The sequence below is a fragment of the Bidens hawaiensis genome, unplaced genomic scaffold, assembly GCF_021521415.1.
Source record: "Bidens hawaiensis isolate Kalapana, Puna unplaced genomic scaffold, B.hawaiensis_p1.1 tig00039015_1, whole genome shotgun sequence".
Taxonomy (NCBI): Eukaryota; Viridiplantae; Streptophyta; class Magnoliopsida; order Asterales; family Asteraceae; genus Bidens; species Bidens hawaiensis.
This window is the reverse complement of record NW_027496852.1, coordinates 74,113-146,201: the sequence shown is the minus strand read 5'-3', so window position 1 is coordinate 146,201 and position 72,089 is coordinate 74,113. Positions and strand designations below refer to the sequence as shown.

General features: G+C 37.0%; 1 protein-coding gene and 1 non-coding gene across 2 annotated transcripts in view; one reads left to right on the top strand and one right to left on the bottom strand.

Annotated features, from left to right (window-relative positions):
- The window catches only part of LOC143590840 (uncharacterized), a 24,043-nt gene extending 18,927 nt beyond the window's left edge, over positions 1–5,116 (bottom strand). The window contains exons 1-3 of the mRNA XM_077071198.1: positions 5,003–5,116; positions 1,379–1,440; positions 605–642 (exon numbers count right to left, since the gene is read on the bottom strand). Of these exons, the coding sequence (XP_076927313.1) occupies positions 605–642; positions 1,379–1,440; positions 5,003–5,098 (196 nt within the window). The 5' untranslated portion in view covers positions 5,099–5,116. The remainder of the gene's footprint in view (positions 1–604; positions 643–1,378; positions 1,441–5,002) is intronic.
- A 38,123-nt stretch (positions 5,117–43,239) lies between these two features.
- Positions 43,240–43,344, top strand: LOC143590841 (small nucleolar RNA R71). The gene has a single exon (XR_013145556.1). It is a non-coding gene; the product is annotated as a small nucleolar RNA R71 (small nucleolar RNA).
- The last annotated feature ends 28,745 nt before the right edge of the window (positions 43,345–72,089 follow it).

Below are 72,089 nucleotides of genomic sequence, written 5' to 3'. Positions count from 1 at the left end.
TTAAGATTACAAAATTAGGAGGTTATATGGATTAAAATTTAAATTTAAATGACTTTTAACCCGTTTGACTCTGATAGTAGCCGGATAAGAGATCGGCGGTCTCCCAAATAAGCAAGTAAAGAACAAATGTAAATTAACATAACACAAGTAATTTGGAACAATTTTCTTCTTGATTTTCAAATGCAAATACAAGGTATTAAATACGCAGAAAGAAACATCTGTAGTGCATGGATTCAAGGGTGTGATAATTAGGAAACGTGGATGCGGTGCTAATGCATTAAAAAGGAAACATGGGTAACTATGAGAACATGGACCTAATCTTCTACATGCATGCGAGAAACCAACAGAACCGTGCAAAGTTTGAATGGGTCAACATGGGGTGAGTTTGACATGCTCTAAACAAGTAACCGGGCCATGGACTCACGGTGGGTCATGGGCATGATGGATCAAATCAGACTCATTCCCCTATAAGCTAGAGCTTTTATATTACTCGTTTGAGATTAGTGAAACTAAACAAAACCAAAATCAACCTATTAGTAAAAAAAATGAGTTGAAATAGCCTCTTCAAAAGCAATAAATTTTAGTCAACGTTTGACCAAATTACCTGGTTTCTTGCTAGTGTTCTTACTGCTGTCAACATTGCTGCATATCATACAAAACAGGAGCTCTAATGAGTTGAGAATTTGGTCAACACAAAACAGTAAGTCAGACCATGAAATTTGAAATACGTATACTTGCATATTTTAACAGATCAACTCAAAACCAAATACAGAATAGAAGAGACAACACAAGCATTGTATTAGACTAATTATTTAATGCAAACGATTTAGAACGTATGTATTTTTTAACCTTAGGGCATCACATCCCATTCTTTATCTTTATCCATATAATTCAAGTAAAAATTAACTTTAACCTTAAATTTTGTTCATCTCTTAAAAAACCTTCACATCTCATTCCTTATATTTATGTCTATTAAATTAAATAATACACTTTTAACCAACTTTTACAATTATTTCTCTTCCACTCATGAAAGCAATATATGGAATGAATAGTGAGTTGGTAAATATAAGAATCACTATCCAACCTATATATATAATCCACATAATTTATGGATAAGGAAAAGTATAAAGAATAGAATGAAGTGAGTTTTTTTTTCATTATTTCCATATATTTTAAAGATATGAAAGATTTAAAGAATGGCATGTGAAGACTCTTACAGACCCAAACAGACCCAAAATGCCAATGCTTTAGTTTGCATTTCATATGATAAAAATTAAAGGTGCAAATTATATACTAATTAATACGTTGATTCCATTAAACTATAGCTTATCTTTTTAAGATCAATGGATAATAATAACTGCTTATTTTCTCATCTTACCTGGCATTATGTTTGCAGAACATGTCCTCCAAATGAAGCGAAGAGGCCTTCCAAGCATCAGTCTATAGATTATAAAGCAAGATCAATAAATGTTCTGTTATTATCATGTTACAGAATGTGTAGCACATAAGAAAACATAAAAAGCAATTAGAGTTGATAAATTTATACAACTTTTTATCAAATATAAAAAAGCTGCAACTTTACAACAGTGAAACCTATGAAAACTATTGATATACATGAGGTGCGGTTAATGACATCAGTTAATCGGGTCTCCAATTTACCCGCACCCGTGACCGTGGACCTGCCATTGAAGAACAAGTTGTGAGTCGGCTGATTCGTTTACTCCTACCCAACGACCCGCCGTGACCCAGTTCTAGCCATGTCTTTTCCACCATGCAACATTCGTTTTTGTTTTCTTTTATTTTGTCATATGTTTTAGTTTATTATTTTAGTCATGGATCACAATCCAAATTGTGTTAGTTACTAGCTTATTTCATGGAGGCATGTTTTAGGCAGTTACTTTTAGTTTATTTCCTATATGTACGAACATATGGTGGAATGGAAAAAGGGCAGCTTATGTTTGATGAAAAAATAGTTGTGTTAATTCCTCTCAATGGATTTTGAGTTGAAACTAATTCTCCAATGCTAGTTCAAGTGTGGCAACTAGAATGGTGACCTTTGGAATCTAATCACAAGTTTAGGTGGTGATTTCTGTATCCTAAACGCGTGTTAGACGCCCTTCAGTTTGGTTCGGTGGTGTATCTGTATCCAAAACGAGCCGTTGATCCATCTGTTTTATATTCGAATCAAATATCATATCCGTTACCGGTGATATTGCTATCAACTATTGTTTACAATAGCCTACCATAAGATTAAAGGTTTCCAAAATTTGTTTACTCCAATCTAGCTATAAAAGGGTCAACATGAGTTACTTATGTTGCAATGTGATACGATTCCACCCGAAATGGAAGGGAATTGTAAGAGAGAGAAGAAGCTGTAGAGAGAGAACAATGTTCTGTATTACGCATATTCAACAAAGAACGGGATTACAAGCTTATAAGGAATTTACAACAATTACCCTAATACCTTCCTACTTCCTAGAATGACTTAATGACCCAAAAGATTCTTATTCTTTCAAACTACCATTAACCATGGTTATTAAAAGCCCTCGCTTCTTGCACCTAGGCCCAATTTCAGGCGAGACTCAATAAGCGCGCTTCTAGTTCCTAGGCGAGCGCTTCGGCATCGTCTATGCCATGAGCATGAGAAGATAAAGGCTGAGCAAAAGAAACGCAAGGAGTGCTATTGAAACTTAGATCTAGGAGAGGTAAAAGGCATTATATTGATACATTTTGCTATTCAAGTTTTGGAATTACATTTGACTCTTGACTATTTTAGAACTTTTGGTACTAATTAGATGATATTAAATGTTATATAATCGTTATTGTTCTTTTATTTGAAGAATAATATTATATTCATATACACAATATATTTTTTTAAATTAAAATTTAAGTGCGCTAATTTTTTTTCCTCGGGCCCTCGCTTTTTTTGCGCCTTGCGCCTAGGCACCAGGCGAGACCTACACGCCTCGAGTGCGCTTAGCACATTTGATAACTATGCCACTAACTAACCATTTATTTCATAACAAAACTCCTCCCTTTAACTTTCTTGACCTCAAGAAAGACTTAAAAGTAGGAGGAACTCTCGTATGGTTGAGCAAAAGTCTCATCGACAGAAACATTGCACAGCATTACAAACATGCCAACAACATGCTGCTTGCTTAACATCTGGGTCATTGAACAGTGGATGTGACGCCTTTTTTCAACTGCATGACTAGGCGGAAGCCACAAAACCATGGTCATGGGCCATCCAAGCATTGTGAGTAGTAACACTCGAGCGGCTTCAGTAAAAGTAATTGACAACATAAATAACGCCCGTTGTGATGTACAGCTCCATATCCTCAACACTACTATCAACAATATAACCACTTTCATTGGTCCCTTTGTGCGAATACTACTAGGGGTGCAAACGAGCCGAGCAACTAGCAAGCTACTCGAGCTCGGATAGATAAAAAGCTCAAAACAAGACGAGCTTTTTTGAGCTCGAGCCGAGCCCGAACCTCAAATAAAGCTCGCTTAGTTATCGAACCCGAGCTAGAGCCTTGTATGGAAGCTTGTTTAAGCTTTCCGAGCCTTAACGAGCCTTGTGTGATTTTAAGTTTTATCTCTTTTAGACTTCTATGTATTAGTTTTGCATTACCCAGTCGAGCTCTATCCAAGATTTGGCTTGTTTAAGGTACTACACAAGCTCAAGCGAAGCATAGGCTCCATTTAAAGTTTTCTCAAAATATATAAATTAATTAAAGAAGTATATAAAGTAATTAATAAATAATAAACGAGCCAAGCCGGATCTTGAATAACTGACCGGCCGAGCTAGAGCTTCAAAAAAGAGCTCGAAACGAAACGAGCCGAGCTCAAGCTCAAGTCTTCATAAGTCAAAACAATCCTAGTCAAGCTCGGGCTTGGCTCGGCTTGTTTGCACCCCTAAATACTACTATCAACAAAACTAGGACAGAGAAAGTCACATGCATATTCTGGTTTGGGATTATGTAGTGTTGTCCAACTACATCAACGTTGCTCGAGGATGCACTAACAGCAAAATAAAGAACTTTGGGCCCTTTAGTTGTGTTTCCTCCAACCAACAACTTCAGCTTGCCATATCATGTGATTGTGACCATAACTATTGCAGTAGCGCTTGTACTAACCCTAAGATCTTCGATTGAATTTCGTTTATCTGAAACATGTATCGATTACAATTCCGCTGATCGCTTCCTGCTGATTGTAATGTTTCTCTGGTGTGATTTTCTATATCGAACGGTTAAAGTTGTGCTCAGTTTCAATTGTATGCTCTGTTACTGTTGTGTGATTTCGACTGATTCATTAACTAGCTTAATTCTAATTCAACATGTTTTATCTCTAACGGGCCGAAAAAGTGAAATGAAAAAATACTAGCTTTAAAGGAACATGTCAACCATTAAACGTTTCTAACAGCATCAGTGACAAGGATCTGCCTTCGGATAATCAATACTCAATGCAAGTACTTTTCATGACGGACCAAATACCTTCATAGTTTCTAGCACCTTCATGTTTAATGATAAATTCTGAATCATGAAATTTGAAACCCAGTCAACCCTAACCCTATTAACCTGAAACCCAACTAACCCGAGCCTTAATAGGGAAGGGCTACAGGCGAGTTTATTTAGGGGGGAAAAAACCCCCAACTAATCCGAAACCCGAACTTTAATAGGGTCGGGTTGTGGGTGAGGTTTTTTTAGGAAAAAAAAGCCCAACTAACCTGACCCTATTAAGGTTCAGGTTAGTCAGGTTTATGTTTCCTAAAAAAAACTCTTCCACAACCGAGTCAGGCTCAGGTTAGTCGGTTGTGGATGCGTGTTTTTAGAAAATAAAAAACCCAGACTAGCCCAGCCTAAACACAAAGCTTAATAGGATTCGGGCTGTGGGTGAGTTTCTATTTTCCCAAAAAAAAAAACCCACCCGAACAGGTTGACCTGATTAACAGCCCCAAATAAAAATATATGGATATGGATAGAGTGTTGATAAGGACCTGGATTTGGGCTTCTGAGTGGAAGCGTTTAAGGGTTTTGGAGAAGCCATTGCGAAGGAAGAAATCAAGTATGATTCCGTGAAGAGCCTCTTTCATTCCCGGTGTGATTTTGGCGTCCATAGAAGCAGAAGCAGTAGTGATTGGTGGTGTTGTTGGATTGTTATTATTATTATGGTAAGAAAGGAGAACTGGACGAGGCTTAAATGCAAGCAGTGATCTGAAACAATTGGAATTGGAATTGGAATTGGAATTGGAATTGAAATTGAAATTGGTGTTGTTAGGGTTTTTGTTGGTGTGTAGCATCACAGACACTGTGTTCTATTAGTCCGCTCAGGGTTTTGACGAGAGAAAATTATTAGGAGAAAACGCTAAGAATGTTAAGCTCTGTCTATGCTGTTCATCACCCGAGCCCACCATAGTCATTCTTCCCTCGTACGTATCAACCAATATCGTCACATGCATCGACCGCCCATTTTTCATAATTGTTCGCTTAAAAAATTCAATATGGTCGTGCTCGTTTATAATCGTTCGTTAAAAATCTATAAAAACTACACGTCTCATTTGAAAAAGCTCAAACGTTAAAAAAAATTATAATGAACGCAACTAACATATACTTATTAAATCAAAACAAAACTACGTTAGACACACGGAGTTTTATCCTCATTTTTAATGGTCTAGTTATTAGTTGTAGGCGTTTGATAAACGTCTCATCTAAACCATTTTGTGTGTGTACATGAGCAATAGGGTGTTCAACAGCAATTCTCACATACATGCAATAATCATTGAAAGCATGCGATGTAATTTTCCCGCATTATCACGCCTTACTTTTTTTAATGGTATAATCTGGAAAATGTGCACGTAATTTGATCATTTGAGTAAGAAATTTTGCAAAAGTGACATTACAAGTCGATAATAAAGAGGCATGGGACCATCTGTTGGATGCGTCTATTAATGGTTCACATGGTGGATGAGTTGGTCCACATATGTCACCTTGAATTCCTTCAAGAAACATTGGTAATTTTTTATCGACTTTTAGTAGCGAAGGCCTTGTAAATAATTTCCTAAGAGAGCAAGATGTACATTGAGGCATTTTATCTATTTTGTGGATCTTTTGATCTTTCAGTGGATGCACATGTGTATTTTCATTGCTCCTTTTCATCATTGTAGATCCTGGTTGACCTAACATATCCGCTGTGTTCCCGAGTCTTATTAAACGAAAGAAAGGAAAGGAAATGGAGAGAAAGAAGAGGAGTGGTGTGTTCCTGAGTTTCATTAAAGGAAAGAAAAGAAAAGAAAAGAAAAGAAAGGAAAAACAAAGCAAAGCAAATGAAGAGTAAATTGGATGGGTTTATTTCTTTCCAAATTGGAAAGAATTGGATGGAAAGGAAAGGAGAGAAAAAGAGGAAAGAAAGTGAAAATGAAAAGAAAGGAAAGGAAAGGAATTCCTTTCTCTCCTTAACTCAACTCGAGAACATAGCGGTCATGCCATAAATTTACGATGCCAGAATCACAACAGTTTTCTTTGACTGTCATATGTGCTTGAGGCACATTTATACATATATAAAACAAACCAGAATTGAGCATTGGTAGTCTTTCTAATATATGATTTCTCTTTACAATATTGTAAATATTTTTTATTATCAACAGTCCTTGACTGGGTATCATATCCATTATGATATATATTCTTGAAACTCAACAAATTTATGGTTGATTTTGAGAAAAATGGAGCATTTTCTATTAGAAGTTTTGTACCATTTGGTACTTTTAAATTAGCTTTTCTCACTCCTTTCATTATGTCTGAAGGACCTAATGTTGTATTAATATTTCTCTTTGTTGATTTTTGAGATTTTAGGATAGTATGTGTAGCACCACTATCCGCTATACATAAATCAACATCATTTGATTGATCTTTTGCTCTAGTTAAATTCATTTTAAGCTTCAAATATAAAGAAAAACAGTAATTGCACATATTAGACATTCCTAAATTTATTAAAAAAAAGCTTTTATTTTGCATGAAAGAAAAAGTAATTAAACATAGTTAAGACATAAATACGAAAGGAAACGCCAATCACTATTAACGGGCTGTTTGGTTCATTTAGATATGAATGTGTCATATCAGAATAAGTCTTTGTCCCATTCAGCAACAACATGATTCTGAGTGATTCAGGCCTAATTTTAACTATTCAAATGTTTTTCTGTCTGGAACCAAACATGTTGAAGTATGAATGATACAGATGTTTTCATCTGAATGGTTCCATTCATATGTAAACAAACAGCTCCTAAGTTTAAATAATATCACTTTCAAGGTTCTTATTCATTGAGTAAATCTAAGGCATTCAACTCAATATCGATATTATCAAATTTGTCGATATGATTAACTTCCTTTTCCTTTCCTCTCAGAGATGCTTGATATAGTTCACATAGATATGAAGGTGCATGACAAGTCTTTGCCTAGTGATTATTACTACCACATCTAAAACATGAACCTCCATTATTCTAGGACGTATCAACATCATTTTTAAACTTGTTTTGCTAGTTAGCGTGGTAATTATTAGCTCTTTGGCTATGACAGCGACCACGTCCGCGATTATTATTCCATTTAAATGTGTGGTTGCGATCACTAAAATGGGTTCTATTGAAATTGCTTTGGCCACGCCCATGGCCTTGTTCCCATTTACGCCCAGAATTCTTATGATAATTATTACAATCATATTTGCTTCTGGTGTCGCTAATGATCTTATGGGATGAGCTTGATGGTTTTTCATTAATAACTTATTATTTTTTTCTGCTACAATGAGACTTTTACTCAGGTCAAAGCATGTTTGAAACTTTTGCAACTGATATTGTTGTTGCAAATTTATATTTGATGCATGAAAAGTAGAGTAAGTTTTCTCTAACTTATCTTCCTCGGTAACAGTTGCCCACAAAATTCAAGCCTTGAACATATATTTAATAGAACATATGTGTAATAATTCACTCTTTTAAAAGAGTGAAGCGCGAAAATCGTCCCTAAGGTTTGTTCAATTATGCAATTTTCGTCAAAAAAGTTTCTTTTTTGCAATTGGACCATTCAGGTTTCATGAGTCTTGCCAATTTTGTCCAAACCATTAACTCGGATAGATATTTTAAGTTAAGTCTGGGCTAAACTTATCTTTTTAATTTCCTTATTATTTTATTTTTTTTATTTGTTTATACACAATAACCCTTTTGGTCCCACACCACTGATATGATATCACTTCTCATCTACTTCTTGGATTAATCCGTTCATCTTCTTCTTGGTGTAAATCACCCAAAGCAATAGCTAAATCCTTTCCATGAATGTTTTTAATCTAGAACGAATCCAACATTGATGCCAGCGAGAGAGAGAGAGAGTGTGTGTGTGTGTGTGTGTGACACACACACACACGTTGACACCGTTAACCCAACTACCTTATATTACACGTCATGCATAACATTTACACGAGTCAGTAACAAGTCACACACATGAGTCCTTCTATATGCGTTGGTGATTAATGTCGAATCGGTTACGTTAGTAAATTGTATGATTTAATTATTGCATGATAATTGATTATGTGTTAAAAGCTTTGCCATATAATAATTTTAGGCGCTCCGCGCCTCTCGGGGGACGACTAGGTCGGGAAAATTTGTTTAAAACCTATTTTTCAAACCCTAATCACCCAATAACCCTTTCCAGTCGCCATTGGACGAAAAACATGAGTTCTTGGGTAACTTTGGGAGCTTGTGGGTGATTAGGAAGATTATGGGTCATCAACATCATTGTTTGATCGTTAATTGTAAGTGTTTCATCAATAGCCGTGCTTGTCTATTGTTTGTGTTGAAAAACCCTAATAAGATATGAGATACTTCTTTGATATGGAGGTTTTATAATGGTTGTGATGATGTTTGTTCGTTTATTGGTGTAGTAGAACATTAGGGTTGTCGTATACATGATTATTGATCGATCTTTGTTGAAATCAGAATGTTGACAGCTTTGTACCCGCTTATTGTTTTGACTGTAACTTGATGATAAACGATGGTTTTTATTAAATTCTTGATACTAGGATATAGTTCGTCGAGTCTAGTCTCCAGAAATTTATTAATTGTACTTTTTGGATATACAGAAGATATGTTTTATGATTTTACAAAATTACAAGTCTAATCTGATTCGGGAAGATGTTTTCTGGTCTAACTTCCCAACATCATAACTTGATATTGACAAAGCCAAATGGGTTGGTTCTACTTCTGGAACTTGGTATTATGAGTTTAGGAGACAACCCAATTGGCCTTGCATAATTTGTATAAATGAGTTGAAATAACTATAAAAATACTTTTTGTTGCGCAATCTGCTAAACTGTTTGTACCTATATGCAATGATTGAATTATTGTGTAGTTTTTATATATGAGAAAAATATAATAAAAATTGGTAGAGAAACCTAATCCATATATTATACTGTGATAAATTTTGTAAAATTTATCTTTGAGTTTTGCATAGTTAATAAAAAGCAGTTTTTTTACGTGCTAGAATCTGTCTCGTGAACTGAGTGATCATAAGTTAGGTTGTATGATGAATTTTTGGTTGCTTTGCCATGATATGATGTGTGGATACATGTTAGGACTTTTTGGTACATTTAACATTACTTATTATCACCAACGAGTCATCGGGTCAAGTTTGTGTTTGTGTGTGAGTCCATGCATGAGTCTTAGAGTCTTGTGTTGTTAAACACATTCTCACAGCTTAAACACTTGTACTAGGTAACAGTTAACGAGTCAAGTGCATTCATTTGGTTTGAGAAAAGTCTATTACATGCGACACCCAGGTGAGTTCATGCTTTTTCCAATTTGTTTTCTGGATTGAAAACAACAAAACTATTTTCGTATACCTGTTTTTCTGGATTGAAAACAACAAAGCATTTTCCTTACTTGTTTTCTGGATTGAAAACAACAAAACTATTTTCGTATACCTGTTTTCTGGATTGAAAACAACAAAACATTTTCCTTACTTGTTTTCTCGATTGAAAACACAAAACATTTGCCTATACTTGTTTTCTGGATTGAAAACACGGACATACTTACATACTGGTTTTCTGGAGAAAAACGCAGCGACTTACTTTGGATTTTGACTAGTTTATGGTTGATAAATCAAATAGACCTAAGTGTGCCGCTAATCTAAATAGCTGAGAGGTGATAGATTATATGATAAGTCTTGGTTGTTTAAGATTGCTAGATTTAGTTCTTCGTAAGGAGTCCGTCTAGGTTTGATTTTTCAGCCTTGTTTATCTAATTGAGTGAATACTTTAAACTACCTTTGATTTCCGTGCTGTAAGGTAGGATTTCTTATAGAGGTACTTGTCATAAAATAAATTAGCGACCGTAAGTGTGTCTAATTAAGCTGGTGTTTTTAAGAACTTAATAGATATCCATAGGGGTCTTATTGTGAAGAGTCAGGGATCCTGTTCGGGTTTTCTTTAGGTGACTATTTTAAGATCCTAGTTCCATAACTTAGCATTTTCCTACTATTTAATAATTGATACATTAGGGATTCTAGCCTAGGTGGTTGTTTGTCATCATCTGAATTAATTCTAGGCTCAAGTCGTCTTTAAGTCTTAGTGATTAATTTAATATTAGTTTTTAGTAAAAAACCCCAATAATAATAAATAAATAGTCGTGTTCGTAGTTGAGTCTAATTTAGCTAGTTTACGTAATTAAAAGAGTCTCGTGGGTTCGATATCCGAACTTAAATAGCTATACTAGAGTCGACCGGTTCATTTGCCGGTTAGTAGTTTTAATTAAGTTAAGAGTCTAGAATTATTACTTAGTGTCTAGATTAGCGTAATTTTAGTTAATTTTATAACTACTTTTAGCACATCAGTATACTAGATGCCCTCATATCACTTAAAGTCCTTACATACCTTGAACCGTTAGGATGGGATCGCGGGGAAATTTAAGCAGTACTACTGGGTTTGACAAACCACACCTGCTAAAACTCGACTGGAGGTCGGACGGGTGTAAATTGTCCTAACATACATCGCTAGTGTTTTGTGATAGACCTGGTAAGAAGGAATACAGACAGTCAGCTTTGGTTCAAACGTCTAGTAGCTTGTAAATGGGTTAGCTACCCTGATATATTTGAAAAGTGCTAAATCTACATACACTACTTATGCTACGTATACTGTCTATTCTATATATATATATATATATATATATATATATATATTACTTCTTACTACAACTTATGAACTCACCAAACTCGTGTTGACCCTTGAGTATTTATACTTGCCCAGGTTGCTAGATCTGCTAAGGAGTGGATTGCATTGCATGCTTCTAGAGTCGCACTTGTCGCGTGAACTTTATATTTCACATTATTTACATTTGATGGGTTGTGCATGTTTTGAAAACATGGTTCATTGTTTTTAAACCATTTACTTTTACGCTTCCGCAAAACTTTAAATTGTTTAGATTGGCTTTTGTGTTCTCATGTTTGAATGAGACGTAAATAAATTTTTGAATATTTTAATTTGGTTTTTTGGTATAACGAATGAGCTAGATCCTGTTATGTCACACGCCTCGTGGTAAAACTCCGTTAGTCAAAATTTGGGGGTGTGACAGAGAGAGAGAGAGCCGTACTACACCCGTCTTATCCAAATCACCATGGTTGCTACCGGTAGTCCCTACGATTTTCAACCCAAGCAAAAACAATGAAAATTTACATAACTAGAATCAAAACCTCAATCAATCACAAGAACCCCAATAATCACCACTGTATTCTGAAACCTTAGATCTCCAAAATTCACCCAAGTCGCCAATCAGAATTCAAAATTCTCCACAATCAAACAAACAACACGCGACGACACTCTTTTGATTCCAGATAACGACGATCAGTAATCAGGTACAACTCATTATACTCTTCTTGAATCGATTGTACTTGCTGACGCCACCATAAACCTATCTCATCCACCAGCATTGTTGATTCCTATCAGAAAAATGAACAAGATCCGGCCTAATTTGATTTATCCACACCTCATGATTGAGATGATGTTGAAGAAAACTGTTGGAATTTGCTGATTGTCGGAAAAACCTTCTTGATCAAGGTTGTTTTGTGGGGTAGAAACAACCAGCCACCACCGTTGTAACCAACACCACAACCATTGCGCCTTCCTTTAGCAGCCCCAAATCTCATATTTAGGTAAGGATTCGATAGAGGTGAGGTTATTGAAAAAAATGGTGGCCAGAGAATATGAGGCGATTCATGGTGGCATTGTGGTGGATCGATTTGGTGGTGGTAATTCTAAACTAGAACTTTAAAGAAGATGATTTAGTTAATATTGGTTCTAATTTTAATAATGGTCATATAATAATAAAATAAACAAATAGGTTAAAAGACTAAAATACCCTTGACTTAGTGATAAAAATAGACGAAGTTAATGATTTTGACGTAATCGGCAAGTGGAAAACCTCGATGGTCCCGTTGCAAAAAAGAAACTTTTTAGACAAAAATCGCATAATCGAACAAATCTCAAGGACGATTTTGATGCTCTACTCAAAATTTAATTTATCTTTCTTTCAACTATACAATCCAACTAAATCCAACTTTTCACTATCATTCAGAATCTAGTCTAAACCAATATTTGATTAAATAAATATGATTTAAAATTATTGTTTACAATATAGAAAAATATTAGGAAATAATAAAAATAATAATTCTATTTTGAAACTAATAAATTATTTATAATATATATAACCACAAATATATAAAATTAAAATAAAAATGAAAAATGTTAAAAAGACAATCACATAATATCAAACACAATTAAAGATAATCTTGGGTGCATAAGATGCAAATTATTTAATTATGTGTCATGGGAAAATTTGCCATATACGCTCAATCATGTCGTTTTTAGAGCGTTATGAGCATCTCTATTATGAAGTTTTTTGCATATTGGTCATAAAATATGATAAGCTTGCAATTCGTTCTTGTAAAGTATTGGAAGGTTTGTATGGCTGCCTCCTAGAAACTCAAATGGATCATTATAGTTAAGGTATGTGTCTCGTTCATCCTCAACAATTATATTATGCATGATTATACAAGCAATCATAATTTTTGACATCATCTCAATGTCCCACACAAGACATGGGTGTCAAGGATATTCAAAGCGAGCGCGCATAACTCCAAATGCTTGGTCTACGTCTTTTCTAACGGCTTCCTGATGTTTAGCGAACAACTCATGTTTATGAATATGGAGAATTTATTGACTTGACAAAGGAGGCCCATGAAGGTATATGCCTTCAATGAAATAGTATCAATCAATCAATCAATCATACCCAGTAAAATCCCACCGACAGCAAAGCTATAAGTAGGGTCTGGGAAGGGTGGGATGTAGGCACACCGTACCTCTATCCAAAGGAATAAAGAGGTGGCTTCCAGAGAGACCCTCGGCTCTAAGTACATGTGTATGAAGCAAAATAAAGGAAATCAAAGTTTAACAGCTATATAAAAACTACTGCTAATTATAATAATATTAATAATAAGATCACAGTTTAACAGCTATATAAAAGCTAATAATAATTATAATAATAATAATAATATATGTAAGGGAAATACCATTATGGTATGTGACCTAAATAAGTTAAGTCTAAGCCCTAAGGTATTCAATTCTCTCTAAAAATCCTTAACTTTAATTCTACTTCTCCACGAATTCCTATCCTCAACCATGTCCTCGGAGAGGTTTAGGTCTATCAAATCATGCCTAATCCTCTCATCCCAAGTCAATTTCGGTCGTCCTCTACCCCTCCTCCCCTCTATAGTAATGTTGTCTACGGATCTAACAGGATTCGTCGTCAGTCTTCTCTTTACATGTCCAAACCATCTCAATCTCCACTCTCTTATCTTGTCTGCTATGTTCGCCACCCCTAATCTCTCGCGAAACACAACGTTTCTTATTCGGTCTAGCCTTGTGTGCCCACACATCCAACGTAGCATTCTCATTTCTGCTACCTCCATCTTCCGCACTTGTGCCTTCTTGATGGCCCAACAATCTGTTCCATATAGCATTGCAGGTCTAACTGCCACCCTATAGAATTTTCCCTTTAGTTTAGTCGGGAAACTCTTGTCGCACAATATACCTGTGGCTGCTTTCCATCTACACCATCCTACCTGAACTCGGTGGGTCACATCACTGTCTAATTCCCCATCGCTCTGTACAAAAGATCCTAAATACTTGAACTTCGTTACCTGCGAGACCACCTGCCCTTCAATTGTGATCTGTGCGTCTTCATTGTCGTTTATCCCACCAAAATCACAGTGGAGGTACTCCGTCTTAGATCGGCTAATCTTTAAACCTTTTGTCTCTAAGGTTGTTCGCCACTCCTCAAGCCTCATGTTTAGATCTTGTTTTTTCTCAGCAAGTAACACAATATCGTCTGCGAACATCATGCACCACGGGAGAGTCCCCTGAATCGACTTTGACAGCTCATCCAAGACTACTGCAAAGAGAAACGGGCTCAACGCTGACCCCTGGTGAAGACCTACCTCTACAGGAAAGAAATCAGTATCCCCCACTGGCGCACGGACACTTGTTTCACTCCTGGTATACATATCCATAATTATCTCTATGTATTTCCTGGGCACTCTTCTACCCTCCAAGCACTCCCAGAGCACCTGTCGTGGCACACTGTCGTAGGCCTTTTCTAGGTCAATAAACACCATATGTAGATCACGCTTCTTCTCCCTATACTTTTACATTAATCTTCTTATAAGGTGTATTGCCTCTGTGGTGGAACGCCCCGGCATGAAGCCAAATTGGTTGACCGTAACCTGAGTTTCTCGTCTAAGTCTAACCTCAATCACTCTTTCCCATAGCTTCATAGTATGACTTAGTAGTTTGATTCCTCGGTAGTTACCACAACATTGGGCGTCTCCTTTGTTCTTATAGATAGGAACTACAACACTGCTCCTCCACTGGTCTGGCATCTTACCTGATTTGAGAATACTATTGAACAGAGTAGTTAACCACATGACTCCTTCCTCCCCCAGACAATTCCACACCTCGATGGGTATGTTGTCTGGGCCAACCGCCTTAGACCTTCCCATCCTCCTCAGTGCATCCTTCACCTCTTCTCGTGTGATCCGTCGGCAGTAGCAGTTATTCGATTGTTGTCGTTGAAAGTTTGTGTTGTCATGTTCTTCTTGGTAAGCTCTCCCATTGTTAAAAAGATTGTGGAAGTAGGTTTGCCATCTTAGCTTGATGTCCTGCTCCTTGACCAGTACATGCCCATCTGTATCCTTTATGAACTTCACCGGTCCTAGATCTTGCCTTCTACGCTCCCTGGCTTTGGCAATCTTAAACATAGCTTGTTCCCCCTCTTTTGTTTGTAGACTTTCATACATCCGTTTAAAGGCCGCCTTCTTTGCTTCTGCCACTGCCTTCTTCGCCTCTATCTTGGCCGTTTTGTAGTTGTCCCTCAATTCCACTCGCTCCTCCTCATTCGTGCACCTCATTAGCTCCCTAAAACATCCGTGTTTGTCCCTTATCTTGTCTTGCACTGCGTCATTCCACCACCAAGACTCCTTATGCCCACTTGTCTTTCCTGTTGTGACCCTGAGAGTCTCCTTTGCTACTTGGATGATCTTTGTCTCCATAGCTTCCCATATATGAGTTGAGTCCCCATTTAGTCGAGCCCGCGTATGCAGTATGAGTTTATCCTTAAACAGTAGGAGATTTTCGTCCTTCAAATTTCCCCATCGAATTCTCGGTGTACCTTTCTTCTCTCGAACAGTCAGTTTATTTCTGAAGGCTATATCTGTCACTAGTAGTCGATGTTGAGTCACAACTACCTCCCCAGGTATAACTTTGCAGTCCTTCCACCAACGTCGGTCTCCTTGCCTCATCAAAAGGTAGTCAATTTGCGTGTCGCGTCCGCCACTGCTAAAAGTGATTAAATGAGAATCTTGTTTCCTAAAATAAGAATTTATAATACCTAGGTCATGTGCCACCGCAAACTCTAGAAGATCTGTTCCGGTCTCATTCCTATCACCAAAACCGAAACCCCCATGTACGGCTTGAAAACCATCGTTAGCCTTACCAATGTGTCCATTAAAATCACCTCCTATGCAAATCCTCTCCCCCCTAGGTATGCCCCCTACCACTGCGTCTAGGCAATCCCAAAATTCTCTCTTTTCCTGATCCCCTAGGCCTACATGAGGCGCGTAGGCGGAGACTACTGCCACTACTTCCTGTCCTAGTACTAATTTCAACACCATAATCCTGTCATTATGTCTTATCACCTCCACCACACTAGTGTGTATTTCCTTAGCCACTAGAAACCCCACTCCATTCCTAGCTCCATCAGACCCCGAGTACCACAACTTATACCCATTGCACTCAGCCCCTCTATGTCCTTTCCACTTAGTCTCCTGGAGGCATGCTATCTGAACCCTACGTCTTTTAAGCACATCTACCAATTCTAGCAACTTACCATTTAATGTTCCTACATTCCAAGAAGCCAAACGCAATATACGCTCCCTATCTTTACTCTTTCCTACACCCCTCGTTTCAGGACATGGTCTCAAGTAATAGTCATGGTTCCTACGATCTATGGTTGCAACTAGTCACACAAACACAGGCAATAGAACACCAAATTAATAATAATAATAATAATAATAATAATAGTAGTAACAAAAACTAATAATAATAATAATAATAATAGTGTGTAGCAATAACAATAATAGTCAAGAGATCTTAAAATGAAAATAAACTCCAAAGATCCGGATCACGTAGTAATAATAATATAAAAATAACAATAGTAATACTTTTAATAATAATATCCTTATTAATTAATTACAGTAATGAACGATCTCACCAAGTAATTGCAGAAGATAAAAAATAGTAAGGAACGATCTCACCAAGTAATTGCAGTAATAATAGGATAGTTGTAACCTTCACTTAGGGTTACAAACTATCAGAAAATCCCGCAGCCAAGAACGATTCCTTCTTCAACTGTTGTGACCTTCAACAATAACAAGATCGACGAGAAGCAAATCGATCAGTATTGAACCAAGAACACCGTTAGGGTTTCAGATTTGAAAACCCCAAAACACAACAGCAGAACACCGTTAGGGTTTCAGTATTGAAACCGATGTGGACTTAAAGCAGAACACCGTTAGGGTTTCCAGAAGCTTCCCTCACTTAGATTGAAACACGTTAAACTGAGGGATTGACGGTTGACTGTGGTGGTGACAAATACAAGGTTGCCGGAGACTGGTGGCGGTACGGCGGTGACACGGTGGACAACCGGCGTATGGTTTCACTTATACAGTGTTCTGCAATCGTCAAGAGCAGGAAGACGAAGGGTGAACTGTAATCGAAGGAAGACAATGAATAGTTGTAGAGGCGGTGACGCAAACGGTGACTGGTGGGTGATTTCGGTAGGATGTGTGACGGTGGTTATGAGCGGTGGTGGATGTACTGTGGTGGTTGGCAGTGTGGAGGTGAAGAACGGGTGGAGAAGAACGGGTGGAGAAAAACTAGGGTTCGTAATCTTCAACCGAAATTGTGGTTGGCAGTGTGGAGGTGAAGAACGGGTGGAGAAGAACGGGTGGAGAAAAACTAGGGTTCGTAATCTTCAACCGAAATTGGTGTTCAGATGATTCCTTCAATGAAATAGTATGTCCTATTATATTCCCGTCCATTCACGACGTAACTAACATTTGGTGCTCGACCTGGCAATACATCAACAAACAAAGGAGATTGGTGGAGGACGTTAATGTTATTACATGTAAATGGTGTTATGAAGAATGCATGTCATATTCATAAGTCATACAATGCAACAACTTCTAAAGTGATTATTGGTTTAACATTTCTTCCTACATATTGGCCAACCTAAGTGGTGGGACAATTTTTTAATTCCTAGTGCATACAGTCATTGTTGCCCATCATTCCTAGGAAATGTTCTCCCCTGACATGGTGTAGTTTTGCTAAATCGTCATTATTAGCCATTTGAAGGTACTCTTGACAGAAGAATGAAATAACTCTTACAAACTTTAGAAGATAGCAATCCTTGTTGTAGCACTCATTCTTAAATATTAATCATGAACATCTATAGACGACCCATACGTTAACACCCAATATATTTTTGCAATGGTGAAAGACCTTGTCTATCTGTGGCATTACGCCTTTATAATGTAAGACCCCGAATCCCGGGAATCCTACAGTTGGTATTCATACAAAATACTTACAAAAATACTTAAACTCAAAAACAATTCATTCCATCAAAATAACCGATTCAGAGTATAATTCAGCGGAAAATCATAATTAATAAAACAAGTTCCCAAAACCCGGGAATCATGCCCAAAACCAATCTTGAAATGTATTTAATAAAACGTTAAAAGAAAATGTTTGTTATTATTAAAACTTCTGACTAAGTATGCCCTCCACCGTCCAAGTAGCTTCGTGCACGTCCAAGCGGTAATGCATCCATCTCCTAACCCGAAACTCACACTAACATGCACAAAAAGTCAGCTTGAGCTGAGTGAGTTCAAGTTTTATTAATTAACATCTATAATAATAATCATAATAGTCATTCCAAGAGTTTTAAAATAAACGGGATATAACAGTTAGGCCATCATCAACAATAAGTAATCATCATTATATATATATATATATAAACATCCTTATAATTATATCCTTACATATATATATCATCCAGGTAATAACATCATGGTCGAGCACACGTACAACCCAAACACGTAACATCTCATTCATACTTAAATGTATATATACATCCATATATTTACATCCCTATAAATATCATCCAAGTAAAAACATCAGGGTCGAGCACACGTACAACCCAAACACGTAACATCTCATCCAACGTATGCAAACATAAAGTAGGCATACGTAAACATCCTTAGTCGATAACGACTAAATAACATCGCCAAATATTGACCATACAATAATACATGTACAAACATACAATAACATCATCCCAAGGCCTACCCTATACAAGTAAGCCTATGCAAAATAGTTTAAACGGTTCATCAAGCAAAATCGCTTAGGTGTGCATGTTAGCCCAAAACTTAAAAAGTGTAAAAAGGGACATCATGAACTCACTTGACACAAGGCATGAATTCACCACGAGCTAGAGAACCCTAGGTATCCCCAAAACTCAAACGCCTGCCGGTAAACATACAATCATCATAAATGACATCGAAAGGACTCGTTTATCCTACGAGACATTCTAACATGGCTCGTGTCACCTAAAGCCTCGACCTCATCAAACTCAATCATAACAGCCCCCAGGGGCCTTAAGTTTACCAACACGACCCATGGATACTTCCGGGAGTAAAGAATTCCCAAATTACCCCCGGAAGCACTAGGTGATACCAACACTCACGTTTAAGAGTCGTTTAGGCAATTAACATCCAACTCAGCCCCGTGTGGACCCAATATGATAATTTCACAGCCAACAAGTCCACACAACACTACACGAGTCAAATGGGTCGGTAACTCGCAAGTACAACGCACCAACTATTCAATAAACGCAAATGCGCGTTGTACCGACCCGTTTGAGTAACCGACAACCAATTCAGCCCCAATACTTATAAAAATCATTTTTCAATAGCCCGTATATTAAACCGAAGTTATCCGAACTGAATTGGTCATCACTTACTCCATCCCTCGCGTTAAACGCAACAATCTACCATTCTAGTCAACCGAAAACTATCTTTCAAGCTACAACTAGTTGACCAATCAAACTAACACCAATGTGCATTAGCTTAAAGTATGTTATACTAGACATACCTAGGAAGATGTTGGTGCAAAAACTTCCACCAAAACAGTCCGGAAAGGTGAGAATTGACAGCCACCCGGTAAGCCTGCAACACGCAATTTAATGATCAATACGCGTGATATAATGATCAATTAAGGTGTAAAAGACTTGGGGGAACATAGAACTAACCTTCAATTGAAGTTTTAGACCATGGGAGCTGCTGGAAAAAAGAAAAACGAAGCCCTTGGAGCTGCTGTGGAGTCCGATCGGCCAAGGGGAGAAAGAGAGATTAGGGTTTAGTATTATAAAACTAAATGTTTCATTCTAGCCCCTTGAAGTTGAATATCGAGATAACTTGGGCAAAAGTTTAATTAGTTTAACATATCGGGAAGATGAGAAGGTCATCGAAGAATGTCGGTTAACTCCCAAGAAATATACATACTTTACAAGCTTAAATCATTAAACCTAAAGTGACGGGCGTTACATATAACATCAACCACTATGCGAAGGAAAAGTGACTTTTCATTCAAAATCTGTGTCGAAAGGTTTCTTAATCATATGTGGGGTTTTCAACAAAGTAGTATTCCATCAAGCACGCTTCGCCCTCCTCACCTTCCCGATTACAATATCTCCTTCTTGTGTGTTAGACATGTTTATGATTAATTCACTCATGATGACATCAAGCTGTAGATCTTCTTGAAAAACCTTGTGCTTCCCCTTCATTATACAAACTTAAATTCGATGAACCCGAACAAGGGCCGGCCCAACCTTTTTAGAGGCCTAAAGCAAATTGAAAAACTGAGGCTTTTTTCTTATTTTGTTGTTATCAACCTGCTTTTCTATTCTGTCAAATGTTACTAATAATAAACTTTAATAGCATGCATTATTTGTAATACATTTGTAAAATTCGTAATATTCAACTTTTGATTTTACACACCTATTATAAAAATTTGAAGAAAATATACATAATAATAAAAATGTTAAATATTGATAAACATATATAATTATAAACAACATAGTTAATGAATATGTATATCAAAAAATAGATTAATAAAAATAAGAGTAAAAACATTTTGATAGAAAAAAAATGTTTTAAGACCACAAACAGAAAATAGTAAAAAGGTAAAAAAACAAAACCTAGTGGCTCACATTCACTTTTTCCTAATTTAATCATCACTTCTTACCTACTTTCATCATCTGCATATGGAAACACTTCAAATACTTACTCACGTACCGAGCCACCTTATACTTCATCACAGGCCACCAAAAATTTTTCTTAAGGTCCTGAATGGAATAGCACGACTTGTGTGCTTCATCCAATATTTTATCCCCGAATCCCCCATACCTGGGTACCCATAAACGACCATCCTTATACTTCACCCCGTCCCCGACGTCTTGCAACAAATTTTTTTTCCTGACCCCAAATACGCTACGACATAATCCATTCCACCTGTAAAGCCTCATTCTGAATGTTGGCTATCTGTTTCAAAATATCGGGTTTAAGAATAAGCTGATAAGATTTCACACGAATAGGTTTAAGAATAAGCTGATAATCCTTAATCAACTCCAGCCATCGACGCTGCAGCATATTCAGTTCCTTTTGTTCGAAGAAATACTTTAAGCTCTTATGATCGGTATAGATAACACAAGGGACACCGTACAACTAATGCCTCCACAACTTAAGCGTAAACACAACCGCCGCCAACTCCAAATCCTGGGTAGGATAATTCGCCTCATGAGGCTTTAACTGCCGTGAGGCATAAGCGATGACTCGGCCTCGCTGCATCAGAACATATCCAAGCCCCTGGTAAGAGGCATCAGAATAAAAAACCAGATCGTCAGTGCCATCGGGTAACGTTAAAATCATAGCATGCGTCAACATGTTCTTTAATTCGAGAAAAGCCTCCTCCTGCTCGGTACCCCAAACAAACTTAACACTCTTCTTGGTCAACTTGGTCAACGATGAAGCTATTTTCGAAAAGTCAGGAATGAAGCGGCGGTAATACCCCACCAGCCCAGAAAGCTACGGATTTCGGACAGAGACTTAGGAGATTCCCATTCGTTTACAGCTTCCCCTTTTCAGGGTCAACCAAAATACCACTCGGGTTAATAACATGACTCAAGAACTGAACCTCGCGTAACCAAAAAGAACACTTAGAAAATTTTGCATACAACTTGGCTCAAGGCCCAAAAACTTGGCCCAAGGCCCAACACTTGTCCCAAGGCCCAACAACTTTCAATTAACCAAATCCACCCTACGATTAAGGTCAGGGCTAAACATGATGCACCACTCGCCCGTCGGCAATTAAATCGAGTCGAATACGCGCGTAATGAACCATAAAACAAATTGTTAAACGAATCAGCCCCAATGGGCCAAATTCCCATTTTAATCCTTTCATTCATCATAATTAAGTTACCCGAGTTGATAGGGTTGACGTTTCCTTTTTACAACTCTATTTAACATTTAAACGAAAATTCGCGCACCACCGACTCGATTGACCAAGCACCAACCAAAACAGCCCCGAGCATCAAAAAATTAATTTTCCCACAGCCCTTAGACTCCCCTAGGGTCATACAAACTGATTCGGTTGGTCATCCAACCGATTAACGCATCAAACTCAACAATTTGCAATTCTACACCCGATAAACCCTAGTTTTCGAACTAAAATCGATTGACCGACCTAAACACCTCCAATGGCTACGAAATTTTAATATGATGTAAATGCCATACCTGGGGATCTTTCTACACCAGAAACTCTAATTTTTATCCACGGGAAGTGGGTCAATTACACCTTGGCCGAAAATCTGTCCAACGAGAAGTATCGGCAAAATTAAGCATCAAAACGATTAGGGGTGAACAAAAAGAGTGTTGGGGATTGTAGTACATACCTTGAACTACTTCTAGGAGCTTGGAATCGATCAAAAAGTCGAAGCAAGGAAGGGAGGGGACTGTTCCTTTGGGCCGATCGCTGCAGCTGCTACTAGGGTTTATTTTTTTTGTTTATTGTTATATTGTAAAACATTTTCATTCTAGCCCCCGGAATTTAATAATAATGCAACTTGGAAGAAATGTTAGGCGATTAGACGTACCGGGATGACGTAAAGGCTTTCGAGAAACGTCGGATAAATCCCGAGAATTATACATACTCTACAAGCTTTAGTTCTTGAAACCGGAATTAACGGGCGTTACAAGTCCACCCCCCTTACAATGGGATTCGTCCCCGAATCCCGATGCAACAGGAACAACTGCGGATAATGATTCATCATCTCGTCTTCGGTCTCCCAAGTGGCCTCGGAACCCCTACGGTGTTTCCACTGCACCTTCACCTGTCTAACCACCTTATTCCTCAAACGCCTCTCCTGACGGTCAAGAATACCAATCGGTTGTTCAACGTAGTTCAGCTTACTATGGAGTTCAATATCATCGAGAGGCACATGGGCCTCTTCATCCGCTAAGCATTTCCTCAGATGGGACACGTGAAAAGTAGGATGAATCCCCGCGAGCTCCTCGGGCAATTCCAGCCTATATGCTACCTCACCTACTCGGGCCAATATACGGAACGGGCCAATAAACCTCGGACTGAGCTTCCCCCTCTTACGAAAACGAATAATGCCCTTCCAGGGAGAAACTTTTAACATAACCCGATCCCCAGCCTCAAACACAGGCCTTCGCCTTTTATCTGCATAAGACTTCTGACGATCCTGCGCGGCCTTCCTAAATGCTTTAATCTTGTCGAGTTTCTCAGTCGTAGCCTCGACCACCTCCAAACTACCCAACTGCTTCTGACCAATGGAACCCCAACAGACTGGAGTCCTACACCTCCTACCATACAACATCTCAAACGGTGGCATCCCAATCGTGGCGTGATAACTGTTATTATACGAGAACTCTACCAGCGGTAAGTGACGGTCCCAACTACCACCAAAATCGATAACACAAGCCCGCAACATATCCTCGAGAGTCTGAACGGTCCTCTCGGACTGACCATCCGTCTGCGGGTGATACGCAGTACTGATGAGAAGTTTGATGCCCATCTCCTCGTGAAACCTTTTCCAAAACCTAGAGGTGAAACGCGTATCCCTATCCGAAACAATAGATACCGGAACCCCGTGCCTAGAGACAATCTCACGAATAAACACATCGGCCAGCTGCTCAGAATTAAAAGTCTCTCGAATCGGCAAGAAGTGAGCGCTCTTTGTCAGTCTATCCACGATTACCCAAATGGTGTCGTAATTACCCCTAGGAGTACGAGGCAGTTTAGTCACGAAATCCATAGTAAGATGCTCCCATTTCCACTCAGGTATTTCCAAAGGCTGAAGTTTCCCAAACGGCTTCTGATGCTTGGCCTTAACTTGCAGACACGTCAAACACTTACTCACGTACTGAGCCACCTCAAATTTCATCGCAGGCCACCAATAATTTTTCTTCAAGTCTTGGTACATCTTGGTCGCGCCCGTGTGAATAGAATAGCGCGACTTGTGTGCCTCATCCAAAATTTTATCCCTGAATCCCCCATACTTCGGTACCCATAAACAACCATCCTTATACTTCACCCCATCACCGACGTCTTCCAACAATTTCTCCTGACCCCAAACACATTCTGACATAATCCATTCCACCTGCAAAGCCTCATTTTGAACGCTGGCTATTTTCTTCAAAATATCGGGTTTAAGGATGAGCTGGTAAGATTTTACATGAATCGGCTTCGGTCTCTCCTTCTGGCTCAACGTGTCAGCCACCACGTTGGCCTTACCTGGGTGGTACATAATATCCAAATCATAATCCTTAATCAACTCATACCATCGACGCTGGCGTCGCAGCCGGTGTGTTGGTCAAACCGAAAGACATCACGAGGAATTCATAATGCCCATAACGAGTGTGGAAGGCAGTCTTAGGGATATCTTCCTCACGAATTTTCAACTGATGATACCCGGACCTATGGTCGATCTTCGAGAACCATCTAGCTCCTTGGAGCTGATCAAATAAGTTGTCGATCCTTGGTAAGAGGGTACCGATCTTTAACAGTGAGTTTATTAAATTCACGGTAGTCAATGCACATCTGCATGCTACCATCCTTCTTCTTAACGAACAGGACCGGGGCACCCCAAGGAGAGATGCTCGGTCGAATGAAGCCCTTGTCGAGCAAGTCTTCCAATTGAGCCAAAAGTTCTTTCATTTCATTCGGCGCTAGACGGTAAAGGGCTCGAGCAACGGGTTTTGCGCCCGGCACAAGGTCTGTCTGGAACTCGACCACGCGATCCGGCGGCACATTTGATAAATCATCTGAAATACATCCGGAAAATCCCGAACAATAGGAACATCACCAACGGTAGCCACCACGGTTTTCACGTTCATAGCATACGCCAGATATGCCCCGCACCCCCGCTGCATCAGTTTTCCCGCCTTAAGCATAGATATGATATGTGGCATCGCACCATTCTGATCACCGAAGACCGTAATTTGGGTCCCATCCGGGGCCCTTAGATGTACAAGTTTCTGACCACAAACGATCTGAGCATCAACACTTGCGAGCCAATCCATCCCAAGCACCACATCGAAATAGCCAAGCGGCATTAAGTACAACCGTATCGGAAATCTATATCCAGACAACTCGATGGAACAACCCTGTAAAGCCCTAGACACGGAAACGGACTTTCCTACGGCGAACTCAACCTCAAACACATCGACTACGTGCTCGGGTAATTTATCTTACGAGGAACAGAAAGTGGTACACACAAAACTTCTACTGGCACCCGAATCAATAAGACCGATGCCTGCAATTCATCAAGTAAAAAGGTACCTGGGATAATATTACACTACTGCTTAGCTACATAATCATCACATACGATTCCAAAGGAATGAGAAATTATAACACTGATCAAGAACCAATTCTTCAACTCATCCCACGTCATCCTCCAAATCGAACGATCACCCATAGCCTACGCCAGATTATCCCACCAACACAGTGCCTCGGAACGAAACGAGGCGGTAGCATACGTCACCATGTCATCCCCCTTACATTTACTAACTCTCAGAACGGCCTCCATTTCCCTCACCCACTTATGTGCTGCCAACGCATCCTTAGTCACCATACGAACAACCCCGGGTAGATACACTAATAGCCCATACATCGTCTTCATCTCTACTCGGCACATACACCTCTTCCTCCACCTCAACTTGCGACTACTTACCCTTTCTTTCCTTACCCGAACTCTTACCAACCAAAGACTCCTCCATGGCCCTAACGGCCTCAGCAACGATCTCGGGAATGGCGCTATGGAGCACCTGGTAAACCTCATCCGCGATTTCCGCGCGCATAGCAGGATCTAAGGCGGGGTTATCCCCCTCCTCATGAATCGGGGTTTCCTCCTGCTGGGGAGTAGGGATCTCACTCTCAGCTTCGGCACGTGGCTTACGACCACGAACACTAGGGCTACATCTCGTAGCTGCACGAGTATTAGCCATGACTTATCCCTAGGAAGACAGAATTTTAACACGGCCAAGTACAAGTGGCATTTAGAACATGTAAGGTAAGGGTAAACTGCTAATGACGTTGATCAAGTGTAATTAGTCGTTTACTTTACCTGCCCGTCCTAATCACCCCCTGCCCCTAACCACATTAGCATTGTATCTAACACTTAAACAATTAATCACAGACTAGAAATTTTAAAATTCAAAGGAATGACTAATAATTAAAGTTACCTCTTTGCGTGCAGCTACTCGCGGTGGGCTTACTAGTCTCTTCTCTTACGGTTCGAGTCCAAGCATTCAGGGATGCTCGGATCCCTCGAACCATGGCTCTGATACCAACTTGTAAGACCCCGAATCCCGGGAATCCTATAGTTGGTATTCATACAAAATACTTACAAAAATACTTAAACTCAAAAACAATTCATTCCATCAAAATAACCGATTCAGAGTATAATTCAGCGGAAAATCATAATTAATAAAACAAGGTCCCAAAACCCGGGAATCATGCCCAAAACCAATCTTGAAATGTATTTAATAAAACGTTAAAAGAAAATGTTTGTTATTATTAAAACTTCTGACTAAGCATGCCCTCGACTGTCCAAGTAGCTTCGTGCACGTCCAAGCGGTAATGCATCCATCTCCTAACCTGAAACTCACACTAACATGCACACAAAGTCAGCTTGAGCTGAGTGAGTTCAAGTTTTATTAATTAACATCTATAATAACAATCATAATAGTCATTCCAAGAGTTTTAAAATAAACGGGATATAACAGTTAGGCCATCATCAACAATAAGTAATCATCATTATATATATATATATATATATATATATATATATATATATATATATATCAACATCCTTATAATTATATCCCTACATATATATATCATCCAAGTAATAACATCAAGGTCGAGCACATGTACAACCCAAACACGTAACATCTCATCCAACGTATGCAAATACAAAGTATGCATACGTAAACATCCGTAGTCGATAACGACTAAATAACGTCGCCAAATATTGGCCATACAATAATATATGTACAAACATACAATAACATCATCCCAAGGCCTACCCTATACAAGTAAGCCTATGCAAAATAGTTTAAACGGTTCATCAAGCAAAATCGCTTAGGTGTGCATGCTAGCCCAAAACTTAAAAAGTGTAAAAAGGGCCATCATGAACTCACTTGACACAAGGCACGAATTCACCATGAGCTAGAGAACCCTAGGTATCCCCAAAACTAAAACGCCTGCCGGTAAACATACAATCATCACAAATGACATCGAAAGGACTCGTTTATCCTACGAGACGTTCTAACATGGCTCGTGTCACCGAAAGCCTCGACCTCATCAAACTCAATCATAAAAGCCTCCCGGGGCCTTAAGTTTACCAACACGACCCATAGATACTTCCGGGAGTAAAGAATTCCCAAATTACCCCCGGAAGCACTTGGTGATACCAGCACGCGCGTTTAAGAGTCGTTTAGGCAATTAACATCCAACTCAGCCCCGTGTGGACCCAATATGATAATTTCACAGCCAACAAGTCCACACGATGCTACACGAGTCAAATGGGTCGGCAACTCGCAAGTACAACGCACCAACTATTCAATAAACGCAAATGTGCGTTGTACTGACCTGTTTGAGTAACCGACAACCAATTAAGCCCCAATACTTATAAAAATCATTTTTCAATAGCCCGTATATTAAACCGAAGTTATCCGAACTGAATTGGTCATCACTTACTCCATCCCTCGTGTTAAACGCAACAATCTACCATTTTAGTCAACCGAAAACTATCTTTCAAGCTACAACTAGTTGACCAATCAAACTAACACCAATGTGCATAATTTTAAAGTATGTTATACTAGACATACCTAGGAAGATGTTGGTGCAAAAACTTCCACCAAAACAGTCCCGGAAAGGTGAGAATTGATAGCCACCCGGTAAGCCTACAACACGCAATTTAATGATCAATACGTGTGATATAATGATCAATTAAGGTGTAAAAAACTTGGGGGAACATAGAACTAACCTTCAATTGAAGTTTTAGACCTTGGGAGCTGCTGGAAAAAATAAAAACGAAGCCCTTGGAGCTGCTGTGGAGTCCGATCGGCCAGGGGAGAAAGAGAGATTAGGGTTTTGTATTATAAAACTAAATGTTTCATTCTAGCCCCTTGAAGTTGAATATCGAGATAACTTGGGCAAAAGTTTAATTAGTTTAACATACCGGGAAGATGAGAAGGTCATCGAGGAATGTCGGTTAACTCCCGAGAAATATACATACTTTACAAGCTTAAATCATTAAACCGAAAGTGACGAGCGTTACATATAACATCAACCACTATGCGAAGGAAAAGTGACTTTTCATTCAAAATCTGTGTCGAAAGGTTTCTTGATCATATGTTGGGTTTTCAACGAAGTAGTATTCCATCAAGCACGCTTCGCCCTCCTCACCTTCCCGATTACAATATCTCCTTCTTGTGTGCTAGACATGTTTATGATTAATTCACTCATGATGACATCAAGCTGTAGATCTTCTTGAAAAACATTGTGCTTCCCCTTCATTATACAAACTTAAATTCGATGAACCCGAACAAGGGCTGGCCCAACCTTTTTAAAGGCCTAAAGCGAATTGAAAAACTGAGGCTTTTTTCTAGTTTTGTTGTTATCAACCTGCTTTTCTATTATGTCAAATGTTACTAATAATAAACTTTAATAGCATGCTTTATTTGTAATACATTTGTAAAAGTCGTAATATTCAACTTTTGATTTTACACACCTACTATAAAAATTTGAAGAAAATATACATAATAATAAAAATGTTAAATATTGATAAACATATATAATTATAAACAACATAGTTAATGAATATGTATATCAAAAAATAGATTAATAAAAATAAGAGTAAAAACATTTTGATAGAAAAAAAATGTTTTAAGACCACGAACAGAAAATAGTAAAAAGGAAAAAAAACAAAACCTAGTGGCTCACATTCACTTTTTCCTAATTTAATCATCACTTCTTACCTACTTTCATCATCTGCATATGGCAACACTTCAAATACTTATTGTAAACCTTCGGGATACTTGTTGACCAGCTTTCTGACTCTTCTTCCTACTCCAAACGATCTCTCAGTCTCTCAGCTACAAACCAAGGTTATGCAAGCTTTCAAAATATGGAGGCCTTCTTAAATTAGAGACCTCGAACCCTAGCTTCACTTGATTATATGGTAGTGCCGGCACTAACCCGAACTCTTAGATGAGTTTTCACCGATAGACGTTTTAAGATTAAAAATTTTGGATGGATAAGAAAGCATGTCAACAGTCTCTGTACATGTGACATTCGTTAATTTTCAAGCCCGAAACCTGACCCGTTTTAAATATTGGATTTCCATGAAAGATTATTATTCATGTTCATTTACAGTATTAATTCTTAATTTATATTCTTTTACGTTATATATATAGACTCGATTACAAACGCTATTTCACATATTTAATACTCTATATTCATTTAATCAAAGTTACGAGATTAAAACTATCAAAATTCTAAACTTTTTGTAAATTCACGAATTTTTCAAGCGTAAAAATTATTTCAGTCATTTTGTAATAGCACGATCAAATTTAATAAAAAGTTTTCATTCATCATCTATATTATTATTATCGAATCATAAATAATCCATTTCTAAGTTATTAGCAGCATTTTTCTATGTGAAAATACGTGATTCTATGTTCATTTCATTGTTTGCATGTGTAATCGTAGATATAGCACGTTGAACCAGGGATGCCTAGATAAATACTTTTAATCATGTAATATATTTAATTATGCCACCCTATTTATTTTATCATATATGTAATTAAAATGACATCGTTCTATAATATTTCATTTTTCAACTTTACCTATAAGAGTTACCATTAATAAGTTTTTTCTTCTGCTCCAAAACATTTCTAGTTTACACCCTAACCTACACTATAAATAGCGCCTTTCATTCTCATTATTTGCACACCAATCATCTTTTCACTCTTACCTCCTAAGCTCTTCAAGTAAACTTAAATACTTTCTTTGCCTTTTATTATGTTCTTGATGTTCTTATTGTTCTTAAGTTTTCTCTTGAATATTCATGGTTGTTTATATACTTTCTTCATGATCATTATGCTTTGTTAATAAAACCTTACTTTTTTGCTTCAAAGATTACAATGATCAACCTTTAGATTCACCCCCTTTTTTGCCCTAATTTGATATGCGGGTTTCCTGTTTCTAATATGATTTTTGTTATAGAGTTGATGCTTAATCATTTGTTACTCACCCTCTTCATCTTCTTCTTGTTGGATCAGATCTTTTTAGGCCTCTACAATGTTTTTTTTTCTGAGAGATGAACAAAAGGTCCCCGATTCTAGGGTTTTTGGGAGGTGAAAGAAGGTATGTGTAACATCCTAGAAAATTCCATAATTATTTTGGGCTAAAGATGACAACTTTGAAAGACGAGGGATCAAAATTATTCTCAACACAAGTAATGGAGAAAATGAGATAACAAAATAAAAGTATTTCCATGTTAAGAAAATAAGAAAGGTCATCTAATATAGAAAGAAAGAAGAAAGTGAAAACATTCCATATGAGTATATATAGGAAAGAGAATTTCCTCCTACATTGGAAAATTATAAACATGGAAGCTCTTTATAAGATAAAGAATTTCCATAATAATATTCTTATATGCCAAGATGCACTAATGGTTCAGTATTCTTCACAAATGTTCAAGGGTAAAGCCCTTGAATGGTGGAGCACTTTGATTCTAGTTGAAGGTAGAGAAGTATTGTATAACTTGAAATGTGAAACCTTCAAAAGTCTTGTGCTACAGAAATTTTGTTCAAGCCAAAAGAATGAACAAATTCAAACTCAGCCATGGAACCAAAAAGTTGTTGGTGCCAATATCAAGGAATATAACATTTTCTTGAATATTGCCAACCAACTCCACACCTAGACGATTCAGAATATAGTAAAGTTATTCAACACATGTATGGGCTACCAAAAGAAGTAGGAGATATGGTAGAATCTCATATGCCACAAACAACCTCCGCAGCCATGGGATTGGCCGGATATTTGATAAAAGAACGGGAGGAGAAAAAGAACGATAAAGCAAAAGCGGAAACAAAGAATAGCAAGAAATAGGAAAAACCGTTTAAATTCACAAGATCAATTTGTCAGAACTTTAATAAAATACATCTTGGAAAATGTTGGAAACAAATCGAAAACAATTCAACAATTATATGTTCCTTTCATAAGAGAAGAGGTCGTTAGACGACTGCAGAAGGAAATCAGTTGCCTTCTTCACATGTGGAGAAAAGGGACATTTTAAAACAGAATGTTCGGAGATATGCAAAGCAAAGCAAGTGGAAGCGGAAATGGAAAGGAGAATGCCGAAAAATAAGAAGTGTCAGACAATCACAGAAGAAAAAAGTATGCCAAACGAATATCGCAGATTCAACGACATTAGATATAGCTATTAGTTTAGCTAACTTTTGTAAACTACTTGTAAAACTTGTTTTTGAGACAAGTCATTTTGTAAACAGAAAAGAGTATTTAAAACCCTAACATATATGAAAGAATATTAGCATATAGATCGTGTCGTTACACAAAAATGCTTATATTCATTATAGAGATAGTAAATCTCAAATTTTAGAGTATGCGTTTGATTATTACCTATCATTTCAAAGGATGAACAAAAGGAAAGAAGAATTAAACGTCAGAAAACATTTCATTAAGGAAAAATAGTTATATGAACTTAGGAAAGTTCAAGAGAATAACTGACAAGGTACATAGCAATTAATGGAAGTAGGCAGAAAGTGTCATCATTAAACGAAGAATGTCATAACTCAAATATTTAAAGGGGGGCAGACAAAAGGATTTAATAGACTGAATCCAATATATAACTTAGTTAACACCAGTAAATTTTTAGAATACATAAAGTAAGGTAAAAAGTTAAACACAACTGGCCACTGTGCTTAGTTATTTTGCAATTGCATATGATGTTCTTAATTATTAACTAACAACGTCATTCAATGATGTAGAATTAACAAAGAGATATTAAGTTCGTTACAGTACTTAGAATTATAAATCAAAAGTCGAAAATATAGCTATAGGATTTATGAAGATAACTTGATATCGGAAAAATGCTATCTAAATTATTGTTTAAATCCGCTACCCAGAATTAACAACTTATTCGATCAATTACAAGAAATGGATTTCTTTTCTAAATAGATTTACGCTTTGGATATTATCAGCTGAAAAATTAAGGAAAAGATATTCCGAAGACAGGTTTTCGAATAAGAAAGAACTTAACATATATCAAAGAAGATGGATGGAATTCTTAAATGATTATGATTGTGAAATCATTTATCATGATGGTAGAACAAATGTGGTAGCTGACACATTGAGTTAAAAAGAACAGGAGGAACCCAGGAAAGTTTAAGCCTTAAGATTAGAGCTACAGATAGACCTAATCGAACAAATCAAGAAGGCTCAGAAACAAGCCATCGAAGAAAATCAAATCTCCGAAGAAAAATGTAATGATACAATTGGCTCTTTAGTAAAAGATATACTCAGACTTGGAAATAGAATCTGGGTACCAATTGTTGGTAAACTATGAGGAGAAATTATGAAGCTCATAAATTAAACTATATGATGCATCCCGGTAGTAATAAGATGTATCAAAATCTTAAAGCTAGCTACTGGTGGAATAGAATGAAAAAGGAATATTACTCTATATATAGCTAAATCCTAACTTGTTTGCAAGTTAAGACAGAGAATCAGAAACCCTCAAGGTTGCTTCAACAACCTGAACTTCCAGTTTAGAAATAGGAAATGATAACAATGGATTTCATCACGTAAATCCCTAAAGACTACCCGTTAGCATAATGCTATCTGGGTCATTATCGATAGGTTTACCAAATCTGCTTATTTCTTACCTATCAATGAATCTTATTCTATGGATAAATTGGCACAAATATACGTAAACAACATAGTATCATTACATGGTGCGCCACTATCTATCTTATCCGATCGAGATACTAGATTTAAGTCTCGTTTCTGGATTAGTTTCCAACTAGCGTTAGGAACTCAATTAAGCCTTAGCACTGTTTATCATCCTCAAACTGACTAGCAAAGCGAAAGGACAATTCAAATGCTAGAAATATGCTCCAAGCTTGTGTGATCGACCTAGAAGGAAGTTGGGATAATCATCTTCCTTTGAAGTAATTAATTCTCATATAATAATAGTTGTCACACGAGTATACAGGTCGCACCATTCGAAGCATTATATGGACTAAAAGGTAAAACACTGATATGTAGGTTTGAAACTAGAGATAATAAAATATCTAGACCTAAAATAGTCCAAAAAACAATGGATAAGATATTACAAATCCGTGAATAGACGACTAGAGATTGAAAAAAGAGTCATGTAGATGTTCGTAATAAGCCATTAAAATTTTAAGCTATTCATCGCCTTAGAACTAAAATGGGACTTTGGAAGAAGAATAAATATATACGTTGGACAAGAAGAAATGCCCACACCTAAGACAACGAATCTAGAGGACGAGATTCATTTCAAGGTGGGGAGGATGTAACATCCCGGAAAATTCCATAATTATTTTGGGCAAAAGATGGTAACTTTGAAAGACGAGAGATCAAAATTATTCTCAAGACAAGTAATGGAGAAAATGAGATAAGAAAATAAAAGCATTTCCATGTTATGAAAATAAGAAAGTTCATCCCACATGGAAAGAAAGAAGAAAGTGAAAACATTCTATATGGCTATACATAGGAAAGAGTATTTCCTCCCACATTGAAAAATTATAAAACATGGAAGCTCTTTATAAGATAAAAGAATTTCAATAATAATATTCTTATATGCCAAGATGCACTAGTGATCCTAGAGGAGGGTGCAAAGCAACCGACGCGAACAGGAACAGGCTCGGGCGATGGGCGCAACGTGGCGCTTTGATGGCGCACTTTGCACTTCGCACGCTCGCATCGCCGCTTAAGAGCTGTATTTAGTATTTTTGGAAGTAGAGGAACCAAAAGTGAAAAATATAGAAACTTGATCCTTCGCGCTACGCGAATGGATTAGGATATGGCCCTTCGTGCTACGCGAAGTAACTCCTATGCATGAGTGACATGTGGCAGCACGTGGTGCCACGTGGCAAGCCACTAGATGACTCAGCAAATTTTAAGTCGAATTACGTCATACGAACGGCTTAATCATTTGTCCTTCGCACTACGCGAAGGGACAAAAAACGGCTATAAATAGGAGAGCTCACGACATGTTTATTCACATACCGAAACATATTTTATGCACACACTTTAACTAGGGAAGCGTGCCGGCCCTCGTAAAATGTTCCAAGCTCTGAAGTTTTGACGATTTAAGCATTAGAGCACGATATAGAGTAGAATTGCTGCTCGTTCAAGCTTAGGTATTTAACTCCAACTACCCATGTGAGGTAGGGGTTCTGTAAGTTATTATTTTATTATGTGGCTTTGACCTAGTCGAGGGTATAGCCTAAACCTTGATTGATTATAACTTAAATATAGCTTTTCATAACTCAAGGGTATAAACAAAATGATGTTTCTTTATAAATAATGTTTCTTCACGATTAAGAAACATAAGAACTTATATACAAAAGATGATAGTCATGATAGTGTTTCTTTGTGACTAAGAAACACAAGATTTTACAAAGAATGATAGTTAGAATAGTGTTTTATACAAGGAATATAGCCAAATTAAGATTTTAATATAGCCAAGAAACGAGAAACTTTATATGCAAAAGTGACATGTGCGAATATATATATAAAATTTGAATAAAAGTTTCACACAAATCGGGTTTTAAAAATGGTTTTCACCAACAACCAAACCACACACGAAAGGTAAGTGTACCTATCGTTTGTAGCAAAGTATCGGTAAGAACCGAGTGTCAATCCATAGACACGGCTAACTTTTGATACTAAATCTTTGTAATGAATTTAATCAAACAAACAATCCAAGTAATTTTTCAAGTAGCTAAACTAGCATACAACAATAACAAAGCAAATAAAATACAACTAACAATCAATCCAAACAAAGCTACTTAGACTATGCATCCACTTAAACTTATTGACAAAATGACAATGATAATGGCAAACCTCATGTATTAAGCATCAATATCAAATTCCAATCAAGGCAACCTAATACTAACAACAAAACATCATGATGGGTATTCAACAAGTTAATAACCATAAATTAGTAAGTTTGTCAAAACTACCAAATCTCACAATTAAAGGAAAGCTAGCATGAAAACAACAAACTAACCACCTAGAATCATGTAAAATAGACAAGTTCAAGAACACTAGTTAAACACATGAGTCATTCAAATTAGCAAAATATAAACTAAGGATTATGGCCTTAATCTCTAGCAAACATTAACCAACTCAAAGAATCATATTATCACCATACAATCTTCTAATATCAAGTGATAGGTTTCATGTTTGTTAAAATTCATAACCAAATTAATTTCCACTAGTCATTCCTAACTTAGTGATATAAACAAAGTATGCATACACAAACTAAGTTCATAAACAAATACTCAACACATAGTTTTCCAACATATTACGATGGCTAAGCATCTAACAAACTAACAAGACTAGGAATTAAAACAAGCATTCAACCATTAAACTCTATTCAAGAACATGTCATAAACTTGAAGAACACCAACTTGCCATAATCTTGCATAAATAAATATCACATAAGTAAAAGCTTCAACATACTCTAAGTAACAAAAGTATTAGCCCATAAGGCTTGATACAACAAACAAAATCAAAGTAGTCTTACAAAGCATTGTTAAGAACAAGAAATTGCAAACAAAGATGAATGATGATTGCTACTTGCAAGGATGATCACACAAGATGGAAGCCTTGAATTCTCTCTAACAAACACACAATAATTTTCCAGCAAGTTTAGAGAATTCCCCTAAGGCTCCACACTTGAAATGAGGACAATGGAAGTGTATTTATGCATTCTGGACGTATGGCACGGGCAGGTGCACGGGCACGCACGGCCGTGCACTAATGTGGAAAGTCAACCTGTTGCTTTAGTCTGACCAAAAAGTCAGATTTCTCTGTTCGGGCATGGGCTTGCACAGGCTGGCACGGGCATGCACGGGCTAGTTATTTTGAACTTTCTCAGCTGTAGAACATGCACTGGGTTGTGCTGGCACATTTCCAGGTTGGCACAGCCCATGCCAGGGCTGGCATGGGCGTGCAGGTCTGGCAGATTGCTTGTTTTTGTCCCTGAAATGCCATCTTTTCAGGTTTTCTTTGTCATGCGGGCGCCCGGACCTGCAAATTCACAAATAACTCAAATAAGTACCTAAAACAATGAATTTGCATGGAGTTCGGGATAAATATGAAGGTAATTTGATGCAATAAGATGTACACTTTGTGTTACATCAAACATCCCCACACTTGAACTTTGCTTGTCCTCAAGCAAATGAAACAAACTCCACAATAGCAATAATAACCCGCAAGCAATAATCATTCAAATCTTTAATAGATCAAGCAAGCATTGTATATATGTCTAAACAAGCCTAATAAGAATGAAGTCATAATCTAGAGAACATTACAAATTGTCATCACATTCCCACCTTGCAATCCTCACAATGCTCACTCATACACTCGGCTATATTTAGTGATCATGCGTGTAATAGTGCATGTTGAGAACACTCAATGCCAAGACGATGACTAAGCAAGGCATAGGCTTGTTTAAGGGTCAAATCAAACCGACACATACATGGCATAAAACACGAGTACTTGAGGGTTGTAACTTGGCTTAGGGTTAGGGTGAGGAATTTTTGGGAAAAGTGGCTAAACGGCTAGAAAATCCGGAACTAAGTTAGCTACAAAACGAAATATAACTAACTAAACCAAATGGTTTAAACGGGCCGAGAGCTAACGAACCAAAAATTGCTCTTTGAAATCAAGTTTCACCTAATATATGATGAACTAACTTCATAACTTCTCTTCTTTTCTTACAAAGATTTTTTTTTTTGCCATAAGTAATGAATATTTACATACAAACTTTTCACTTTGGGAGAAAGCATTGTGCTTCTAAAGTTCCAAGTGAATAAAATACAACAAAAATGAAATACAAAAAATAACTAACTTAGCCGAACCGGATTTCTAACCAATAATGGGTGAAAATATAAAAGGCTATATGTCTAAGTGGCGATAAAAATAGGGCAAAATAATAAAAACACGGGAAAAGGCCAAACATGGGCTACTAAGCGGATAATGTGTGTAAGAAAAATATAAGTGGAAAAATGGCTAGACAAAGGGTTTATCCTAAATTCCTCAATGGTTTGTGCCATGTATATGTATATGGTTTTAGAATGCAATCCCAAAAACAAGTTCTACCATACAATAAAATCACCCGGCTCGCTCAATTGCCCGCAAAAACATGAGAAAAAATAATGATGAGGCCAACTCACGGAAACGGGCGGAATGGGTAACTTTTGCAAGGTAAGAATGTGAATCTTATTTGTCATGCTTAAAGGTATGTCTTTTAAAGATTTTTAGCTTGAATGTCTTAAAGATTTGTGCTTTGACAAAATAATTAAAATTGAATTAAAATTGCTTAGTGGTTATTATTTGCTACAAAAATTTTCTTTGGATTTTTGCAAAAAATTTTACATTTGGACAAACAAAATTCATAAAATTCCCAAAATTCCCTCCCCACACTTGAATTGTGCAACGCCCTCGTTGCACAACAAACAACTATAAAAGTAAGTGCAAAAGAGAGAACAAAAAACTCCCCTAAAAACCGCAAGGTTGGCAGACAAGAGACCCAGGAGGGTCAACAGGGAAGACCCGGCAACGCCAACCGTGCAAATAAACATCCACAACATGCACCTGCAATAGAGCAAGACAAAACAAGTCCCACCAAACAATATAATACACAAACACAATCTATATCATCATTCAAAATAACATCCATCACAAACCAAAGTCATGAACAAAAGTCTACACAAATCAAACAAATAAAATCACAAAATCTACAAAGATAGCTTAACTCTTCGAAAACAAACAAGAATAAAACAAATATGCAAAATCTACAAAGTCCTAAACATGCTAAATTTTGACGGAGTCGATAGCTAGACTCACACTCCCCACACTCAAGTCATGGGGTGGAGATCAACAACCTCCGAAACTGTCTCGACCGGCTCAACCAAATAGTGTTTCAAAAGGTGACCGTTCACCTTGAAGATGCGTCCATCCTCATAGCCAATCTCAACGGTACCGTAGTCAAATACCTGTCTCACACTAAAGGAGCCAGACCATCAGGATTTCAACTTCCCGGGGAATAAACGAAGGCGAGAATTATAAAGCAAAACACGATCGCCCGCTTGGAATTGTTTGTGGTCCTTCAACCGGGCGTCATGTAGCTTTTTGATCCTCTCCTTGTAAATCCGTGAATTCTCATAAGCTTGGCCTCTCAAATCCTCAAGCTCATGCAACTGACCTATCCTGTTTTTACCCGAGCATGCAAGATCAAGATTCACACTTTTCAATGCCCAATATACCTTGTGCTCGAGTTCAACAGGGAGATGACACGCTTTCCCGTACACCAATTTAAAAGGTGTCGTACCAGTCGGTGTCTTGTAGGCTGTACGGAAAGCCCACAGTGCGTCATCTAATTTCTTGGACCAATCCTTACGGTTCTGACTAACCGTTTTCTCCAAGATCCTCTTGATGCCCTAATTCGTGACCTCGACCTGCCCGCTCGTCTGCGGGTGATATGGTGTAGAGAAGCGATGATGAACACCATACCGGGACAATGCCTTTTCCAACTGGGCATTACAAAAATGTGTCCCTCCGTCACTAATCAGTGCTTTGGGGGCACCAAAGCGGGAGAACAACTTCTTCAAGAATTTCACCACCGACCTAGCATCATTTATGGGCAAGGCTTGCGCCTTGGCCCATTTTGAAACATAATCAACGGCCACTAGGATGTAACGGTAGCTGAAAGAAGTCGGGAAAGGTCCCATGAAGTCGATGCCCCACACATCAAAAACCTCGCAGACCTGAATCGGTCGCTGGGGCATCTCGTCTCGTGATGAGATATTGCTCTCTGGCAAGCATCACCAGACTGCACCATATCATGACCATCATGGAAGATGGATGGCCAGAAGAAACCGGCATCAAAGACCTTCTTCGCCGTGGATGTGGCTCCATGGTGTCCTCCGGTCGGGCCCTCGTGGCAGTGTTTCAAGATCTTTCGAGCCTCGTCACCATACACACACCTACGCACGAGCTGATCGGCACCAACACGGAACAAGTAAGGATCCTCCCAAAAATAATGCTTGACATCAGAAAAGAATTTCTTCTTTTTCTGGTGAGTCAAACCCTTAAGCACGATCCCACTAGCAAGAAAATTTGCAATGTTAGCGAACCAAGGATGATCTTCATCACGCGTCTCGATATGCATGAGAAACTCGTGGGGGAAATTGTCATTTATGTGGAACCCCACTTGTTCCGATGAAGCTGAGCACTCAAGACGGGAGAGATGGTCGGCCGCTACACTCTCAGCACCCTTTTTGCCACGGATCTCAATGTCAAACTCTTGCAGCAACAAAATCCATCGAATAAGTCTCGGCTTCGCATCTTGTTTACTGAACAGATAATGAAGGGCTGCATGATCCGTGAACACAGTGGTCTTAGAAAGGACAAGATAAGACCGAAATTTATCGAATGCGAATACAACAGCAAGGATCTCCTTTTAAATGGTCGTGTAATGCTCCTGCACATCGTTCAGCGTCCTACTCGCATAATAAATCGGATGAAAATGCTTATCCCGCCTTTGACCTAAAACCGCCCCAACTGCAAAGTCACTCGCATCACACATCAACTCGAAAGCTAGAGACCAGTCGGGGGCAACCATAATAGAGGCATTCACCAATTTCTCCTTCAGAAGCTCGAACGCCCGAAGACATTCGGAGGAGAAAACAAACGGGGTATCTTTCTCAAGGAGTTTCGTCATCGGGCGGGCGATTTGGGAAAAGTCCTTTATCAATCGCCGATAAAATCCTGCGTGACCGAGAAAACTCCTAATAGACTTCACCGAATTGGGTGGCGGAAGCTTCGAAATGGTATCAATTTTGGCTCGATCAACCTCAAGCCCCGCCTGTGAAATCATATGCCCTAGCACAATGCCCTCCTTCAACATGAAGTGGCATTTCTCCCAATTAAGAACAAGGTTAGCCTCCTCACATCGAGCCAGCATTCTCTCCAAATTTTTCAAACAATGATTAAAAGAACTCCCGAACACAGAAAAATCGTCCATGAAAACCTCCATGGAGTCCTGGATCATGTCATGAAAAATCGCCACCATGTATCTCTGAAACGTGGCTGGGGCATTACACAGTCCAAAGGGCATCCGCCGGTAGGCGAATGTGCCACAGGGACATGTGAATGTAGTCTTCTCCTGATCCTCATGAGAGATGGGGATCTGAAAGTATCCCGAGAAACCGTCAAGAAAGCAATAGTACATCTTTCCCGACAGTCACTCCAACACCTGGTCAGTGAAGGGGAGTGGAAAATGGTCTTTCCTCGTGGCATCAATGAGTTTGCAGTAGTCAATGCAAACTCTCCATCCCGTGACGGTACGTGTAGGAATCAACTCGTTCTTCTCATTAACAACAACCGTCATACTGCCCTTTTTCGGGACAACCTGCACCGGGCTCACCCATGGGGAATCAGAGATCGGATAAATCAATCCAGCATCGAGAAGCTTGATGACCTCTTTCTTCACAACGTGTTGCATATTAGGATTGAGACGCCGTTGGTGCTGCACCACGAGTTTGTACTCCTCCTCCATCAAGATCTTATGGGTACAAAAGGATGGACTGATCCCTTTTATATCCATGATCTTCCAGGCGATCACGTGCTTATGCCTCTTCAGAACCGCGAGTAACTTCACCCTCTCCTCTCTCGACAAACTAGCTGAAATGATACCAGGAAGACGGGACCCGTCCTCTAAGAAGGCATACTCCAAATAGGACGGGAGCTCCTTAAGCTCAATAGATGGTGGGTCCACAACAGAAGGTTTTGCCTTAGGTTCGGCAACGCAATCAACATCCTCAATCCTCTCTAAACACTCAGGAGGCTCGTGATCCACACCACATACTAACTCCTCAAATAGAGGTCCACTAACCAAGTCATAAATCCCTCCAACACACAACTGAGTATCCAAAGAGTACTCCCACACGTGTGTTGTATGTGCTCGCGAACGCAAGAATCGACAGTATCATTGTATAGCACGTCATCATGATCATGTGGGTGGCGCATGGATCTCCCAATATCAAAGGTCACCTCCTCATCTCCAACTCTAAGTGTGAGTCTGCCGGTGCAGACATCAATGAGAGCTCTATCAGTGGCTAGGAAAGGTCGACCTAGGATGTGTGGTACATTTTTATCCTCATCCATGTCCAAGATCACAAAGTTAACAGGAAACACAAATTTGTCGATTTTCACAAGCATATTCTCAACTATACCCCTAGGGTATTTCACCAAGCGGTCAGGAAGCTGAATGCTCATGCGAGTAGGCTTACGCTCACCCAGGTCTAGCTTTGCAAAAACAGAATAAGGCATTAAGTTACTGCTAGCACCTAGGTTGGCTAAAGCGTTACTAACTGACAAACTACCGATCAAACATGGAATGGTAAAACTGCCCGGATCGGTCATTTTTTTGGCAGTTTATTCTGAAGGACCGCTGAACACTCCTCATTCAAAGTCATACAAGAAAGCTCCTCTAATTTCTTCTTATTCGAGAGGACCTCTTTCAGAAACTTAGCATACTTAGGCATTTCTTTCAACGCATCGAGAAATGGAAGATTAATGTGAAGCTGCTTAAAAAGTTCTAAGAATTTCCCGTACTGCTCTTCCATCTTCTGCTTCTTCAAACGGCCTGGGTATGGAATGGGAGGAACATAAGTCCTGACTGGCTCACTGGTTTGTGCGGTACTTTCTGGGATTAACCTCAGTTGCACCTCACCAGGAGTCTCAGTCTCGATCTCATCGGCAATCAGTTTTGGTGTGGAAACCGATGCATCAACAGGAATGGTGGATCTACCACTCCTCAGGGTAATCGCCTTAGCCTCGGCATTCGGATTAATCTCAGTGTTACTCAGAAGGCTACCCTGTGGTCTCGCAGAGAGGAGCTGAGCAATCTGTCCAACCTGATTCTCAATGGTCTGAATAGACGCTTACTGATTCCTTAACTCGAGATCGTGTCTTTGGAGAGTCTCATCAATCTTTAGTTTCCTCTGTTCAACTAGTTTGTTTGAGGTCTCGGTTTTAGCCAAAAGCTGAGTCAAAAGATTTTCAACACTAGACCCACCACTAGACTGACCACTACTGCTGGAACCCTGAAACTGAGGCTTTTGCTGGTAAGATTGGTTCTGGGGTTGATTCTGGTAATTTGGATTTCGGTCAAACCCCGGTGGCTTTTGATTTTGACTCTGATTTTGAGAGCCACCATTATCTTTCCAGCTGAAATTTGGGTGGTTTCTCCATCCCGGGTTATAGGAGTTGATGTAGGCATTGTTTTGGCGGCCCATAAAGTCAATATCCTCCACCATCATGGCCTGCTGGCACTGACTGGTCTGGTGTTTCCCGTCACACACCCCACAACGAGAGCTAGACTTAGCCAGATCGGATTGCATCTGGTCAAATCTTTTGGTCAAGGCTTCTAACTGAGCGGAAACAAGGGTATTAGAATCAACATGAAGAACGCCTTTAGTGGAAGGAATACTACGAGGCGGCTTATATGCAAAACTCTTCGTAGCAGCTCGCTCCAAGACATCCAATGCCTCGTTGGGAGTACACCTACCGAAATCTCCTCCCGTAACCTGATCAACGACCTGCTTCTGTGATCCGAATAAAGCATCAAAGAACGTACGACAATGAAGACCGCGACTCAAACCGTGATGAGGGCATTTTCTCAACAAGCCCTTGAACCTCTCCCATGCAGCATGAAGTGACTCATCATCATCAACACGAAAACCAGTGATTTTTGCCCGGTATCTTGCAGTTTTATCGGGTGGGAAGTACTGAAGAAGAAACTGCTAAACCAATTGGTTCCAAGTGGTGATGGAACCGGAAGGGAGTGCCTCTAACCACTCCAAGGCAGCCCCGCGAAGTGAGAACGGAAAAAGTCGGAGTCTCACGGCATTGTCCGTACACCCCTGGATCTTGAATGTCGCACATAAGCGAAGGAAATGCGCAACATTAGAATGAGGGTCCTCGTTCAAGAGGCCATGGAAAGAAACGGAATTTTCGACCATATGAATAATACTCGACTTGATCTCGAAACTCACGGTAATCTCGGGCTCCGTGACACCGCTGCCATAGCCATCGAGGGACAGCGTGGCGAAGTCATCCATGCGACTTTGATTGTTCAGGTCCGCCATTTCTTCAACCTCGGGATTCGCGTCGTCCTCCACAACTTCGTTTTCAATGACCTCGGCAATCTCGCATGCTCTCCTCCTCAAACCTTCTCGAAGATGTCGCTAGGGTTCGGAAATGGGGGAAACAAGATCAAGACCGGGTGTGGTGGACATGCATCACCCGAAAGAAACGCGGAATGGAAACAAACAACACACGGAAAACTGTCTAAAAATATAACTAAAATAAAATAAAACAATATGAATAAAAATGAAATAGACTAAAATAACATAGAGCAAAAATATCAACAAGGCAAATCAATAACTTGTATCGTTTTCAAAAGTAAAACACCGTGTCCCCGGCAACGGCGCCAAAAACTTGACGTGTGCGAATATATATATATAATTTGAATAAAAGTTTCACACAAATCGGGTTTTAAAAATGGTTTTCACCAACAACCAAACCACACACGAAAGGCAAGTGTACCTATCGTTTGTAGCAAAGTATCGGTAAGAACCGATTGTCAATACAGGACACGGCTAACTTTTGATACTAAATTTTGTAATTAATTTAATCAAACAAACAATCCAAGTAATTTTTCAAGTAACTAAACTAGCATACAACAATAACAAAGCAAATAAAAGACAACTAACAATCAATCCAAACAAAGCTACTTAGACTATGCATCCACTTAAACTTAGTGACAAAATGACAATGATAATGGCAAACATCATGTATTAAGCATCAATATCAAATTCCAATCAAGGCAACCTAATACTAACAACAAAACATCATGATGGGTATTCAACAAGTTAATAACCATAAATTAGTAAGTTTGTCAAAACTACCAAATCTCACAATTAAAGGAAAGCTAGCATGAAAACAACAAACTAACCACCTAGAATCATGTAAAATAGACAAGTTCAAGAACACTAGTTAAATACATGAGTCATTCAAATTAGCAAAATATAAACTAAGGATTATGGCCTTAATCTCTAGCAAACATTAACCAACTCAAAGAATCATATTATCACCATACAATCTTCTAATATCAAGTGATAGGTTTCATGTTTGTTAAAATTCATAACCAAGTTAATTTCCACTAGTCATTCCTAACTTAGTGATATAAACAAAGTATGCATACACAAACTAAGTTCATAAACAAATACTCAACACATAGTTTTCCAACATATTATGGCTAAGCATCTAACAAACTAACAAGACTAGGAATTAAAACAAGCATTCAACCATTAAACTCTATTCAAGAACATGTCATAAACTTGAAGAACACCAACTTGCCATAATCTTGCATAAATAAATATCACATAAGTAAAAGCTTCAACATACTCTAAGTAACAAAAGTATTAGCCCATAAGGCTTGATACAACAAACAAAATCAAAGTAGTCTTACAAAGCATTGTTAAGAACAAGAAATTGCAAACAAAGATGAATGATGATTGCTACTTGCAAGGATGATCACACAAGATGGAAGCCTTGAATTCTCTCTAACAAACACACAATAATTTTCCAGCAAGTTTAGAGAATTCTCCTAAGGCTCCACACTTGAAATGAGGACAATGGAAGTGTATTTATGCATTCTGGACGTATGGCACGGGCAGGTGCACGGGCACGCACGGCCGTGCACTAATGTGGAAAGTCAACCCGTTGCTTTAGTCTGACCAAAAAGTCAGATTTCTCTGTTCGGGCACGGGCATGCACGGGCTGGTTATTTTGAACTTTCTCAGCTGTAGAACATGCACTGGCTTGTACTGGCACATTTCCAGGTTGGCACGGGCCCATGCACGGGCTGGCATGGGCGTGCAGGTCTGGCAAATTGCTTGTTTTGTCCCCGAAATGCCATCTTTTCATGTTTTCTTTGTCGGACGGGCATTCGGCCCTGCAAATTCACAAATAACTCAAATAAGTACCTAAAACAAGAATTTGCATGGAGTTCGGGATAAATATGAAGGTAATTTGATGCAATAAGATGTACACTTTGTTTTACATCAAAAAGTTGTGGTCAAAATTGTATTTCTTCTTATAAGAAGCGTAAACAAAGGATGTTTCTTCGTGAATAAGAAACGTAGTACATATGTGATGAATAAACAAAGGGAATAAAGGGTCTGAGTGTTTTTTAAAAGCAAGCGCTATATCAAGGTTAAAGCTATGCAAACAGACTAAAGGTCTGAAGCAAGATTGTTGATCTAGTTATTTATAAAAGGTTATTCTCATACTATAGGTCCGAGGTAACAAGAAGCATAAATCAGTGAGACACACTGATTAAGAACAAAGGTGAATATGTCCAAACTCTTTGTTGCTTTATAAATCAAGTCTTTAAATGTTTACACGGGATTGTGTATCCCTAAAACTTTATAAACAAAGGGAATTGCTAGCCCTCAGGCTATCGTATACTTACATCTGGATCCTTACATTTGTGGGTAGACGGTGCGCACACCGCACCACACTTTCTAATGCCTCCGGCACGTTGGGCTGAACCTAAGCAATGTCCGAGAGGAGATTATCTTGTATATTAAGTCCTTGACGCTGTGGTGTTCGCTGAGTGGTTTCGAGTTGAACAGGAGTTTATAATAGTAATACAAACTTTCAGAACGTGATTATTTCCTATGTCAGATTGGGCCGAGGCCTATGATGCCTCGAGGGGATAATTAAGTATCAAAATTATTTTGTGTCAACGTGTTCACCAGCATATAGCTGACGTATTTTTCCCAACATTTTAGGAAAACAAGTATAATATAGGTAGCAAGGATTTGAATCACTCATGAAGATAGAGGCTCGCTATATGGAGATGGCTCAATTTTAATTATTAAAATAATATGAAAATGTTTATCAAAACTTTATATATCATATTTAGATATTCAATATCCGAAACGTTTTCAGAATAAATTAATATTTTTGTATTTGAAAGCACTAGGATATTTAAAATCCGAGAAGTTTTCAACATAAATAATCAATTTATTTTAAATAAAGTATTCTGCTAAAATGACCCGCAACTCTGATGTATTTAGAAAACAGGTACCAACTATTGATCACACGTCTAGGCCCTAAGTCAGGGTGTGACAGTATGTTGCTTGACTACCTTCGATTATTTGTTAAAAAAAGCAAGTGTTATGATAAATTCCGAATTAGGGCATGCAATATAAAGAAAAGATCAAAGGAAAGGTTGTGAATAGAGCACAAACTTACCGTTAAAAAAGAAAGAACATGGCACAAAAGTAGCATAATCTAAGAAAATTAAATTACCTTTTGAAGAAGGAAGAAGACGCAACTGGAACCAAAAAGGAGGATAAGCAGTATTACTAAAAGGTGTATGCAACGCATAAAAAGGTCAAACACGTGGTTGACCTAAACATCTCACAAATGCAAGCATAAAACAGTTGTAAAATCTGCTTTGAAAGTTGTAAGAATTAGCTACAGTACAATGCAACTCACAAATTTATATATTTTTTTGGGGGTTTTAAAAGGGTTTCACAAACAAATGAGATGCTATAACTTGGTTTAAAAGCAATCTTGGTTTGGTGAGACCCATGACCTGCTTATTTTTTTAATATAAAATTGTATCTTAATAAAAATAATAGACATAATTATAAAAATTGCCCTTTATCTTTACCCCAAATTTCACTCGTTGTTCTTTGTCTTCTAAATTGATATTTTTGTCCTTTACGTTTCAGAATCTAACTGCGTTTGTCCTTTCAGCCTAACTCCATTAAAATCTTCGTTATGTCAGCTGTTGGTCACGTGAGGGCAATACCGTCATTTAATGTCCCCTTCACACTTCCCCTAATATAAACCCACCCAATCCCCTGATCATTCAATAATTAATGACAAAGAAAATTAGGGTTCCAAGAACCACGGATTGTTCCCAAATCGATCATGTTTTTCTGCAAATGTGGAAAGTGGCAGTCATCCTCACATCATGGACACCCAAGAATCCCGGTCGTCGTCATGTCTGACCAGGTAATTGATGATAATGATTGGTTCTTGAAATTTTTGGTCTAGAATCATGTTTTTATGTCCAAATCCAGGATTCAAGATGTGGATTCATTGGTTGGTTCGATCGAAGGTGTGAAATATGTGCAGACATCATTCCAGGTTTGCATAGGGAAAAGAACAATCTTTAAGAGGCTCTTAAAAAGTTGTAACTTAATGAAATACTTGAAGGCAAACTAAATTCAAGTGAAGCCAATGCAAAGAAACTAAAGAAGATGTTGATTCTTAGTTGGCTAGGGTTTATTTTGTATGTAATGTTGCTTGATGCAAAGTGCAGATATGTGATGTTGTTGGTTTAGTTTGATTGGTAGGCCAGGTATGTCGGGTTGGTTTAAGTTTGGTTAAATGTAAATGCGAATATGCACATCTTTTGTATCTGCACAACATGATGTAATAGTTCGATATCCTAATGATAGTGCCAAAATGCACATTTTTGTACCTGAACCTTATAGTTTGGTGCACATTTTGATTCAATTGACTGCACAATCTGATGTTTAACATAATTTTTTGTTTATCCATTACTATTGATTGCACAAACTCAAACACAATTTGCTTTAGCCAAACAGTTGGCTGCACCAAGTCAAACTAATCCAAAACATCCATTACACAAACTCAAAACTCAAGCTGATCCAACGCAATCTCAATGCTCAAACTGATCCAAAACCTGGTGATACAAACTCAAACATTTGACCATGTCTTTCACAAACTCAAAATTTAACAAAACCTAGTGATACAAATAGTTGACTGCACATAGTTGACTGTACATAGTTAAACAAAATATATTATACAAGCTCAAAACTCATACTGATCCAAAAAATTGACAAACATTTGACACTTCAAAACACATAAACTTCATAATTTACATACAATCATTAGTTCAAAATACATAACCACTTAGACTACCTAATCAAGTCGGGTGCTCCCACAAGTCCCAAATACATAAAATCCTATCAAGTTTTCAAACTACATAACCAAAATACATAAATGAAGCAACATAACCAAGTCAACATATAATGAAGCAGGATCCCATTAAGCTGCCATTTTTTCCCTTCTTCTTAAGTGGCCTGTGCAAGTCCTCACATTATGGCTAGTGCTCTGACGTAGGCTGCCGTGGTCTACTCAAAAACAATTATTTAGAGACTTAAATACCTATAAACTAGTACGGCTAAGTAAGGTCGTCTCCACAGGAACTCAAGGAAAGTGCAAGTTTATTTAAATTGTAACTAATTATTTAACCTAAGCGGACAGACGATGTCAAGCAGTTTTTGAAAAAGATTAATTAAAACTAAATGATTACTTTTAAAGATTTGTAAATAATATTAAGAAAAGGTATGCATTCTAGGTTCGGTTAATGTCATATTTAACTTAATTCCAGATTTACTTGTCTTGATTGCGCAGTAATTACTAGACCTATTAGTTTAATTGTGATGACAAACGATACCCTAACCGAATTGTTGAAACAATTTAACTCGATCTACCTAATTACCAATTTATATTTTATGAAAACTAATTAGGTGACAATAGTTGATGATTATAAATTCATTGACACAAGATTCCTAACCCTAAGTGTTGATGAATAAAACCAAACAAGTGATGCACTAATCAATAATCGAAAATATAAATTGTTTAAACAATCAAGCACTAAGTTGAACAAGATAGAATCAATAAAATCAAATCAAGTTCATAACATTAAGCATAGTAAATCTGGTCTTAAGAATAAATACAAAAAACCTTAGCCTAGAATGAACACGGAAATTTTAGCCGAACATGATCATGATGTCAGAACACTTATCTTTGAAGAACATGCAAACCCAAGATGAACCGGAAGCCTTGGAATGGTAGAAAATCGCCTTAAGCAGCCTCTTTTGCCACACCGAATGGTGAGGCTAATGGGTTTATATAAGGCAAAACCTAGATTTGTTCGGTTTTAGGTCGGTTCGCGTCGGGCGAAGTTGCCATGGGCTTCATCTTCGCGTCGCGCGAAAGACAAAATAGTCGGGCTCAGATTGTTGCAACTTCGCGTCGCGCGAAGTTGTCCTGCCAAGCATCTTCGCGTCGCGCGAAGATGCAAAATAACCAACAGATTTGTTTTCTTCTCTTTAACTGCCTCGTGATGCGTGCACTTCCAATCTCTCAGTTCTAAATCTTCATTCCAAGCTCGTAAATATTCTCAATAAGCTCCATAACTTCCAAGTTCCTGAAAACACATAACAACGCTTGAAGTACCAATGTTCATTCATTTATTTACCTAAAATTAACTAATTAATATATAAAATTAACTAACTTTTACCTAACCATCATGCTCCCACACCAGCTACATGCTCCTAAGGTGTTCTTCCTTGTCAATTTGCCAGTTGTTGGTACATCATCCTTTTCCACAACTGACCTTTTTCTTGCCTTCTTAGGTTTACCTGCCATAGTGTGATGTTTATGTGCTACAATGGTTGTAGGAGCCTCACATTTTGTACACAAAGTCATCCCATTTATTGGATTAATTTTACAGGAATAATAAACTTCCACATATCCATTGTATGCACCGGGTGAACCCAACTTTCTAATTGTCCCCACCCTTCCTTCATTAGCAGCCATGAACCAAAGTGCAGCCACAGCATGTCTACAGGGCATACCTGTACCAGATAAACTTATCATTTTTATGCATTTTAAACAAGGCAACTTTAAACAATTAATTCAAACCATAACCAAATATACTCAACATATACCTGTGATTTCCCAGCCCCTGCAACTACAAGTCCTCATTGCCAAATTCACAACACGTGGATCAGTGGGTTTACCACTCACCTCATATAGATCCCCTCCATTCCACTGCACACTGATTGAGCTTGTTCGGATCTAGATCTTATGATGACATCGAGTTATTCGTCGATTAGGTATACGATTATGCTTGAATACGTTATGTGTGTGTACTGTGTGTTGAGAGTAAATTTGGACAGAGTAACGAGGCTTAATTGTGAATAATCAGAACTGTTGTATTAGAATAGATTACTGGGGTATATATAAGGAGATGACCTCATTCGTTAAGATAACCTTAACGAATGAGTCATTCGCTACATTAAAGACTTAACGAATGAGACATTCATTCGTTATACATTACACATACCGAATGGCCCTTCATTCGTTATGTTCCATTCGTTAAACAGGGTTAACGAATGAGACTTACATTAATACGAATGTGACATTTGTTACGGGGTAACGAATGTGCCTTACAATAAGGGCGAATGTGACTATTTACATTAAACCCCCTATAAAATAAGACAATTACATTAACAGACAAAATAAAGACCGAGACGTACTAAACATGTATCCACACACTCCCCCTCGTCTCGAGCTTGTTATTCTTCAACGCTGGAACATCTTTGTATTCCAATCCACACAACTATGAATCTTGTATGCATAACAGACACGAACAACCTTCTGAAATTGCATAGCAAGTTCGTAGTCTCTTACGTTAGCGAACCTGATCTGACTAGTAAATAAAGCATCGTTGTCAGAGTCAGATAAGTTAACGAGCCACATCGGATCAATAACACGTATAATCCTTGTGTTTGACTCGCTGCCCAATACGATAACCGCTTCAACTGTACGATTATCATAATGCCAATAATTAAACGAGGTGAATAGACTCTGAGGAAATATCTTCATCGGAGCCCTCTTCATTTTCTTTGGCGGCTTTACTTGTAGAATCATCTTCCTCCAGCCTGTGCATTGATCAATCTCATCAATGTACTTCTGAGTCGGCACCTGTGGCTTGAAGAACTTGAAACCATAACAGGTTTCATGTAATAAATGATTATAGAACCACTCAGCCCACTGATCTTTCCCACGATTCACGAATGGTCTGTTGGCTAGTGTTCTAACATCCCACCTTGGCATCTATAAGATATCATGTGGGCGGCGCTTGAAGTAATAAATACGGTGTTCCCACTTCATGATATAAACCTTAAGATGAGAATCAAACTGCCATGCCACCAAATCACCTTTAACATCTTTAACAGGCTTGTACTTCTTCATCTGGTATGCAGATGCTCGAGCCTTTGCCAATTTGAATTCTTCCTGTTCGTGATAACGAAAGGCCTCGATCATCTTGTTCATTTTCTTCATATCATGCTCAAACATACCCTCCAAAGCACGTTTCTGTTTTCTTTCTTTAGCAGACATGTGACTTGTCTCTGCAGCTTTGTTCCATTTCTCGATCTCTTCTATTAATCAACGATCTGCTGCATCAAAATGTTCTTTAGTGAAAAATGGAATACCTGAGTCGTTGTTATTGTCAGTGTAAAACTCAGGGTACTCCTCAGCAGTAACATCCTCAACTTCCACTTCATCAAATTCAGGCACATTCCCACGTGGAATGCATGTATTCGTACTTTCCTCAAACTCAACATCCACATCCACGCTCTTACCCAATTCCTCAACCTCCTCTTCATTTAGATCCAGAAGCAAGGCTATCTGCTCTTTAGTCAACGAATGATCTACAAACTCGCCTTCTTCGATCTCATCAGCATTCACCATACTATACACAATACCATTCATCCCAACAAACAGTATCATGTTAGCCGGTATAACATCAATCGGCTTGGCTCTTGCATAATCTTTGTATGGCACTATCTGCAAATTACTCTCTGACCCACCACCACTACCAGCCTCAGCCTGATTACCTGCCGACGGTGCAGAACTACCGCCCGGTTGCTGATCAACACCTCCTTCACCATCTTTATCCTCCTCATCGTTCTTCAACTTCTCCAACTCATCATCCTTGCACGTAAGTTGAAGTATAATTTCGTCTTGCTTATCAATCCTCTCCCCCTGGGCAGCAACAAGGGCTTTAAGTTCCCTATTTTCACATTGAATAAACCGAATATGTCTAAACATATTCCACTGCTCTACCCGCATTTGTTCCTGGAATGACCGATCTGCTTGAATCTGGGTTTGTTGCATATGAACCAGATTCAACAAATTAAACCACTGGGCACCGGGAGACAACTCATAAAAATGTGGATGAAGTAGTTGCATCGAACCCTGAGGACGATTAAAAGTCATGAAAGAGTGCTCAGGTCTTGGCAACTGTGTAAGTGTAGCTGGAGTCACTGGAGTAGTTGGTTGTGGTGTAGTCTGAAGAACATTACCAAATACAGGATCTGGTCTTGCAGTAGTCATCAAAGTCATAGAAGGAGAAACTGGAGACACCGGAATATGAATCTGAGTCGGTGATCTTGGAATCCTTTGAGGCATAGGTGATGTAGGAATATGAGCTGAAATAGATACCGGTGGAGTAGATCGCTCGAACGGTTGACTAGGAATCTCAATACCAGATCCACGTCGCACCCTTTGCTTCTTTGGTTTTTCTCCCTTTTCCACCATATGTTCTTTGCCTTTACGCTTACGTTTCTGCTCATAAGTTAACTCAGCTTGTGGTCCTGGACCACCATCACCACCATCATTTCCACCATCACCACCTTCACGCTCAGAATCGGAATCATCATGAGCCCAACGATCATTAGGTGGTGCAACATAATCAATGTTTGCAAGGTGACCAATCAAACGCTTAAATCTCGGTCGTTCTTCCAGACTCTGACGTTAGTAAGATCTTAAACGTCTCATCGTCTATTCATTCATGTGCTCAAGCTTCATAACATCATCTTCATCTTTAATCAAATCAGGCTGTAGATCATTGATCATCATCTGCAGATATCTTGGATACATAAGAAACTTGTGACGGCTCGTAAGATTTTCCTTCAAGTGATAATAAATCAATTCAGAGAAATTGAATGGTTTATTCAACACCAAGGAAACAAACACAGATTGTAGCATAACTCTACACTCGTCAAAACCACCTTTCCGTCCACCGAGACAATGTATCAACACATGAAGCAAATACTTGTATTGTTCACACAAGTTTGCTTTGTTGTACATTGATTTCCCCATATCACCATTATACTTCACCCTTCCAAATAACCCACGTATCATACTCCAATCAAACTCGCATCTATCATCAATGGTATCACGAAATCCCAATGAATCTCGAATCACCCCAACATCAATCACTACTCGTTTATCTTGAATTACTGCCTCTATCTGATTCTCAGCTCATTGTATCTGGCAGTATTCCAGAATGCTCGAATAATATTCTGATAAACAACCATACAAGTAGAGATGGACTTGTAAATTCTTGAACGTGTCAAGAAACTAATCATGCCTCCAAAGATAGGTGAATCTTCAAACTTTGGCTCTAGATAAGCACATATATTGTGGCTTTTGTTCCATGATAATAATACTGGAGCTTGTTCAGGTTCAGCTTGAGCAGGTTGATCAGGGTTAGCCTCGGGGTTTTGCTCAGGAATAGGATCCTGAACATTCTCTTCGGCCATTTTTGTTTACATAAACAAAAATATTATTATAATATTCAAAATGATTAACGAATGTCCATCTCATAACGAATGAGACATTCATTATATATTAAATATCCTTCATTCGTTACAAATAACGAATAAAACTCATACGTTAAATCATTGACGTATCTGATTATGACAACGAATCTGATTTTATTATATTAACGAATCACTTCTGATTCGTTACCCTATTCGCTATCAGTAGAATACCTATTCGTTACTTTTAACGAATCATATAGTCATTCATTACCAAGTGAACGAATCTGACTATCATTCGTTCTCACAATAACGAATCTGACTTAATTAATCAATTTGACTAACAGGAGTCAATTTTTCAATTAATTTTGACTAAAACTACAGTCAACGACGACGATCATCGTCATTCAATCCCTAGAAATCATACTAATATCAAAATCAGATTCTATGAAATTACTCGGAAACTCGGTTAATACTCTTAAACATTGATTATCAATTAGAAATTTTATCAAAGTATATGTTTTAAATTGTTAACTGTTTAGTTTATGAACAATCATTAAAACAATCAATTAAACCCTAAACACCCGATGAAATATCATGAATCTGGTATCTCTGATATCGTCATTACCTGTATAATGCAAATATGTCAGTCAATTAGGCTATCAAACACGTATAAGATCACAGAAAAATTTTGCAAGAGTTTTGTTAGGTTGGCGAGGAAATAGGAATAGGCGAATGAAAGTCCAATCGTCTGTCCTTAGGATTATAAATCTCAATTATTTCACGAATTACGAGGTCATTCGTTCAAATTTGAACTAATGAATGGCCTCATTCGTTAAATTAAGAACCCGATTCGTCATTCTTTTAGACGAATAAGTTGTCCCTTCGTTAAATTATAACGAATCTTATATTCACTCCACTTATTCGTTAACCTTTTAACGAATATAGGAGTCATTTGTTAAAATCTTAATGAATGATACATTAAATCATTCCATTCATTAAAGGTTTAGATGAATGTCTTCCATTCTTTATGCACAACGGAAGCGAATGACAAAATAATGAATAAGAAACTTATTCGTTATGTTTAAATAACGAATGGCTTTACATCCGTTAAATCATTTAACGAACCACCAAATATCCTTAACGAATGAGATACAATCTCATTAAGGAATTAAATATTATTAAAAGCCAACTAGGGTTTTTAAAGAATTAAATGATCAATAAAACCAATTAGGGTTTTGATTTTATACATTAAAATACCCGATCATTCCAAGATCGGTAATGTTTAAATTAAACGAATTTTTGAATAATCAAAACTGTTGTATTAGAATCGATTACAGGGGTATATATAAGGAGATGACCTCATTCGTTAAGATAACCTTAACGAATGAGTCATTCGCTACATTAAAGACTTAACGAATGAGACATTCATTCGTTATACATTACACATACCGAATGGCCCTTCATTCGTTATGTTCCATTCGTTAAACAGGGTTAACGAATGAGACTTACATTAATACGAATGTGACACATTCGTTACGGGGTAACGAACGTGCCTTACAATAAAAGAGAATGTGACTATTTACATTAAACCCCCTATAAAATAAGACTATTACATTAACAGGCAAAATAAAGACCAGGACATACTAAAAATGTATCAACACACACTATAATGATTTGCATGTTTCTAGATTGCTTCAAACAATTGTGTGGACCTAGGTGTCAGCAAGCCTTCACTTTTATAAATAATACCAAGCACAGTCACAATCCTCCTCATTAAATACTCCCATACATACTCAAATGCAGATATGATGGGTCTGTCCCTGCCTTCCACAATTGCCGTAGTAAACCTCACACATATTGTTAAACATTACATCAGAAACTGCCCTTCATGTTATCAAAGTTGAACATTTATACCAAATAATGTAAAAGGATTATACAAGATAATAAGCAGACAATCTAATAAGTATCACATGCATACCAAATAATGTTAAAGTCTTTAAAAACTAACCAGAGTAGTGTGACCTGGACCATGATTAAGGTGGTATTTTTGGCAACCACAATTGTGCTTCCTTGTTGAATGCCTTAAACTCATTCATTGTAGTTATAAACTCAGGTTTTGTTGTTAAGGTAGCACAATTGTATAACATGTTTTGTAAAGCACACCTCTAAATATTGCAAGCTTCATAGTCTCATGGATATGCTTAAGACAGTATATGTGCTCAACACATGGAAACAAACTTTGAATGGCTTGAAGAAGCCACTGTTCAACATAAACAAAGGTCAAAAGATAACATAATGAAAAATAGCAAGTGAACCTTGAATTTCTTACCTTTTGTCTGTCACTCATGAAAGTAAACCTTGAATTCCTTCTTATTTCCAGATTTTCTACCAAAGTTGTAAGAACCAAGTCCATGAGCTAAGACTTTCTGCCTCCACAATTGCATAGCAGACATGATAGATTCCATTGTTGCTATCAAGACCCACTGCAGTAAGCATCTGACCTGGAAAGGTGCCTTTCATAAATGCACCATCTAGACCAAGAAAATCCCTGTTTAATGCTTTAAGCCCCTGTTTAATGATTTAATCCCCTGTTTTAAAGCAGCCAAACAAATATATATCCCTTTGAATTGTCTGGTTGTAGCTTCATGATCTGCGGGTACTTCAACCTTAATCTTAATAGTGCTACCTAGATTTTTAACAAGCAACTCATCAGCATACTCCCTAAGCCAAGAATATTGTTCCATGTAGTCCCCTTCAACCTTTTTCTTTGCTTTCATGTTAGCCCTGTATGCTTTCATCTTATGAACACCAGCACTATATTTCCTTCTAAATTGATCTTGAACTGCTTTAACAGGTATGTTAGAGTTCTCTTCAATCTGTTCTAACATCTCTTCAGAATAGAAAAGTAGATGTGCAAGCATATGTATTCCTTGATTGAATGCATGTGTGGTTGGTATTTAATGTCCTAACCACCTAAGATTGAGAATCTTTTTCTTTGGAAAGTAACATGACCCATGGACATTGATAAAGATGTTGATTTGTCCTTTTGCCTTACCACCAACATTTGTTTCTGGTCTTGTTCCTACTAGCCCCTTTCCCTTTGTCTTTTTGTTGCCACTAGCCCCTTTTCCTTTTCCTTTTTGCTTATGAACCCACTTCTTTTTACCAGTAACCCCTTCCCTTTGCCTTTATCTGTTTAGATTTCGGTTAGCTAGCAACATGCACCCCATAGTCATCAACCTCAAACTCTCAAAGTATGTCTTAGAACCAGTATAAACTGCCATTACTCTTATATGCTCATCTTGTTTAATTTTAATTAACTTTCCAGTTTCAACTGCATGCTTTCTGATCAGCTTCTTAGCCTTTTCTTTTGTTCCAAATATTTGGCCAAGATAAAAGTTTTCTAGGTTTTCATTCGATCTTCTTATAATGTGTCAAATGTGTTTCCTTGTGCTGGTCTCATTCTCATATGATTCTGACCCACTCAGAAACTTCTCGTTGTCTATTACATCCTCACCTAAATCTAAACCTAGTGGCTGGGCAGTTTCTAAATCATCCCCATCTTCAACATCTGTATCAACATTCATCCGATAATCACTCATGTCCACTTCAGGGTCTGTCATGTTATTCTCCTCGTCCACAATATAATCAGTATCATCATCATCCTCAATTCCACCACTTCATTCATTATTAACCCTATCCACTTGATCACCATCATCGTCACTTCCACCACCTCCTTTTTAATAATCTCTATATCCTCTTTATCATTCCCAGCCCCACTTTGATCACCAATGTCTACATCCTCTTTATAATTCCCAAACCCACAAGAATGACCAATATCTATATCCTCTTTATCATGACCAAACCCACTAAAATGACCAACATCTATATCCTCATTGCCAGCCCCACTAGATTGCCCAATATCCTACCTAGCCCTACTAGATTGCCTAACATCTGCATTTAACTTTAAAGGCACAATAGCAAATGGTCCAGATCCATCAATCTCTTCAATAGTGATGGGCTTAGACATACTTGATGAGGCAACAGTTCCTTTATGTATTTAATACCATGAGTGGTATAAACATGGATGAGCTTATTCTCTTCCACATGTGTAGCTAAGTTCAAACAATCTTTGTCACTACTTAAGTGTTCAAGGCCATTGTCTAAGCTCTTTTCAGGATGTAAGAACTGGTAGTACATTGGCATAGTCCCATTGTAGCCTAACATATCCAACATCAGAACAAGCTCATGAATTGAAAACTTGTCTATGTCTATCAAGTCCACAAACGTTATCTTACCTCCCATATAGGTAAGGTCTAGAGGTGTTGTTAACCTACCAACAGTATACAAGAAAAAATTGAAAAGACTTGGACACAAGTCTGCAAAAAAACAAGTTTTTTAAGCTAATCAACAGTTAATCGTCACTTAGGGTTACAAATTTGAGCAAAAGATGCAATTACCATACACTTCAACGAGGTCAACTTCTTCGATTGTTTCTCGTATGAACCAATCCGAATCACCCATCGGAGTTGATGATAGGAGTTTTGTGGCTAAACACTAAATTATCGAAGAACGAGGATGAAGGAGTTGATTAGATGAACGATCAGGAGTTGGGTGGAATTATAATGGGGGAAATGTGAAAGGAGACATGAAATGACGGTATTGCCCTCACGTGACCAACAGATGACATAACTTAGCGAAGATTTTTAACGGATTTAAGCTGAAAGAACAAACGTTGTTACATTCTGAAACGTAAAGGACAAAAAATATCAATTTAGAAGATGAAGGACCACAAGTGAAATTTGGGGTGATGATAAAGGAAAATTTCTACAATTCTGTCTAAATAATATCTTTTTATTTAAATAAATCTGGATATTAATTTTTATTATATCCCTATATTATTGAATTTTCATATCAAATATTTGGTGAGATTAATATTAATTTAGTGAGATGTTATAACATGTTTAAGGGCTAACTGGGTTTGTTGAAACCTATACCCGTGAATTCGGGTCAAATGCATAAGAAGCCTCCATTTACAAATAAAACAATCTGGTGGCTTGAGAGAATATAGGAATCAATTAGAGAGCTTTTAAAGGTTTCGTTTATATATATTTAAGACAAGTTTTGGCCCCGCGTTACGGGGGTTTATTTAGGCTTTTGTTTTTAATCATTTTACTATTTTATTAGTGACTTGTTTTATTTTTTAACGGTGTTTCGTTTTGATTTAGTACAATTAGCTTGTAATGCTCATTATATTTTTATGCTTAAGCTATTTCAATTGTGATGCGTAGTTTATTTAGATTTTTAACAAACAAACATAAACGAACACGAACATCCATTTTTAAATGAACAAACATGAACACAAATATTTGTCTTATGAAATGTATGTATCGTTTTTGTCCTTAATCGCATGCTTTATCATTCGTTAAATTAACATAAATGATTTTGGTGTCACGTCATGAGTTGGAATAGGTGGCGATCATTCCTGAGGTCTTCCCTAGGATAAAACTTGCAATAAGCCCCCTTCATGCACTGCACGACAACTCCGTGACCATCAACCCCTTAAAACTTGGAATAAACCTGTGACCATCAATCCATTTTACAACCTTTTTCAGAATAAAAAATTATAAGATAAAAAACTAAATATCAATGCACATGGAGGCTTTTTAGCAGTAGATTTGTTATGTGTTTTAACACATTATCTATGCAATAACACAAATGCAAATGCTAAACCTCAATTCGTTAATTAAAAATTTTAGGTAATTACATGCATAATTACTTAAAGACTAAATTGAACCTTTTTTATAACGATCCACTAATTTTAATCAGAATCCATTCCAAACCAAACTATATTGACATTTGTACATGCATCAATTTTAAAAGCGATAACCACGAATGTTGGGTTTTGAAGAGGGTATTAAGCATTTCTTTTAGTTCATGCTATAAATATACATATTCTAGGTAAACAAAGACAACGAATACCCGAACTGAGCACCAAAACGAGATTCGAAAAACTTTCTTGATCAAAACTTGAAATGATGTCTTTAACGAATCAAACTTGCGTCATTGAAAAGTTTGTATTTAACGACGTCCGTTAACCCCGTTAAAAAAATATATCCCCGTTTAAACCCGATTGACTTTTTCATGTCAACCACCAAGTTTTCAGCTTGAACTTTAATCTTTTTAAAAAAAATCAGCACGTTAAACACGTTAACAACAATTTTCGTCTCATTAACGGCACATTTCAGCAAACTCGACGCACTAACAGCAGGTTTCGGCACGTTAACGGCGGTTTCGGCATGTTAACAACACGTTTATCAACTCGTTTCAGCACTTAATCAGATTGTTTATCAGCAGTTCAACACGTTTCAGCGTGTTAAACAACTCTTTTTCAACACGTTTCAGTAGCTTCGGCATGTTAAGCAGCTCGTTTATCAGTAGTTCGGTACGTTTCAACATGTTAAACAGCTCGTCTTAGCATGTTTTACACCGGTTTCAGCAAGTTTCAGCACTAAAACAGGAGATTTCAGCATGTTTATAGCAGCTGAACACTTAAACAGCGCATTTAAGTATGTTTAACAACATATTTTAGTTCGTTATTCATCATCAATTTCAAGTTTCCCGTAAATTAATGGTATCTACAACCGTTTTGCTTCATTTAATCGTGATTTTAGAAGATGAAAACCCTAAAACTCACCCCAAACAAAATCCTAAAAATCTTCAATTAAAAGCTGAACTCAACAATAAGAGGCTATTCATTTATAATCTAAACCGTAATTCATACAAAATAAATCGAATCCAATCAGTTTTGAAACTGAAACTGTATCAATCATCTAGCAAACACAAATTTAACTATGATAGTTACCTTGTAACATAAGGATGGATGGACCGAAGTTGTATGGATATGAAGAGTGGTGAGAGGAGATTACTGAAGGATATGTGCCATTACTGCTCACAATTTCCTTGTCAAATAATCTCCTCTGCAACTCTCTTAGCCGTATATTCATCACAACAATCAATTTACTCACACAAAATCAATCCTCCTTTAATCCTAAAACTACTACTATCATGAACAGTTTCCAATCATCAAACTTAAGTCTTATAAGTGTGCTTTTAACTATTCAAAGCTCAAAATGTATGCTTTATCAAAACAATAACCAAATAAAATGAACTAAACATCATAATCTCATATAAACTATCAACACCTAAATTGAAATAAACCAAATATAAATAACACAGCAAATTCAATCAATCAAAACATATGCACGTATAAAAACCTAAAATTGACATAGAAACCGAAGCTACACCTTTTCTTGCAAATTTGTGACAACGTCGAGAGCTGAATTAACCTGATATTAAATCAAAACATAGTCAGAGTCAGATACTCACATACGAACACAAAATCTAAAGAATTGAAAAACACATTAGTTGTAGACTTCTTCGATGATGAAGAATCAAAGAGAGAAGCTAGACCTGGTCTTCGAGGTTAGAGTTGGCTTGAACATATATTGATATCTTACTTGAATGATTGTTGTCTTGAGGAAAACAGGAAGGATTGTGGCTGAACGATTTTAGGGCTTGAAAATGAATAGGTTTGACCCAATGGTAGGCGACGTCGTATGGATTGGTTACGATTTCAGGATTAAAGGAAGGAGAAAGGGGAAAGATGATATCAGTTGATGTTTCTTATTGATGTACGCAGGAGATGACGCCAAGGACGCCGAAGATAAGAAGAGAGACGGCCCAATTGAAAAACGTATGGATGTAACTGTCACGCCCCAAAATCGTTAAGTTAAAAACGAAAGGCTAATTATGCTAATTTGGGAGCTGACAGACGCTGTTTAGCCAATAATATTCAAACACAAACATTTACACAAGCTGGACATTTATCTATAATATAAAATCACTGTATATGAGTTTGGTTCACAACTATCAAAATAATATTTTTCTCCAACTTTTTGGGTTCGAACACGACGCCCGTTTTTTCCCACATTCCTTAATGAAGCTTCCATCTTGGTTACCTGAGAAACATGTTTAAAAATATGTCAACACAAAGGTTGGTGAGTTCTCAATTTATAAACCATATTTTGAAACCGCGGCGTTTCAGAAAATATATATTTCAAGTCAAAGTTTCTATGATAAATTATTTACATAAAACTACTACGTCCTTTACCGGCACGAAGTCAACTTTCGCTTTAGTTGTGAAAGCTTATGAATATAACGTTTTTAATCCAAAGTGTGACATATCATATTCACATAAAATCCCTTTCGAATTCTTACGAAGGTAACCTTTAAACGAAACTTTTTCTAAACTTTATCCTATTAACATTTTATTTCTTTGAACAAATCGAATTAGTCATAAACTATCTAAGAATATGACACATGTATGGCTATTAAATCAAAAACCATAAACATACCATACTCAAAATATTCGTCATAACTTTACCCAGAGCGACAAGAAAGTGATGGGGCGTCACCCCAATATATCTATTAATATTTCTATGTCCAACTTTGAGGTTAACCATTATAAAGACTTGGTAATTTGTACCGGGCAATTTATGCCAGTCTAATTTAACTCATCCCATTTAATACGTTTGTAAAATAAAATGCAATTCATAAAACATGTTCTTCCCAAAAAAAAACATTTATAAACATGAAAAAAACATTTAAAAAGTGGGGATTGTGAGAAACTCACCTTTAGCGGGTAATACATCAATAACGTCCAAACACGTGTGTCCTATTAATATAGTGCACATTTTAATAATCTGTTCATGTTTATGAGTTTTAAGTTGTTCATTCAACTTAATGCGTTCACACAAACGCTTTACTCTTTCAAAACGTTTATTTTCATTGTTTTATTATTTTGTGTTCAAACGACCCACTGGCGACCTTTCGTTTGGCTAAGTCCATATTGTTAATTCTCTCATAAGCACACAATTCCTAACACATTATAGCCCTCTATTATTATTATTATAAGTCTAACTTACTCATTTCTATGCACATAAAACACTTAGGTAAACTCGTAACGCACATAGATATTACTATTAACTATTAGTTAAAGATTATATATTTTTACCAAACTTGAGTTTTAGTATAGTTTTATTACTGAAAATATACACTTTTATTTCAAGTTTTATAAACTTTATGTTTTTAAACCGTTTCTCCGGTTTTATCGGTTCCGCGTCTAACGGCAAACCGGTTAATGTTTTGTATAAATTTTTTATGGTTTTAAGTATGAAAACACTTTTTATAGTTAAAATATATAGGTTTTAAAGTTTAGTTTATAAAAATATTTTTGTTTTCGGTTTCGTTAACATTTACATAAAATTGTCATTTTAACGGTTTCGCGTCGTGTTTCGCGACTCGAACCACCTAAGATCAAGTTTTACCAACTTGGTCTTATTATATACATTATAATATGCGTTATATGTTTAAAATTTGGTCTTTCTAGCTGTTTTAAAACAGTTTTTGAAACTCTTTTGGTTTTGCGTCGAAAAGTCATATTTTCGACCATTTAAGCAAAGGAAAATTGGAAATAAATAATCTCACCTTTTGTGTATTGGCCGATAATAATCATACCTTTAAAAATCACTAGCATCGGTCCCACCTTTTAACCATTTTTGTCTCACTAGTCCTCCGTTAAAAAATACTTAACGTCGTTATGTTTTTTTCCTAATTTCAAACCGATGTTTTAGGGCTTTTGATCGAAAGAATGATATGAGTCGACTGATGTAAAACTTATCTCAAAACGGTTATTCAAATTGCTTAATTTTTGTTAATTGGAAATTTAAGCAACCGAATTGAAACATTGTTTCGTTGTTTGGATGAAACTAGGGAAAAAACATAACGGCGTTAAGTATTTTTTAACGGAGGACCAGTGAGACAAAAATAGTTAAAAGGTGGTACCGTTGCTAGTGATTTTTAAAGGTGGGATTATTATCAGCCAATACATAAAAGGTGGGATTATTATTTCCAATTTTCCTTAAGCAAATAGTTTACCATTTAAGCCAGGCAAAGCACGTCAAACACATAACAAAGAAAATATGATTTTTTCAAATATGTTTAACTAATATATTTTCATATTATATGTGATGACTTCCAAAAATGCATTTTCACCATTTAAAGTAGGCATTTTTGTGCATCACATGTATTTTATTTATCGCAACCATTAAGTATAAAATATCTAATCATTTTTCAATTATTGTAACACTTACACATGTCATAAAAATCCAAAATTCTTATCATAACATTAAGTTTTTTTTATATTTTTATAATATTCTAAATATTATATATATATATATATATATATATATATATAATATTTAAAGCTACATTACACAATCATGTTTATATATATGTAATTTATAGATGACCAAATATATATTTTATGCATACTTTAAGATATAAAACTACATGTGGACTAACTTTATAACAATTATCAACATGGATCATCATTTAAACTTAGCATTTCTAAATAACTAGTTAACAAAACACAAACATGTATATACACACATACATGCTCACGGCCACACACACATGCACACACATCTTCAAAATTTCCATTTTTACATATGATTTGGTGTGGGTCTTTGTTTGTGTGATTTATTTTAGTGTATGAACAACTTATCATCAAGACTTTAAAAGAATCATAACTTAAATAAACGTGGGTTTTTACATTTGAGTTAGGGGTGAAGATGATGGTTCTTAGTATGTGACTACAATTAATATTTTATAACTCTTTAAAGTAGCTCCAAAAGTGGCTCTAGATTAACTTCAACACTTAACTTGGATAGTTTCTAGCATACTATTTTTAGGATGATGAAAAATGAAAGAGATAGGAAGTTGGGTGGTTTCTGGCGTATGTGTCGTGACTGGTCGAGTTTCTCGATATGTCAAAACTACTACTGAACCTTCTATATATAGTAAATCAAGTGATGAGTCATCGCGACACTTGTCGCATGTAGAAGATAGGCATGCTCGCACGACGACGCTTTGCATTCATCATGACATTTTTCATGCGTGTTGCGGCACATGAACACACATGCTACACACACCTGAAACGTGTCTAATGAGGTGTCATGCATGCAAGGGTCGCAAGTTTAGGTGCTGACACATGGCGCAATGACTCACCACATCTACCGACACTTGGCGCTGCATATTCTACATATTCTAAATTTTAACTAAGGAAATCGTTTTCATAAATTATAATAGCTTACTAGTTGAATCCGATATTAAATTCCCTATAATAATAGCCAAAGAATCAAGTTTTGGTGAATGTTGGATTTGGTGCTCTTATGGTGTGCTATACTGGCTCCTATGCGCCTACTTTCTAAGTTTCACGAATTAAAGCGCTTAAAAATAATAATAATGATAATAATAATAATATTAATAACAAGTTATGACCTATTATTAATATTTTTATTAACGATATATTATTTTGGGTCATTCCTACTTATTTAATTAATTTTGGACTTTTAATTTAATCTGGTCATCGCTCGCGTTCGTTTCGTGTGCTCGACAAAGTTTAACTTTTTGAACGTAATAAAATATAACTTATATATTTTTGAAATTTTTGGACTAACATAGCATTATTTTGGTATATTGGTTTTTAATGATCCCAACTATTGTCTTTTGGTCACTGCCGGTCCCAACTAATGAATTGGCTACTAATAGTCCCAACTTTTACAGTATTTGTTCCTAATGGTCCGCGACTAACAGAATCCTAACTTCATTAGTTTCAGGTCGCCGGAAAAACAGTTTTGGCCGAAAACTCAAATTCTTTCCCGAAAACTCAACATTTTCGTCCCAAACATCTTGGTAACTTCGTATCGGACCTTTAGGAACCTTTTTCTAGTAAAAGCCTCAATTATTGAGGTTGCCAGAAATCTTAGAATCTTAGTCGGAATCGGTTGATGGTGCTCAAGTTGTGGTAGTTGGTTAGCGGTGAGTCAATTGGCGGTGGTTGCGGTGTTCATGTGGTGTTTTCCGGTAACCAATTTGAATTTTCCGGCCAAAAACGTTTTCCCGACGACCTAAAACTAGAGGTGTTAGGATTCTGTTAGTCGCGGACCATTATGAACAAATACTTTAAAAGTTGGGACCATCTGTAGCCAATTCATTAGTTGGGACTAGCAGTGACTAAAAGGCAATAGTTGGGACCATTAAAAACCAATATACCCATTATTTTAGTAAACATAATATTTTATTATTCATAATATTTTATTATATTAATAACGGATTAGGCTAAATTCACCCCCAAAATTTAGGAGGTAGTGCTTGTGTTTGATTCTATGGGGAGGAGATGAGAATATTTTCTTTTCATCTAACGTCGTCATTCCCATGCTATCGCAGGGCCATGTTTGGAATTCAACCTGACTTTGACTAGCTCGATTTTGTTTTGCCTGAGCTACTAGATTTTGGAACCCACGATTTCAGCATGTTTTACAATATATCGAAGCTTGTTGTCTATGAGGACTTTGTCAGATGGAATGATCAGTGATTTATCAAATATGTATTTCTTTAAATTAGACATGTGGAACGTGTCAAATATTTTACTAAATACCGGAGGTAATTCGAGCTCGCATGCTACCAGACCCATTTGATCGGCGATTTCGAAAGGTCTAATATAATGAAAACTCAACTTCGCTTAGCAATGCGATGATAGAAAATATTTGTTTCCATATAAGGCTCCCAATAGTGGGACCCTAATACTGGAAGATAATTGTTTTGGAGAACTTAGCCAATGGTAGGCTAATATTCTAAATATTCTTAGAGAGGTTGTCAAATTTTGACATAGAAAAACCATTTTAGAATTTAAATGCACCTGCAAATTCACAATTACGTTCTAGAACAGTAATTGTCAATTTACCTTACAAGATCTCTCTAGTATTTTTTCATCATGAACTAGTCAATTCCTTTATCTTTATTCTTCCTAGAGAACAAGCGAATCGCTTTACAATTTTCTAATTATTGTCGCTTTTACTAGATGCTTGTGATAATTTGATTATGAAATTCATAAGGATATACTCCTATATCTATTGAGAAATTTCAGGTTGTTATAGAAATCTAGATGGCTTCTGATGTTCTACCTTAACCTTTGAGCATGTTAAACGCTTGTTTACACCATCCATAATATCTCCTTCTTTATTGGTCCACCAATAAAGTTTTTGGAGATATTTTTATATCTTGGTAGAAATTGGTTGAATTGAGTATTTAGACTTACGCATTCGTCTAGTACCAATCTATGCAAGTTCCTATATCGAGCTACCTAAACTTGGTCCAATCGGTGTAGCTACCTAAACTTGGTCTGATGCGACGTTTCATCAGCCTTTGATGCCATTTCATATTCAATTTATCTTAGACTTTTAACCTTTGAATTACTCTCTTCAAGGATTTGTATCGAGCATCGCGAATTCGGGTTGTAAGAATTATTTGGATTGATAATCCTAGTACACATACGTGTAATAGCCTTTTTATTTTCTTTCTACTCAATTATCAACTGCAATATTTGTTTACCTGCGTGGTAATGAATATTGCAGTTTTAAATCATTAAGTAACTCTACTCAACATCGTTGTCTCCGGTTAAAAAATAAGCTGAAGACTCTTATGATCAGTGTAAATCGTACAATTGGTATAATCAAGATAACATCTCCAAATAGTTCCTAATTCCAAATCATGCGTCGAAGAATTCTTTTTGTGCAATTTGTGTTTTCGTGATGTATAGGCCATCACCTTTGTCTTTCTGCATAAGTATGCATCCAAAACCAAAACGTGAAACATCACAATAAACTACAAATCCATATGTTACTTCTGGGAGAGACAAAATAGGTGCCCTATATAACTTTTGTCTTAACAGCTGAATGCTTCCTCTTGCTTATTGGTCTCATCACACTTCTTATCCTTCTGGGTTAATAACGTCTAGGGTTGACCTATTTTAGAGAAGTTCTCGATGAATCTCTGATAATACTCAGTTAGATCTAAAAATTGTCACACTTTGGTTGGAGACCTTGGTGTCTCCCAACCCTCAATTGCTTCAAATTTGAATAGACCTACGCATATGCCTTTCTCATTGATTAATGTCCAAGGAAGTGAATTTTCCAAATCCGGAAATCATACTTAGAGAATTTCTACATACGACTTTTCATTTTTCCGTAGCTCACGAATCAGTTTCAAATGTTGCTAAGGATCTTCTTTGGTTCATGAGTTAATAAGTATATCGTAGATGAATACTATCACGAATTTATCCAAGTAAAGTTTACATACCCTATTCATGAAATCCAGGAACGCAGTGGGTGTATTTGTCAATCTGAGCAGTATGACTAAAAGCTTATAATGGCCCTATTATGTTCTGAAAAAATGTCTTTGGAACCAGAACATAAGTCGATCTACGATCAGGAACTAGGTTCTTGTAACTGATCGAACATGTCATTAATTCTCAATAATGGGTACCAAATTTTAATAGTCATTTTATCTAGTTCTCGAACTTGATTGGATAGTTTCTGCTTTTTCGGCGGTGCAAATCTGTACGCAGAGCTAACTATTGGTACAACATCTTATACAAGATCAAGTTTAAACTTGATTTGTCTTTATGGAAGTAATCCAGACAAGTTTTTAAGGAATAAAAAACTTATCATAATGAACATAGTGGTTATTTATCATAATTGTAATGGTGACATTTTTAGTGAATCGTTTGGCTTTCTCTGATCTTTCTCTAGTATTCTAAGTTTTGAATTTTCGACAATCCTTTTGGATATGTCAGTCATCGCTACATTCAAAACAGCTTCGGTTTCGCTTATCCAGCTACCGGTTGTCTTATAGAGCAATTCTAAATCAGATGTCTAACCTATTAAACTTGGTGTATCTTGTGCAAGCACCAAGATGACTATTTTCACAAATATTACAATTGGGTACTTAGTATTGGTTCTTCATAACTTTATCTAAATTGTGTTCAGCAGATCTCTTGCTAGTATCACCCTTATTAAACAACAATCCATTTCGAACGTTATCATCGGGCAGTGATTTTGCTAGAGTTCTAGCAATCTGAATTGTTGTTGGATTCACATGGTGCTAAACTTGTGACAATCGGCAAAATTTAGCAACTAATGTGTAACATTCGTTACTTTTTAGACCCGAAAACCCGACCAGTTTTAAATTTTCGGATTGTTTAATAATATAAAGATATATATATATATATGTATGTATGTATGTATATATGTATGTATGTATGTATGTATGTATAATATTCTCAAGTTTCATTTCATGTATTTTATTTGACATTCGTTAATGTTTATTATTCGTAATCATATTCTTTAAACTGACCCGATTTATCGCATCAATGGATTCTTTATTCATCATTTATTATTAATGTAATATTTCCAACGATTAACATTTATCGTTCATTCGCTTTCTATTTGTTTTGATAAATCAATGAACTTCCGAGATTTTAAAGTCTTTACTTAACCGAGATACAAACTATTTGGGAGAATATAAAAGTTATCCAAGTATCTAAACTCTAATTTCATCTTTTATAACCTTTCAAAGTACAAGGACCCTTTTGGTAGTTAAACTTTAATTTTCTGTTTTAATATAATAAGAAACTAGAGGGACCTAAAATGAAAATATCATTTAAAATATATTATTTAATTTAAAACCCAACCCAGCTCCCTCCAACCCCGTTTTTCCGGCCAACTGCCGGCGGCGGTCGTGTTACTCCGGCGACCATCAAATCAAGCCGTAATCCTCGCTTTTGACCCGTTTGATCAATATAACGACCATAGACCAACGTATTAAACACTAATCAATATATTAATTGTGTTGTAATGTCCTAAAGACGCCAAATCAACCCGTGATGCTCGCCGGATAATCGTAATTATGACCAATTAACACTACACGCTCTAATCTATACTATAAATAGATCATAAACATCGTTCTAAACTCGTCCACAACAACAAATTGAGCCAATATGCTCTCTGTAATCTTTATTTAATTCGTCAAGTCGTTTCTCTAGCCAATTGTCGTTCACTATCAACCCATCACATATCCATGTAAGTTATATATGTTTATTGATAGTTTTTAGCCGAGAATCAAAACCCCCAACTTAATTTTGATAAACTTGGAGCCGTTTAACCAAATTGAAATTCTAGGGTTTATGTAGAAGATGAAGGAACATGTTGGTTAATATAATAAATATTTCAGTTTATATACTTCAACCAAATATGAAATCTGGTCCACTTGGTTGCGACCCTTGAATATAAACCAAAAGACCATGGCATTTAATTTTGTTCATTTTTTTACATGTTTCTTTATACATAAATCAAGTGTAAATTATTAAAAATTACTAAAAATCAAATAACATTATTTTAAACTAAATAAAAATTTATTATAAATTATATTTTACCAATTTCATTTAAAAACCCACCCTTGTTCATATTCGTAACGTTTCGTAAAATCCGTAGTAATTACTTCCATGTCGTTAACTCTATTTTTTCGTTTAAATAATTGTTTTAAGTTAAATTTCCAACAAAACCCGTAATCCATACATATCATATTGTTAAATAAAAATAATATTAAATAATATTATATAATAAATTCCGTTTCGTTAATTTTATAACTTCCATCTCATTAATACTTATTATACGTTTCGAGATAAATTTAACCGTCAACTTTCGTTTAAACTCTGTTTATATTTTTCGTTCGTAAAACTTTAAAATTCGTTAACGTTTTCGTTTCAAGATAAAACACACCGTTAACACCAAAATTCCGTGAACGTTATAATATTCAAACTTAGCATTAAATTAATAATATTTTCTTTAAATCATTAAAATTAGTTTTATTACGATTCGCTAACGTTAACTCGTCAACCTTAATTTGCTAATTCATAATTCGTTAAACTTTATTTCATTAGCTTAAAATTTGTTAAAACCATTAAGACTTAGAATAATATTAAAATAATACATATTCCCAACAAATAATTAACTTTAACAATCCCGTTTGATTAGTCTTTAAATTTCGTATTTATTTTATTAATAGTTCGTGCGGATCATTTGTTTCGGTTTCTTTGACGCATTTTCAGATTTCGTTTTCTTGTTTATCATCTATTGCAAAGGTGAGTTTCTCGCACCCCCTTTTTAAACGTTTTCATATTTTAGGGGTAGTATATGTATCCTATCAAACCTCAAGAATTACAATTTTTGCTTACAAACTACAATTCATATCATGGACTTGCGTACTTACTTGCTTAATTGCTTTATACGTGGATTTCAAGTGGTTGCCTCAATAAGTATGATCATACCCCCCCCCTTTGCACTCAGGTCCATTTGTATCTAGTGAAAAAGGGACCTCATATCCGAGTACGTTGGTAGCCCCAACTGTAAAGGACCTTTGTTTGTTCTTTACACTCAGGTCCATTGCATCGAGTGTAAAGAACCCTTATATGCTCATTTCACAAGTTTCATGGAATTGTATGATTTTTACGTATTATATCAACTGTGGGATTCTCACCAGCTATGTTCATAGCTGACTTTATTTTATGCATATGCTACAGGTATAGAGATACGAGGATGAAGGTTAGAAGACACATAGTATGCTTATAGGATATTGAAAGAACAACTTATCGTTTCATTTATTTATTTGTTTTGTATTATTTGATAAACTTGTGTTACATGATTATTTAAATTAATAATGTTATTATGGTCACCTAATAGTGTCATGTGTGTTTGAGCAATCTGTACGTCACACTCAGGCGTTTCAGCTTTAGCCAGGGTGTTACATAATGTAACCGTGATTATGTAATAAAATAATTATATAAATAAAATATTTTTTTAAGTCCAAATTGGTAAAGTTATGAGAAATACATTACTAAATGCTTGAAAAATTTTAAATTTGTCGCGTAGCAAACACTACGCGAAATGACTGTTGGCGATAATTTAAAACTGAAAGTAATCCAAACGTGCCAGAAACAATTTGAAAAATTAAAATTTTTATGAAAATGTT